The sequence below is a fragment of the Ictalurus punctatus genome, chromosome 17 (assembly GCF_001660625.3).
Source record: "Ictalurus punctatus breed USDA103 chromosome 17, Coco_2.0, whole genome shotgun sequence".
Lineage (NCBI taxonomy): Eukaryota > Metazoa > Chordata > Actinopteri > Siluriformes > Ictaluridae > Ictalurus > Ictalurus punctatus.
The window spans coordinates 22,154,628-22,226,716 of NC_030432.2; the positions used below are offsets into that span (position 1 = coordinate 22,154,628).

Here is a 72,089-nt window from a genome sequence, read left to right on the forward strand (position 1 = left end):
AGGCATGTAATTTAAATGAACTCCCTTATGGAAAAAAAAAAAAAAAAAAAAAAAAAAAAAAAAGTGCATTTCAACATGTTATGCCCTGACATATGCACACTGAATTTCAGTGAACACTCGTGACATCACGTGAATAATACATATTGATAATTGAATCAAATGAACCACATGGTGTATCTATACACTTTGATTCATTAGATTCAATTATCAATAGGTGGCAACGTATTATTCACGATGTCACGTGTGCCAACGTATTATTCACATGATGTCACGTGTGAACGTATTATTCACATGATGTCACGTGTGTCAACGTATAATTCACATGATGACACGTGTGTCGACGTATTATTCACATGATGTCACGTGTGTCAACGTATAATTCACATGATGACACGTGTGTCGACGTATTATTCACAGGATGTCACGTGTGTTTACATGTAGTTCATCCATTTTTATTAATGACAAAATAAGGTCGAAATGAAAGGAAATATGTCAAAAAATTATCGTTTGAAAAGAAATTCATGATGTTAGAAAATAGTGTGGGAAAAAAAACGTGCACTAACAACATTCAGAAAATAAAATCACTTTTGAAAATAAATGAATCAGTTGGAGAAAAAATTAACACGAGTGCACAACATAAAATGAATGAATCCTGTTTTTTTTTTTTTTTTTTTTAGTGTTAAAAATGAATCGTGTAAGGATCATTTACGTAAAAAAAAAGTCACATAACAAAAGCCATGCACTACACGCGCAAAAATGTAACAGACTGTCTAAAAACCACATGTAGAAACGTATCAAATGTGTGAATTTTTAGTACAGGAATGTATATTATCCTACACGAGTCACTCGTAGCCATTCAGTTAGACAAAACAAAATAATATTTTGTTTTCTGAATCTAAATGGACGTTATAGACATATTCTTCTGGGATGGATTTTTCTTTCAGCCATAAAGCAGATGAGTCTGTAGTTCCTGTTGCGTTTACGCTGCAGACTGTGAGCGCAGGAGGCGTGCCAGTGATTGTTGAATGATACCTGGGTTTTGCCTGGAGGCCACTTATAAACCGAGCACACCTTTCCTAGCGGCCGATTGGTCCATGTGATGCATCTTCTAAGTGCCTTTAATAGCACCTTTCACCTCCGTGAGCCAAAGTGAACCGAGCACGCGTCCGTGGAGGTTTGTGACATGGGTAGAGTCTGAGAACTCACAGTCTGCACAGCCTCAACATCACTGAGACAGTGAGCGAGTAACCATGAGTTTGTCCAGCATCAGCACTGAGTCGGAGCTTTCCGAGGATGAGCAGGAGGGCTGTGCATCAGGCTTGGAGATTTCAGACAATCCGAGTGAAGATCAGTTGAATAATCTGTCAACTGCCTCAGGAAGCGATCTCACGGAGGTCGCTAAAAAACGAAGGAGGTCGGCACGTTCCAAAGCCCACAGGGTTGCTGCGAACGTCCGAGAACGCAAGCGCATCCTGGACTACAACCAAGCCTTCAATGCCTTACGCGTGGTGCTCAATCACGACCTCAGCGGCAAACGTCTGTCTAAGATCGCGACTCTGCGCCGGGCCATCCATCGCATCTCAGTGCTGTCTGCTCTCTTACACTCAAGCTCACAAGAGGAACCAGACGCACCATCACACGTCCATCCTGAGTGCCACGCGAGGCTGGATGACACCCGACGCGAGGAACCGTCGGAGAACTGGTATGCAGACACCCAGCACCAAGCAGAGCTCCGCAGAACCCCTCAGCATGCTTCACTGATATCTGGAGCTCTTGGAACACCATCTCCTCCTTACAGCAACTTCTCTCCTGCATACACTTCCTCTGCAGAGCGTCTGAACTCTCCCTGCTACAGACAAAGCCCTGAATTGCAGTTCGGTTTTAAGCGCGTGGAAGTGTTCTCGGATGCCCCGGCCACGCCTTTCCCCTGGCAGTGGCAGTGCTTGGGATTCCAGCAGTCTCTAAGTATGCACTGATATCCTGGGACACACTCCACACACACCGACTGTGCACTTATTACATGAATTCTTTTGTAGTAGTTTGTTTTTGTGGAGAACGAATCGACTATCACGGAATTAAAATGTATTATACATTATAGCTTTGAGGGAAAATTGGACCCTCTAGAAGAACTTTTACTTCTGCGTTAATGCAATGTGTTGTACGATTTGCAGTTACGCATCCAGCTTAAACATGCATGTAAATATGTAGTACTTCTGTACAAGCTACATTCCTTACGTACTTATGCCAAGTATGTAGTAAATTATTTTAAAATGTCTAGGTGATGTACAGTAGACCTTAATCTGCAATGTATTGTGTAGTACTTACATACTTGGAACACACTTTGAAAGTTGGAAATGCGTGTACATAGTAACTAATGTGGAAAAAAAAATGGTACCTATATAGCTATACCTGATGCTTAGGTCCAAAATGTATTATATATGTTTTTAGTAGTGTTCTCCAGCCTCTCTTTTACTAAAAGAGTAAAAGACTATTACGAAGCCCTAACACTGGAGACTCCTTCCCTTAATTCAATTCAATTCAGTTTTATCTGTACAGGGCTTTTAACAATGGACATTGTCCCGAAGGAGCTTTACAGAAACGTACAAACACCGAATCTAGATTTTAAATGTATGAATTTATCCCTAATGAGCGAGCCAGAGGCGACGGTGGCGAGGAAACAATGTATGTCACATTACAGAAAACTTCACCACATGAACAATTAGGCAGGTTTATGTTTATAGAAAGGATAACGAATATAATGAGAGCATTAATATTAATGAGCATGTACATACAAATTCAACTAGTAGAACATGAACCAAGTATTTCTTACAACTTCTGTTTAATTACTTATTGAATTCTGTCAATATTGAATTGTAGCACGAAAAAAAAGATTTTTCATTTTCAGACACTTACCTATGTAGGAAATACAGTAAGCTCTGAAACTATTGGAACGGCAAGGCTAATTAATTTGTTTGTGCTACACACCGAAGACATTTGGGCTTGAGACCAAAAAATGGATATGTGATGAGAGTTTAGGATTTCAGCTTTTATTTCCTGGTATTTATATGTAGTTGTATCAGACCATCCAATTTGTAGGCAAGCAAAAGTATAGGAACAGATAAGTAAATGAAAGTAAATGTTTTTTTGTTGTTTAAAACGTCTAGATGTAAGTGTCAGGAAATACAATTTCTTTGTGCTACCCACCAAAGACATTTGGGTTTGAGATCAAAAGATGGTTATGAGATGAAAATTCAAGATTTCCTTTTTATTTCCTGGCATTTACGTCTAGATGTACATATAAATACCGGGAAATAAAAGCTGAAATTCTCTAAACTCTCTTCTCATTTTCGTCTTTTTGATCCCAAACACAAATATGTTCACGAATGAGTCGGCCTCGCCGTTCCAATAGTATCGGACTGTACTAGAAATGCGCCATATGGTAAAATCAAGTTCATAGCCAAGAACAAGCTTGTGCAGGAGATAAGCGCACAATAGCAATTGTTTTGATCTGACAAAAAAATAAATAAATAAACGTGATTCAAACAGAAACGAAGTTTATTATTATTGGGAGAATTATATTCGCGTAGCAGATGAATGATGAATTCTTGGATATTTCAGAAATTAGACCTATTTGATCACATTTTCGAATGTAGATTGAGTTTTTGTGCTGTTTGATCCACTACCACGAAACCGGATCGAAATTTCAATTCAGGATTCATTTGAGGTGGCTTCAGTTTACAAAATGGCGTCCTGTATTAAATAGTTTGCTCAAATGATTGTTTTTTTTTTTTATCATTCTTTTTCTTAAAATGTAAATAAAAAGTATGAATTTCGACTGGTCTCAAGAGCAACATTACTGCTGCTTATGTTTTCCAACGTCTGTCATGCTGAACAATCAGAAGGTAAAGATTGTAATCAGATGTTTTATGAATTTATCTCCCTAAACTTTAATACCCACTCATACGCTCTACTATGTTACATATAACCAAAAAAGTTTGTACACCCTTCCTCATTGAACACTTTGGTACTGTTTTAAAGACCTCATGAACACTATGATATAACGCATATTTGAATTATGAAGTGACCATAAACAAAACAATACAGTTTTATATTGTATTCCTGATTCCTCAGCGTCTTCACAACCAGCTTCGCGAGGAGCTTCACCGTGGAGGATTTTCTTAAAGTTCGCAAATAAGCCGAGCTGCTTCTCCAAAGCTCTACAATAAAGACGAATTGCTTGTGGAAACTTTGATGTAAAAGTCACTCGATTAAAAATACATGAGCATTAACTTCATTGTTTACAATTGTCTTGGGAGCAAATTTCAACCAGAAGCTGTTTGAAATGAACAGGATTATACTAATGTTCTCGTTCTGATACGGTATCATTTCTATAGTAACAGCTCATACGCAAGGACTCGTACAACACAATTTAAGCCTAATAATAAACAGTTTTAAAAGAATGTATAATCATACAAGTAGAGATTCATTATCATCTGTAGAGGAAGTCTCCAGTGTACAGTCACACTTAACACGGTCGTGCTTTTATAAACGTCGGTAAGTTTTCCAACACGGGAAAGTCTTAAGCTTTAAGGAGAAGATGAAGAACTTGTTCCGTGGACACTGCACAACATTAAATGTAACTACAAATGGATAAAAAGATCCATGATTCATCCATCAATCTTCTATACCACTTATCCTACTGGGTCACAGGGAAGCTGGAGCCTATCCCAGGGAGCATGGGGTACAAGGCGGGGTACACCCGGGACAGGGTGCCAATGCATAGCAGCTCACAATCACATACACATACACATTCTTACACTACAGACATTTTGGACACACCAATCAGCCTACCATGCATGTGTTTGGACTGGGGGAGGAAACCCCCGCAGAACAGGGAGAACATGCAAACTCCGCACACACAGGGCCACGGTGGGAATTGGACCCCCGACCCCGGAGGTGTGAGGCGAACGTGCTAACCACTAACCACCGTGCGCCCGCCGTGATTCATTATTTAAAAAGAAATCCAATTATTGTGGTGTAAGAGGAATGAAACTCTTCAGGATGTGCTGTTCTAGGAAAATAATCAACTTTGGGGTGGTAACAGTAACTCCACCTCATCACACCACCCTGTTGTTGTTGATTTTCCTATAACGGCATGCCACAGAGTGTTTTATTTGTTCTTATATACATATAAGCCAAGCAAACATGATCATGTCCAAAGTTTAATGAGTTAGCTGTATTTTATGTGGTCACAACCTTGGTGTATGTGTGTGTGTATGAGTGTGTGTGCTAAGACCTTGATGGACAGCCATAAACTCCAACCACTTCATCATGCCTGTGGGTCTCTTTTATGTGCTGGTGGAAAAACGAGTGATTTACTGCTACCTCTGCCCCGGTATGTAGGACCTGTCTGATTTTGTTTTGGGAATCAGTCAGTCATCAGATAATAAACTGTGCAACTAATGCCTTAAGAGCTGTTATAGCATCCATTGAGATAAAAAGCATGTGTTGTACAATGCCAGTGTTCAATTTAGGCATTAATAGGAAATAAGAAAACCTAAATGCAATCCATTCATTAAAACTTTCTGAATGTAATATACAGTAAATATTCTCTATACTCTGATACAGCGCCCTCTACTAATATTAGCACCCTTCGCAAATATGAGCCAAGAAGACTGTGAAAAATTATCCTTTTGATCTTTTGTTAAAAAAACAAAAAAACAAAAATACTCTGCTGTCATGGATATTAAACAATTGCAAACACAACACTGGTTTATCAAAATATATATCTGTTAAATATAGGTGTGCAACAATTATTGGCACCCTTTTAGTCAGTACTTTGTGCTAGCTCCCTTTGCCAAGATAACAGCTCTGAGTCTTCTCCTATAACGCTGATGAGGTTGGAGAATACATGGTGAGGGATCTGAGACCGTTCCTCCATACAGAATCTCTCCAGATCCTTCAGATTTCGAGGTCCACGCTGGGGGACTCTCCTCTTCAGTTCACCCCACAGGTTTTTTATGGGGTTCAGGTCAGGGGACTGGGATGGTCATGACAGGACATTGATTTTGTGAAATAGACGTGAAATAGAAGACGAGGTGTGCAAAATCTTTTAACTTAATCCAGACAGACAGGCAGATGTACATTTTTAAGGTGATAGAATTGACACGAGACCTCCAGATTAGGGCTGACTCATTCTTTCTTATCAGCAACCAGGTGCTGGGGGGGAGGGAGGGTTAAGACACCCAGTGGTAAAGACGTTGGACTACTAATCAGAAGGTTGTGAGTTTAAAACCAGTACCTCCAAGCTACTACTGTTGGGCCCTTGAGCAAGGCCCTTAACCTTCAACTGCTCAGATGTATAAATGAGATAAATGTAAGTCACTCTGGATGAGGGTGTCTGCCAAATGCCATAAATGCAAATGTAATTGGAAAAATGTCATAAGAAGAAATAAAATACTCATAAAATAAGTCACAAGGAAATGTTCAGATTGAGTGACACCAAATGACATGTAGCTCCATAAATCATAATAAATGATTACATCGTATTACATTATGACTTCTAGCTCCATAACTAAAAATATATATATATAAAAAAAATCATTCTTAGCATTTTTTTCAATTTATTAACTAACTTCCTCACCTAATTCAATCATACAAGCAGTTGAGCAGTTTTCCGACCTGATCTCATGAATTATTTAACTTAAAATACACTATTCTACCAGCTATTTTTTTACTTTGTTTCAAAATATCCGTGAATCCTAAATATCTTCTAGCTGATCATTTCGTTTGACATTGTTTTCATCATTTTGATCTACGAGTACACGAACACCTGCACCTCACTAGCTCACTTGACAAATTCAAAATGCGACACGCTCTCCTAATCTCCTAATGTGGTGTGTTTCATTTATTCTTGGAAACATATCTAATGTAAGCATGTGTGCTGATCGTCAGGTTGAGGTCGGTGGTCTGCTACGGAGACAGACTCGTAATAATAGTCTCCAGGGAGAGAATGAGCTCTCCTCAGGGCCCAAAGAGGGAGGAGATTCCGGTAAGGCGGGTGAAAGGAAGTGCCTGGAGAAAACATGCCCGCCTTTCAGGGGGTGTGATTCAGGGTCTTCTCTCGATCCAAGTCCTGACAGGCTGCGTGAACTCCGAGCCAGGGAACTCAGCCAGATCCCAGCACTCTCTCCCCCTGTATGTATGACGACATGTCTGTTACTATTCCTAGCGCTCTGAGCTAACCGCCTGAGGTATTCATGACTCAAAATATCCTGGGAGTGACGAGAAGGTTTATTCGGCTCAGGCAGAGATTACAGAGCTGAAGGATTTAGTGATTTCTCTGAGAATTAAACCTGACAATCAACTGATGAGTCACATCTCAGAGTTTACACAGGGAAATCACCAAAATATATCACAGGGAAATCACCAAAATATATCACAGGGAAATCACCAAAATATATCACAGGGAAATCAACAAAATATGTTTTACGTACAAAACCTTCTGGAATGGAAATGTGCACAATAGACGAGGCATGCAGAGTCTAAATAAATAAAGGGAAAACCTTTATAGCATGATACTTCACTATTATAACACAATGCTGTTGAATTCTTGATTCTGATAGGTCAGAATGTTCTATATGTTATGATTTCACTAGTAACAGTTTACACAAGGACTTGTAATAATAATAATAATAATAATAATAAAAATAGATCTGCTCTTGTAACTAATGGAAAAGTTTGGAATCGGATACTACTACTACTACTACTACTACTACTAATAATAATAATAATAATGCGTACTGTGTACTGTACATTATATACATCTTGTGTTGAGACTGTGGATTGGGAGCTCAACTGCAATTATTATCAATTATTTATACAAATGAATTGTTATTATTTATGGAGAAGCAGCGAAAATCTATCTCACACTTTCAAGAACACAAAAACATGGAATAAACACCCATGAGATGTTAATGTTACCAAGTAATTGCTGCATTTTGTACATATATAAACATTCATAGGCTAATTCAGGTCTAAAATGCGGCAGAAATGTTATTCGGTAACTACTATGAAACGAATCTGAATTTTATTTCATAGACATGAAAGAAGTTTCTAATTCCCCTCCACACTTTTGTGTTGTAATTTATCAGTCAGGCCACTTGAGGGCAGCAGCATTCCACAGCTTCAACAGCTTTACAAACCCGTCTGGAGCTCAATCTGCTCAGAGTTCGACTTCTTCCTGCTAAATTGGGGTCAGGGCCATAACCAGGATCAAATTAGTGAGGTCCTTATTGTAGAAATGCACTTAGCAAGTCAAAATATCTTGAATAGAGTCAAGTTTATATAAGAGTTCCTATTACAAAATTACAATGAAGCATATATGAGTATTAAACCTGTTTATATATATATATATATATATATATATATATATATATATATATATATATATATATATATATATATATATAGAGAGAGAGAGAGAGAGAGAGAGAGAGTAGTAGATGATGGTGAGGGAATGACAGTTTATCGTGAGAACAGGTACTAACTTGTCTCTCGAACGGTCCGAAACATTACAGTAACTCTTAAATATAGACTGTTGAAAAGTGTAATGTGTCGTTCATTCATAAGACAAACACTGTAATCGTTGACAAATCCCCGTGGTATTACGGAATAATACGCTCCACTTGACTTTAGCGTGGTAATGGTACTCCGTTTCGTGTTGTGCCGTATCGCACCGCCCCGCCGTGTATAACCGGTTATATAGCCGTAGGGTCTGTTGTGTTATTCTTTACTTAAGCTACAAGTATTTTCTAGCAGGCGAAGACACAACTGCGGGTTGAAAGTTTTTTAATATTCCAGGCAGTAAAAACCAGAACGAGATTCAAAAGCAGGGTCAAGGTGCAGGCGAAGGTCAGGCGATCAACAAACAGCATAAACAAGGGTAGACAGGAGCAAGTCGAAGAAACCAGAAACAATATCAACACAAGGATAGCAATCAATAATTCAAGGCTTGATAGCGACTGGTGAGAATCAATATCAACCGGCGGCTGTGGCTCAGGTGGTAGAGCGGGTATAGAGCCACTAATCGTAGGGTTGGCGGTTCGATTACCGGCCCACGTGACTCCGCATACCGAAGTGTCCTTGGGCAGGACACTGAACCCCAAGTTGCTCCCGATGGCAATTTAACGCCTTGCATGGCAGCTCTGTTACCATTGGTGAGTGTGTGTGTGAATGAGACACTGTGTAAAGCGCTTTGGATAAAAGTGCTATATAAGTGTGCCATTTACTTCACGAAATACATGTGAACTAAGAGTCCTTTAAATACTGTGCGTGTGTCTGTGACTGCGATTGAGTCCACGTGTGTGCAATCAGTAATCGGGTGACCATGAGAGTGCTTGAGATAGTGGTGTGTTGTAGTCCTTGGTGGCCATGTTTGTAGGCCGCGTTGTAGTTTGACACCGATGACAAGGGCTTCCGTGCGTTTTGGGGTTTTGAACCCCTTCAACCTTGGGAAGTTATTTCCCAAAAGTACCCCTTAAGATTTTAGGTGAAAACTTTTGAAATGAAAAAAAGTGTCCAAAAGTGTTACTTTTCAATTTGTGAAATATAGAAACATCTTTAGTTGAATTTTCTTTTCTATTTTATTGGAATGTTTGTTAGATCTTGTAAAAAAAAATAAAATAAAAAATATGACACTGGTATTTCTATCAGTCTTATGAACCTCCTGCAATGCCGTTACGAACCCCTAGGGGGCTGGCTGGGAAACCCTACTCTAGCTACCAGTACAAAAGAAAAATAGAAAACGAATGCTGCTACCCCATTGAGGAACATTTTCTGAAAGTGTGAATAGAATTTGAAAAGCCATCTAATTATAAGTGTGACTTGATTGCACAAACACACACACACCCTCACCCACAGAAGCACTATCATGCTAATTGATTGCGAGGCTTGCTAACATTGTACGATAATAAATTATGCTTCATGACAGTTTATGTGAATGAGATCTCTAACTGTGTGTGACATGTAAGAGACTGAGCAAACAAAACACGTCATGCCTTGTTTGGGAAGCTGATGAAAAGTGTGTGTGTGTGTGTCTGTGTGTGTGTGTGTGATGACAGGATAAAACTCATTATTTGCTTTACACGGAATGTCACAGTCCACAGTAGCACTTTCTCACTATAACAGAAAAATGTTTTTTTTTTTCGGTAAAATTTCCAGAAGAAATCTTAAGGAGCCTGGACATCCACGACTTCATGAGTTTATTTACTCTGTAAAGCACCAAATGCACATCTGAATTAATAAACAGAAAAGTCGTGGTTATAAATCCCAGATCTCAGCTGAATGTGAAACAGATGATGTACAGAACTTAACTTGGGATTCTCTCTCTCTCTCTTTCTCTCTCTCGTAAAAAAAAGAATGCATGGTTGAATAGACAAAGATAACGAAACCAAGACTGCTGTGCTTCCACAGAGAAATATAAACGAATAGAAATTTAACCCTGTCTCATTTGGAGAAACTAGAGCGAGTAGAGTTTTGAGATGCTGTGCCCTTCTTGTGTCTCCCACAATGTCACAGCCACCATTTAACTTCTATGACAGATCAGTTATTCTGACATCTCTCTCTCTTTCTCTCTCACTCTCTCTCTCACACACACACACACACACACACACACACACACACACACACACACACACACACACACACACACACACACACACACACACACACACACACACACACACACACACACACACTCTTCTTTGATTTATTGTCTTGAGGAGAAGGCATCATTGGAACACGACCCAAAAACAGGAACATTAAAACAATAAAGATTTTTTAACAGACATTTGTAATATTTTTTAAATAATAATAATATGGACATATCAGAGAACACATAAGATTATTAGTGTTATACCAATATTTAAAAAATATGTAATATTTCATATGTATTATTATTATTATTATTATTATTATTAATTCAAGCTGATTTGATCACTTTTAAATTATTCTACTGGCAAACAACTGTCTAGTTATCTAGCCTTATTAATGCTACATTTGTTATATAATATTCTTATAATAAGAAACATCCTATAAAATTAGACTATCTGGACAACATTTTTAAATATTAAGATTATTTATTTATTTATTTTCAATTCTTTTTTTTTTTTTAATTTAAAGCTTGAATTCATCATGTCATGTTTTATTGGCACATTTTATTTATTTATTTATCTATTTATTTATTTATTTATTTATTTATTGCTAATTTCAAGCATTTACTTTGGGAAATAAAAAATATTGTGCACATTAGCGAATATAAGTGAATATAAGTGGATTAATTTAAAGAAGCATCTAGAAATACAAATTATCTTATTATATATTTATATATATATATATATATATTTATATTTATATATATATATATATATATATATATATCGTAATAATCTCATAATAAGAAATATTACATAAATCTGACTGAGTATAAAATGTTCTCAATATTTGCACTTTGTGACGATTATTTATTCACGTATCATTTATTTATAATGATATATTTTATTTGATATTTGTTAGGGTTTTATTTTTTAGCTGCGTGTGCACTGGATTTTTCCATTAGATGTTGATTTATATACATCGATCGTTTTTTCAGATTTCTTTTACAGTGTTCAAGGCTAGGATTTGACTTCATAAGTACAGTACAGGGTTCGAGAGATCCTCCTGACCGGACCGTCCCGTCAGAAATGATCGAGTCTCTGCATCTCCTGCACTCATCTCTGATCACTTCAGTTCAGACTCTGAGAAAGATTAATAAACCTGCGAGTCCCAGAGGATCAAATCATCCTCCCTGACAGTACAGACAGCTTCTCTTGAACATTATATGACAGAAGGATAAATAAATAGGCGAGTGTAAGACACACTTTTTCACGTCTAGACTAACGAGAGCATGAATGAGTTAATCTCAGTTATCAGGAGGATGAAAGGACAGCATGTTATCTCAGCAGAGATAACATTTTTAAATGCTCTGAAATGCTTCCTATAGGGCCTGGAATGAATCCATCCATCCATCAGTTTTACATGCTGCTTATCCTACACAGGGGAGCATGGAGTCTATCCCAGGGAACCCGTGGGCACAAAGCGGGGGACATCCTGGACGGGGTGCCAACCTATCTCAAGGCATAATCGCACACCGATTCACACACTACGGACAATTTGGAAATGCCAATCAGCCTATAATGCATGTCTTTGGACTGGGGAAAGAAACCAGAGTACCTGGAGGAAACCCCTGAAGCACGGGGAGAACATGCCAACTCCGTGCACACAGGCCGGGGCAGGACCCCAAACCCGGAGGTGCGAGTCAAAATGAATATCTAGTGCACTTGAGGACATATCGCTCAATCCTTCAGGAATGATCATTATCGAGACTTACTATTATGGCTTTCTGCAAATCACTGACTACAATCCACATTTTAGCAGACAAAGCTCATCACATTACGACCGGTTTCAGTAAAGCATAGCATTAGCAAACACACAACTCCTGGCTACCTAGCATTCACGTTACTGCCATGAAGACGTTAAGAGAGGACGTTCTAGTAATTTATATACGATCATTCCTTAGTAGTCTGTAATTCGGGTAATAGGGTTGTGCTTCCAAAGTGACCTCATCCCTCAATGTCATTGAAAATATAGTAAAAAACAATGACAGGACTTACTTTTCTTCTTCTCACGATCCTCAGGACGTTCAAATGATTCAAATGATTCCTGTCGAATATGTGACTCGTGGGAAATTCCAGATCTTTCCTCGGGCTGAATGTGTTCAGGTAAGTCAACCCAGGCTGAGTGAACGTTATTGGCGATAAAATGTACGATTTTTTCCGAACTGAAAAGGATGCGTCGAGCAGGAGATGTTTAACAGATTCGCACAACAATGCCGAAATAATATGATTCTTGAAGTATTTTAATTATTATATATTATATATTCAAAGTCAAGTGTATTTCTAAGTGCTGGAGTTTTAGTTTGGAGGTTTTGTTGTTGGTTTAAGGGATGTATGTGAAGGTTTTTGAGAAGACACCGCGTCTTCGCTTTCATTTCATACATATTTACATATACAAATCCCTAATTTCTCCATCTGGGGATTAATAAAGCTTTATCTTATCTTATCCTATCTTATATTTCTAAAATGTGACGTCAGATTTCTGCCTTTAGGTGGCGACACACTATATAACCGTTATTTTTGTAATTCCGACAGTGTTTTGTTAGATTATGTGATCAAAGATTAAGCTCAGAAAGCTCTTCACATTAGACCACATTAAAGACCCGGTGTCTGATTCATTATTTTAAATCCAATCCATTCTTTGAAACGAATCTATCCTATCTATTCTTGCTGATTTTGAATTTTTTTTTCTCCCACTGGACCAAAACGTCTACGTCCCTGATTGCGTTCTTTCAATTTGGAGTAAAAATGAAGACCTTGAGCTCTCTCCATAAAAGTTGGCCACACTTTCATGTTATTCATCTACTTGTCCTTTGATACTCTGCCAATCCATTTGTGGGATTTTTGAGAGAGAGACACAGCTCCACATCCACAAAGTGTTGGTTCCCATTGAGCTGAAGCGATAACCTTCAGAGAGCCGAGAGCTTTCTACAGCATTCTATTTGCATTGACTGCGCTCGGGTGTTTATATCAGAGTGTGCTACATATATCTCTCTGACTTTTATGGGCTTGCTGAGAGAAGAGGGTGGAGCTCGAAGAAAGGATTTTCATCTCCTACATCGAGGAAATGGATGATTCTGCTTTTTTCTTCTAAACAACATTGTAGAGTGTGTGTAGAATGCAGGAGCAGGAATATAACTCCTTAATGGTTTCACACACCGCCCCCCCCTCCCCATAGAGGAAACATTTGTAGAATTAATTCTTTGCATTTTTTTTTAGGTTCCTTAGGGCAATAATTATAACAAGCGTGCATAAAAAACCATTAACAGACAGAATGTGCTAGATGCTAAGCTTGCTACTTCTTTCATACATATTGCAGGTGAAGGAATTACTGACTTGTTGTGTGGATGTTCCACAACATTATAAATGTAACATGGGATGAAATATGATGGATATTTCTTTCTATCAGAGGTATAAGCGGTTGCTAAAGGCCCCTAGACCTCCAAAGGGTGCCAACACTTTTTTAAAAAAAGATATGGAAAAAAGCAGACTTTACTCTCATTTGATGAAGACGTTTATATCTATCTGGGGCAGAAATTCGGTAGAAATATCCACCTTATTTATTATTTCTATACAATAAGCTAGAGTCTATTGAAAGCCAAGATCAACTGATTAAACAGGTGGAATCAGGTGGGGCTCCTGCTTGGTCGGAATGAAAACCCGGCACCCACACCGGCCCTTCCCGGATAAGATCGGACACCCCTGAGCTAGACACTTAAGTAAGGAATAAAACACTTGGGTAGGGGGCTCTCATATAAGAAAATACTCCCTGAAGCAGACTACCCGTTACCCCTCAACAGCACATCCTGAAGTGTTTTATTCATCTTATACCACAGTGATTCGTCTTTGAATACAGTTTAACGATTTATACGTACAGCTAATGTTGCAGAATGCCCTTAAAACAAACAAGTTCGTGCTCTCACTTACATTATAGCAGCTATAAAGAGTCGTTTCCTCACCAGCCTCTCTCCAAAGTAATGACATTTAAAAAAAAATACAGTTTACTGAAAAAAAAAAAAGTTTTTGCTGGAAAATCGACCGACTTATAAAGTACTGACACTGATGACTCCTTCCATAAATGTTAAACTTCACCCTTTCAGTTATTATCCAGTACATTTTTTCTTTGTTATATAACCAGGTTTATAGATTAGATCTTGCATTACAGACTGTAAGTTCCAGTGAATGAGCTGTTACTATAGAAATCATAGCGTATTTGAACAAGTGCATTAATACTCTATAAACCTGCGCTACTGTTAGAAGAGCTTGTTAGGAAGTTGGGTTTAGAGCACATGGTCAGCCATGATGTGTTGCCTCTGGAGAAGATTGGATTACGGGAACAGCAGTGGAGGCATGGCAGTGCTTGAAAGCCTGACCTTCTGGTCAGTAATCAGTAACACAGAGCCTTCAACTGCTGACCCACCACCGCCCTTTTAACAGTTAGAGCTGATGTTATAGAAAATTAATCATCCTTCTGACCATTCATACTTAATTGAAGAACAATATGAATTCACCCAATGAAAGATAAATAGTTGAAAAGCTTTGGTCTATTCTCCATCCATTCATCCATCTTCTATAGCGCTTTATCCTTTTCAGGGTCACGGGGAAACCTGGAGCCTATCCCAGGGAGCATCGGGCACAAGGCAGGGTACACCCTGGACAGGGTGCCAATCCGCTTTGGTCTATTCTTTCTTTTATTATCTTTCATTACTGACTGGTTCACATGTAGGACGACAGGACATCTCTAATTGATGATGTGTTTTAAACACTTGACCCCAGGTCCAATACTCAGTGGGAAAAACAATCATAACGTTCATTACCTCACAGCTCAAAATAGAGATCATCTAACTACAGAAAGAAACAGCAGCAGAACTGTATTTTTGATCTCTCTGTGACCCATGCACGGTGCTATAACTGAGTTGTATCCATTTATAATTGCACAGCCACTTATCTGGTCTCGGGTGTAAACCAGGCCCGAGGCACAGCTATTGATTAAGAAGCAGAAGAAAAAAGTAGTCTACAAGAGCTCTCGACGATCCAATTAAACACTGGTATTGTTTGTGAGCAGCGAATGCATCCTATTAAATTATTCTATCGACATCTTTATTAGAGCTTTTACTTTTCCCCTCTTTGAGATAGAGAAACCTTTTTTTTTTTTTCATTTGCATCTAATCTAACAAATCATATTCCCACCCGTCTGGGCTCGGTGCTCATCTGCTGATAAAGTGATACTTGAAGGAGAATCAGGGACTTTGCTTTGGAGTTTGCTGCAGTTTGAGCTGGTCGAACTGCAGTATCGATCTGTTGCTAAAGGTTAGTGTCTTCACATTTGCCAGACACTAAGAGAGCAAAAAGGAAAACAAATAATCATTCAGTGCCCTGCTGATTACTGAACACTGTTGAATTCTTGATTCTGATTGGTCAGAAAGTGTTGATTCATTTTCTGGAATAGCAGCACTGACGGTAATTCAAATCACAGGTTTATATTAATGTGTTCATTCTGATATGTTGTCGTTTCTATAGTAACATCTTATTCACTTGTGTATATTTGATATTTACGGAAGGAGTATCCAGTGTCGGTGTCAATCAGTAGGTTTCACAAAATGGGGACGTCTTCAGGACAGCCCAGCTCACACATAAGGATACAAACAAACAGAAAAATTTCACTTATTATTGAAGTCGTGAAGTTTTTTGCAAGGAGACATTTATTCAGCATTTATGGAAGGAGTCTCCAGTGACAGTGTTTTGCCTCCACCCTGTGTGCACGTTCTCCCGGTGTTTCGAAGGTTTCCTCCCACCAGTCCAAGGACATGCGTTGTAGGCTGTTCGGCACTTCCAAATTGTCTGTAGTGTGCGATTTTGCCATGCGATGCGTTGGCACCCCGCCCAGGGTGTCCCCGACCTTCTGCCCCAAATTCCCTGGGTTAGGCTGCAGGTTCCACATTACCCTGTGTATGGAAAATGGATGGCTGGATGTAATTGCTGGAAAATTGCTATGGTGTCAGAGGAATAAAACACTCCAGGGTGTTAATAGTAACTCTGCTTCATGCTGTACCTTGATTATCTTCCTACCCATCCATGTGTTTTATTCCATACTTATTGGAATTTTTGTTATTAAACTTGACATTCTTTTACTCACAGATTTATTCACCATTTTGCAGAGTTGTGGAGACTGAAAACCTGAGCCATAAATACATTTTCATATTAAAGAAAAGATGCAACTTTGTCAGTTCACCCACTTTTCACCTGACATTGCGTTGTCCCTAATTGGTGTCTGCTACGAGTCCTATGTGGCTGATTGTGAGACCGTCATCTCTCAGCAGACACGTTCCCAGCGGATCTCATTGTGTGCTGGCCGAAGCCCAGTATGAATGCCGTCCAGGCTTTTCTCTCCGCAGAGAGGTCCGAGACTTCTCATCTCGAAAAGAAACAGCTTCAATTTGGCACGTTTGTTAAACCGAGCCTAAAGCCTCCAGAGCCAGGCGAGGAATAAATTAGCCTTTACTGCAGCCCCACGCTTTATTTCTGAGCTGGTGCAGTGTGTATTGATAGAGAAGTTCTGGGCAATCAATGTGCTCCTAGAGGACTTGGTATCACACATGACACAAAAAAGAATGTTTGCCAAAAAACTGCAAGCGCTCAGTCTAGGGAGAAAGAAACATTAACGAACGATGTTGAGAGGCTTCGGCTTACTTTTGGAAAAGTTTAAATTCAAGAATACGGACAGCTCCCTCAGGGAAGTGTTCTCAGAGTGTAAAAATGTCAAATGTTGTTGAAAACACAGACAGGACTAGCAAGCACACTTGATGGTGCAAAATAAAACTTGAAAGTGACTTTCATTCCATTGTTTTGTGAGCATTTCTGATACTGGCAAATGGTGTGTATACATGCAGGTGTCTATGTGGGCTTCTTTTGGGTTCTCCAGTTTCCTCCGACTTTAAATCGTTCCACTTGGTGGATTGGATATAATAAATTGCCTCTAAGTGTGAATAAATGGAATTAACTTCTGGATCCACTGATCAGGTAGCTGTAGGAAGGAACTGGTGTATTGAAGCCTCTGTACTGGTATGTGTGTAACATCCATCCATCCATCCATCCATCCATCCATCCATTTTATGTACCGCTTATCTTACATAGGGGAGCCTATATCCAGGGGACTTGGGGGAACAAGGCGCGGGACATCCTGGAAAGGGTACCAACCCATCACACACTTTTACACACTACGGACAATTTGGAAATGCCAATCTACAGCACAGGTTTTTGGACTGGGTAGGAAACTGGAGTACCCGGATGAAACCCCCGAAGCACAGGAAGAACGTGAAAACTCTGTACACACAGGGCGGAGGCGGGATCCGAACCCCCAGCCCTGGAAGTGCGAGACAAACGTGCAAACCACAAAGCCACCATGCCCCCAGGTGTGTAACATTTTATGACTAAATATAATAAAAAGTTGATCAATTGGTATCATTTTGTATGCTTTTAGCATGATGAAAGACTAAAGAATCTGCCATGCCATTCTACATCCTGTTATCACTGGATGATAAATGGTTTCTTAAGAAGAGAACCATAAATCCTCCTTTACACACCGCTCTTTTTTTGCCACAGTTTTAAGGGTGATAAAGAATGACCTTTCTTTGACCGCACAGACTATGAGCTTTATTTCCAATCTGAGGCATTAGAGATATACTGGCTCATCAAATGCCCTGCTGTCTGACAATGAACACCATCAGACTGACAAAAACTTACAAGGGAATCTAACATCTTGGGCTTGGATTGGGGCGTTGGATTGTTCACCATGGACAATCTTCCAAAGAGGCAGGTCTTCCAAAGTGGCAGGAATCTTGGCAGATCAGGGTGGCTGATGGCCTGGCTTGGCAATGAGGATACAGAGAGAGAGAGAGAGAGAGAGAGAGAGAGAGAGAGAGAGAGAGAGAGAGAGAGAGGCTTGCAGATCAGCAGGTAGCTCCCATTCGCCTGCCTTGCCAGCTTGAGTGATGAAGTCTCTGATTGCACTCGACAAAGATGGATGAGAAACTTAAAGCTAGTTTTCAGAGAGCAAATTGATGACCTGTGTACCAATTCACATGAGAGCAGGTTAATAAGGCTGTTACTCACAGCTGATTAGAGTTTCTTCCCTCCTTCAAAAGAGAAACTGAATTAGAACATAAGAAACGGATAATATACGTCATGTACTGTCAGTTTTACATTGGCAATACAGAAGATGTTTGAAGTCGCCTAATAGTTGTCAATACAAGTGTTGTCAGGAGGAAAACACGTATAATAGATAACCTGCAGCACACTCATTCCACTGCTGTTCCCGTCTGCTTGTACAGCAGTGTGTTGTTTGTTAAGCAGCAATGGCTCGTGACCATCGGCTTTGGCGGGGCAGGACGGCATTAAAAATGACATCGCCTCAAACAAAATGACGTCGAAAGGCAATGACACTTGACTTGTGCTGCCAGAGTCTATCTAATGAAATTTTAGAGTAATCCCATTACAGCCAGATTACATACAGTATCTCACAAAAGTGAGTACACCCCTCACATTTTTGTAAATATCTGATGATCTTTTCATGTGACAACACTGAAGAAATGACACTTTGCTACAATGTAAAGTAGTGAGTGTACAGCTTGTGTAACAGTGTAAATTTGCCGTCCCCTCAAAATAACAACACACAGCCATTAATGTCTAAACCGCTGGCAACAAAAGTGAGTACACTCCTAAGAGAAAATGTCCAAATTGGGCCCAAAGTGTCAATATTTTGTGTGGCCACCATTATTTTCCAGCACTGCCTTAACCCTCTTGGGAATGGAGTTTACTAGAGCTTCACAGGTTGCCACTGGAGTCCTCTTCCACTCCTCCATGACGACATCACGCTGCTGGTGGATGTTAGAGACCTTGTTTGAGGATGCCCCACAGATGCTCAATAGGGTTTAGGTCTGGAGACGTGCTTGGCCAGTCCATCAACTTCACCCTCAGCTTCTTTAGCAAGGTAGTGGTCGTGTGTTTGGGGTCATTATCATGCTGGAATACTGCCCTGCGGCCCAGTCTCCGAAGGGAGGGGATCATGCTCTGCTTCAGTATGTCACAGTACATGTTGGCATTCATGGTTCCCTCAATGAACCGTAGCTCCCCAGTGCCGGCAGCACTCGTGCAGTCCCAGACCATGACACTCCCACCACCATGCTTGACTGAAGGCAAGACACACTTGTCTTTGTACTCCTCACCTGGGTGCCGCCACACACGCTTGACATCATCTGAACCAAATAAATTAATCTTGGTCTCATCAGACCACAGGACATGGTTCCAGTAATCCATGTCCTTAGTCTGCTTGTCTTCAGCAAACTGATTGTGGACTTTCTTGTGCATCAGAAATGCCGTCAGAAATATTGGCATCCATCAAGAAACACCTCAGAAAATGAAGATATACTAATCAAATAAACATTTTTTGATTATATATAATTCATAAAGGGTGCCACAAATTCTGAAGTTGCACTTAGTTGCAGTAGAAATAAGCATTACTGCATTAGGGTTAGTAAATTTAATCGCACTCTTTGATTCACTACCATCTTTCCTTGTTTAGCTTGAGAAACACTTCATGGTCGCAAAAGAACACTAATAACATATTATCCATTCATCTCCATTAACCACTTTATCCTGGCCAGACTGGCAGTGGATCTGGAGAACCCACAGGAAACCCGGGTAGAACACATTAACACACGCTCAGTTTATATGTTGTAAATTAGCACTGTTGCATTAGAATTAGTCGAGTTAGATTAATTTAATCGCGATCTTTCATTCGCTTCCATCTTTCCTTGTTTATCTTACACTGACTCGACAAATGAATTGCCTAATAATGACTTCCCTTTTTAACTGATCACAAAAGCCAATTAGCTCTCTGATTAGCTTTATAGCAAGAGCTACTTATGTCCGTCCAAGATGGGGATTCATTTCAGCTGAGACATGACCAGTCACGTAGCGCTGTTTTCAGCATCCGGTAAAAGACATCGTTAGCCGCGCAAGCTATCCTCCTGGTTTTGCTCAATCGTGCATGGCACTGAAAATAGTCTGGCCTATAAAGGTTGACAACCACTTTAGATATAAAAAATATCTGCACTTAAGGTGACAGCCATGAAATTTCAGCTCATATTTGCCTGGATGTCATTAGGCCGAGGTCACAGAGATAGACGTCAACCTCATATCCAACTGCGATGTGTAATAAACTGGGCGTTACACACCTCACGACTCCTATCTCATCTCTCAGCTCCTTTAAATTGCCAGCAGCTGTCTGTGTAACGCAAATATTTATGGTAAAGCTGTAGGGCAACAAAGAGATAACACGCAATATGCTCCTTATTTTGTGACACCATTTTCAAAAGCCTTCCTCTGCTAAAAATAGACAGGACATACAGTATGAGCAGTTGAGTGATTCATATCTATGGAATTCAGGGGAAGAACTACACTGGCAGTCTGTCATTACAGAGGTACAAAAAGCACATCTTTATCACTGTCCCAGCTTGTTTTGGCCAGTGGGCATGACCAGGTTCCATGTCATGGTGTTAAGATTCCTGAATAATTTTGATTGGAAGCAATGCAGTGATGCTATCTCAGTCTTCCTCCTGCTTTCCAGTGATTACCCTTCCACAGGGATGGTTAGAAACACCACAGACAGAGTGTGAATGATATTTCTGAATACTCTCTCTGGGTCTGGGTTGTGAGGTGTATTACATGAAAGGAAAAACCAACACAAGGTGTCTTAGTATGGTTCTGGGGCTGCCACGAGCCTGCAGAAGAGCTTCTGTTTCAGTCTCTGGAACTGTACTACAACACCGTTCTTCCAAAAGATATTCCTTTAATTGGTGGTGGTGGTGGAGCGCGCTGTCTAACACGTCACTCCAAAATTTCTCACACAGTAGGCGCTCGACTGGGTTGAGATCAGGTGAGTGTGAAGGCATATGATTTCCATCATTTTCATCCTCATTAAACCATTCAGTGAACCTTCGTGTCACATCACCAGATCAAAGACTATCCCCCGAGGCACTGTATGAGGAAACAGGAAGCGAGGGAGACAGAAGAAGGGATGGGACGATAACATCCCATAGTGGACTAAACTGAAGCTCAGCCAAGCAACGAGAGATGCAGAGGACAGAGTGAAATGGAGAGAGCTGGTCAATAGATCATCTGTAGTGCCCAAACGACCTCTCCTGGCGGATTACGGGACATGATGAGGATGATGATGATGAACCATCATGCCCTGTGCATGGGGGTGGAGTCATCCTGGAAGACACCATGCCCATCATGATAGAAATGCTTCATTGTTAGTTGAAGGTTATCAGTTAAAAGAATTTGGGATTGATTTGCAGTGATTCTTCACTTGAAGGGGACGAATGGACGCAAACCATGCTGCCAAAATAAATAAATACCCTACAGCATACCAGAGCCACCAGGTTTCCCTTTCATTTCAAGCCTCTTTCTTTAGTTTTCTTTACAATCAAGCCAGACTATTTATAACGACTAGATCCAGCTTATGTTTCTATCCATGCACTACCTAAACCAGAGCCCAAACTTAGCATGGACATAACATTACTATGAAAATTCCTCTACAAGGAAATACCAAAAAACAAAACAACATCAACAAAGAAATATGCATGTAAGATATGGCATTTTAAATGGGAAGATTAGAGTCAAACACTACCCAGGTGATGCATTTATTCATTTAGCAGAAATGTTTATCCAAAGTGACCTATAATTGAGCTGAGCAGCGGCATCATTCAAGCACCCAACACTGGTTAGGTTTATTGGAAGCCTAATGATCCATTAAGAGTCTGACTGAGAGCTCAATCAGAATAAAAACTGCTACTGAAGAAGCCTTTATTTGTCAAATATACATTACAGCACAGTGAAATTCTTTTATTCACATATCCCAGCTTGTTAGGAAGTTGGGGTCAGAGCACAGGGTCGGCCATGAGATGGCGCCCCTGGACTAAAGAAGGTTAAGGGCCTTGCTCAAGGGCCCAACAGTGGCAGCTTGCTGGTGCTGGGACTTAAACCCCCGATCTTCTGATCAGTAACCCAGAGCATTAACCGTTGAGATGAGACAGCACTACCCTGAAAACACCTCCATTGGAATGGAGTAAACTGATTGAGGCCAATCTAATTTTAATATAGTTGAAATAATTGTGTGCTTAGATGCGTAATGTGATGGGCCTCTACTAGTCTCAAGCAGATGGAGAAATCCACTTCAGTTAAAATTCAAGTTTTAATATCCACCAGAAGTTCAGCAAAGATGCAGACCATACACTCAAAATGGGGTAAAAAAAAAAAAGATAATATTGCTATATTACTTGTGTTATTTCCAAACAGTGCTGGTAACATTAGAAGATGAGTAAAAGTGTTATCTGTACTGATAGATGATGTGTGCATTTTATATTATTTTGAACAACCAGAGTATCTTTGTTCCAGAATGTCATGGAAATATGAAACGCTGAGGACTGACTGGTCACAAACCCTTCTTCCTGCTGTATATTTGAAAAATCACACAGGATTTGCTGATGATGATTTTCTGAGATGGAACTTGTTAAGATTACAAGCAGCGTGATTAAGAACCAGAATTACGGACTCCCGTAATTCACGCTGTTATGATAACGTTGGCACTAAACCTCGCTCCACACATGCACATTACTTTGGATAGGATTCCATGCATGGCTGTAATGTGGATTTACAAGCTGAACCATCACTTCTTGGATGCGGCGCAGAGATACTAATGCTATTCTAGTTCACGATGTTAATTATAAACCTAGGCTTTTCATCAGGAGTCTGTTGACGAGAACCTAAGATAGGTAAATTACTGGTGAGCAGAGAAGAAGAGTTATAGAGTACTGAAAATCTAAATCTGAAATTCGAATCGTAAAGAAACGCTGTTTATCAATTCCTCAGGGTGTCTTAGTGGCTAAAAAGCGAAGAAAATGAGCTCAGAAGGTTCACCACAAAATGCAAACCACAGGTAATCCCTTGGAATAGAAAAGGCATGTTAGAGCCTGTAGGGCTGTGGTAAGTCTTATGAATGTCATGACGATTAATGTGAACTATAATAACAGAGAACACTTGAAGTAAAAAAAAAAAAAAAATCATCCAAATCATGCTAACATGTCAGAGGAACAACTCTAGCAACTAGTCTTTAATAATGATGTACCAGCAGCAGGATGTCGGAAATACCTCTGGATGTTGCGTTATCTTCCATTTGGCCTGCTAATGCAAGTATTTCTCAGGGCTAAAATTGGAAACTTTGTGACTGGCCAAGTCAATCACCAGACCAAAATCCCACTGAGCAGGAGTACTTAGTGAAAAGACGCTTGAAGGCAAAAAATACCCCTCAAATAAGCAGGTACTGAAAATGGCACCATTACAGGCCTGCGGCGCCATCATCAGGAAACAGACTCCCTATCTGGTGAGAGAAATGGATCACCGACTCCAGGCCATCTTTTGCTTTAAATATGAGCACTCATTTAATCTTTTAAGATGATAAACTCCTTTAAAATGAATAAAATTGTTGATGTCCAATTTTTTTTTCTTCAGATCTTTGGATAATTGCATCTATAGCAGGCCTTCTCTTAAACTGTAGCAATAAAAATATCAAAAGTCATATCATATGTGCATGAAAAACATGTACCATTTGAAGAGGAACACCTGTACACCTGCTCATTTTCGCATTTATCCAATCAACCAATTATGTCGCAGCGGTACAATACAATGCAGAAAATCATGCAGGTCAAGAGCTTTAGTTATTGTTCATATCCAACACCAGAAAGGGGGAAAATGTGTTCTCAGCGACTTTGACTGCGGCATGGTTGCTGGTGCCAGACAGGCTGGTGTGAGTATTTCAAAAATCTTCTGGGATTTTCATACCCACTTTTCACAGAATGGTGTGGAAAAAAAACAGCAACAAAAAAAAAAAAAAACCCAAAGAAAATCCAGTGAGCAGGAGATTTGAGGGAGGAAACACCTGTTCAGAGTCGTTCGAGCTGAACTTGGTCTGATGAATCCTGATTTCTGCTGAGGTACACAGATTGTAGAGTCAGAATTTGGCGCCAATAGCATGAGTCCATGGTCTCAACCTGCCTCGTGTCAACAATCTAGGCTGGTGGAGGTGGCGTAATGGTGTAGGGAATGTTTTCTTGGCACACTTTGGGCCTGTTAGTACCATTCGATCATCGTTTGAATGCCACAGTGTATTTGAGTATTATTGCTGGCCATGTGCATCCCTTTACGACCAGAATCTTCTACTGGATACTTCCAGCATGATAATGCACTACGTCACAAAGCAGAAGTCTCAAACTGGTTTCACGAACATGACAGTGAGTCCCGTGTTCTTCAGTGGCCTTCCCAGTCGCGGGAAAAATCTGCAGGAATTGTATGATGCAATCATGTCAACATGGACCAGAATGTCAAAGGAATGTTTCAGACATCTTGTGGAATCCATGCCATGAAGAATTGAGGCTGTTTTGAGAGCAAAGAGAGGCCCTACCTGGTAATAGTATAGTGTTCCTAATAAAGTTCCTAATAAAGTTCCTAAAAAGGCCAAGCAAATGACAGAATCTAGGGCTTTAACAAAAAACAAAAAAACTAATAATGAACAAATGCATGTGGTAACTAATTAGAACACATAATGATGAGAATTAACAAGTAATGTGGAAAATGAACAAGTACAGACTGTGGAAAATGACAAGGGTCAAAACAGATCTCGCCATGTTTTTTTAATATTTTGTTTTTATCTTTATCAGAAAAAAAATAATTAAGTGCACATTTGAACCATAATAACATGACATTTCTCAACTGTTAAGGATTGAGGGATTTAAGGGATTGACTTGGCTAGAACAAGGATCCGTGAATGATGCGAAGGCAAACTTTGCAATGGATTATGTCTGTCTGAGACACATTCCTCAGATCTCTTCATGGGAGACTGGGTGAGGCGTGAAGACGATAGGCCCATGTGCTAATGGGAATGTTGGCATGGAGACAGAAGAGCTGAACCTCCCTCACATCTCCAGCTGCAGAGGCTGCTTTCAGACATCGAGATGAGAGGTTGATCCCAGCTGAAGTGACAGCTAGTCGGAGGAAAAGCTCTTCTGTGCCCTTGAATAGCAGAGAAATAGAAGCTCTTGATGTCTTGGTGGAGAAAAACACACAAGCACACTCAGACATAATGCACAGTGTTGTGTGCTGGTGTTATTTTGAAGTCAGTCTTCACTCCGAACTTCTGAGCTCTGAGTTCTGGTTTAAACAAAATACAACATTGAAAAGTTTCTGTAGCCATTTTTTTTTTTTTTTTTTTCTTTGCATCATTCAGAGTGTTACAGCTTAATAGTGTCTTAATGTTTCAGATTACGAGCAAGCTTGCAAACTATGCTCATTTTAAGGGTTAGGGCTCTTATAAATCCAATGCACATAAGATCATAGAAAGTGGTACAATATTTTACAACATATGTTTTTCGGGGTTAAAGTTAAAAGTTGTTAGGGCAGGAAGTATCCTGATCCAGATCAGAGATATTGTAAATAAATAAATAAATAAATAAATAAACAAACAAATAAATAAAAGAAAAAAACAAAAGGTGGGTTTACAATAGATATAGTACATTATCAGTAAGTTAGGCAACATCCAATCGAATCAGCTGCTTTCATTACCTTTATAAATCAAGTGTGATTTTCATAGATTTCACATAGAGCATTTCATCCATCCATCTTCTATACCGCTTTATCCTTTTCAGGGTCACGGGGAAATCTGGAGCCTATCCCAGGGAGCATCGGGCACAAGGCGGGGTACACCCTGGACAGGGTGCCAATCCATCGCAGGGCACACTCACATACACACTCACACACCCATTCATACACTACGGACACTTTAGACACGCCAATCAGCCTACCATGCATGTCTTTGGACTGGAGGAGGAAACCGGAGTACCCAGAGGAAACCCCCGCAGCACGGGGAGAACATGCAAACTCCGCACACACAGAGCCACGGTGGGAATCGAACCCCCGCCCCTGGACGTGAACGTGCTAACCTTTAAGCCACCGTGCGCCCATATAGAGCATTTCCCTTATATCAAATGTGTTTTCAGTTGTTTTGTGCACATTTTTGTGGGTAAAACAGCTAAAAGTGGGTTCACTGGGTGCGGGCTGCACTGTTTATATTATCTATATGACAGCAATAGTTTTTGAGAATCTGGTGGGAAGATATAATAAACAGAACTAATAAAATATGATATTCAGCGTGTAATTTCATGTCCGCTGTTTGAGTCATGTTTAGCCAGCACAACTTATTCTTATTTGTTACATATATATTGTTTTTACCACAGGAAATTGCCACAACGCCTAAACTCTGACTGTTACAAAGCGCCAACACTGGAGACTCCTTTTATAACTGTTAAATAAACGTCTCCTTATGGAAAACAAGGAGCATGCCTATTTATTATACTTATATATTGAAAAAAAATTACAAATCCATTAATGCGGAGCTTTCGCAAGACCAGTTCCCGTTACTTGTGTTACTACACAAATGAAAATTTAGAACAATATCAACAATTAATATAAACCTGTGCTTTCAGCTGAACTACTATTGGAACTGCTAATATAGAAAATTAAACACCTTCTTGCCAATCAGAAGTGAGAATTTAACAGTGCTGTAGGATAAAATAATAATTAGAAAAAAGCTTAGATTTAGATTGAGCAAAACTAAAAAATTGTCATGATGAAATAATGATTAAAAAAAAAAAACACACTATTTACATTTACTGTCGTATAAAAATTTCTACACCAGTATATATAGTGTAAATTTTATCGACCTGATAGTTGCAGATGGATGATAGATACTTTTTCTTACCAGAGCTGACTATCCTTCTCCAGGCTCAGAGGAGGAGATTTTCAGGCCACATTGGTCAGGTGTAATGGGAATGAGGATTGTAGGGTAAATGATTTGAGTGTCAGCCAACTCACTTCATTTGCCCGTGAGTTCTTTTCCTCTTTACTTTAATGCCACCCCATGGGAGAAGACAGCAGGATGTTTGTCATCACTTTGCTGCACAATGTCATTGGATGTACACCACACTGTTTGTCCAGAACAACAGGGTCATGCTGGTCCCCCGGCCGGTTAATGAAACCTCGCAGGAGTACCAGTGTACCAGCTTTTTTCTTTTTATTCCTGAGGACAATATTACACTTTTGTACATAAGCATCTCAGTGCCAAACAGCAAATACTATATAATCCCCCTTATTTCCAAGTCCCTTTCAGCACACGGTGTAATTTACATATATAATATGATATGTAAATACGGGGTTAGTGGGCGGAGCTTTCGCACACAACTGAATCGAATTCGTAATCCGTTCACTTTAATGTCGTAGGACAGTTAAACGTATCAAACCTGCGTCTGATTTATTAAACTGTTGTATATAGAGGTGACTTGAGCTCAAATGATGAATCAGCTTCAACTGCTTGGAAACAAGCTCCGCCCACTAACCTCTTATTTACTTACATATTGTACGCATACGGCATGCTTAAATTTACGCTCATATACATCTAGTAAACCGGTAAAGATAGAGAAATCAGCAGGTCATCAAGGGCATGTGGCTCGTTTGTCCAACACTTTATATCACCTGTGATACAGAACTCCGAACATCAACCAGTGACATACCGAATTTCTACCTTGCTATAAAAATCAGGTCACGACAAGAGTTCTTTGTCTCGTGTGACTTCAGAGAGAAATCGTACATCTGGCACTGTGTATGTGTGACAATTACTGTGTGTGTTTTTTTTTTAAAGCACTCTCATAACACTTTTATAATACTGAGGAATAAACAAGAAGCAGATAATTATATCCTCAGACTCTTGAATACTCCTTCAGTGTGTGTATTGACTGCCATAAAATGAGCCCAAGTGAAGGTGGGGGTCACGTTATGAAATAGTCTCACAATAATAACAATCTACATGGAATTTTACTCACTTTTATTCACATTACTCTACCATTAGCATAATTCTACTCTAAACATCTATAGTGTACAAAAGCACAAGAGGGTTAGAGGGGCTAAACAGAAGCACAAACAGCTGGAGAGTGATCGTCAGCTCAAGGACTCACAGCTGGCACTTATTCTAGATATTCTCTATATAGAAATATATGTTATTTAAAGTCGAGTTTCATGCACAATACTGGAAATGTGCATATCAGTAGTTACATGTAAAAGCGATTTAAGACCAGGAACAGTATTAAGTCCAGCGCCATCGTCTGACAGTTTGATGTAATTTGCAATATTCAGACTGAAATTGATGTTTTTTTGCCATAAATACATCAAATTTTGAACCCCCCCCCCCCCCAAAAAAAAAAATAAAAAAAAAATTAAAAAAATTACATTAAAAAAAATTGACATTTTATTAATCCGACAACTCAGAATATTGAATTAAAAGTATGATAAAGTACCTAACGTACACGTTAAATAAAGTTATTTGTAATAAAGTGGAATGACTCGGGGGGAAAAAGTATTGAACACACTAAGAAAAAGCAGTTCTCCAAGGCAAGGTAAGGCAAGGAGCCAGCTGAAATCTGTAAGTAATTATACCCCTTATCTGTGCAAATTAATATCAGCTGTGTTAGTAAATTGATGGTCTATAAAAAGGCTTTTTATTACCAAACTTCTCATGATTTTTTTAATAATGGCGTGGGGGGTTGGAGTGGGCAAATTAGGGGTCAGTTAGGTGTTCACGGAAGAGGTGGGTCTTTAGCCGTTTTTTGAAGAAGGCGACAAAATTCTGCGGCCCGGATTGAGGTCGTAAGTTCATTGCACTAACCGAGGAACAGTCAGTTTGAATGCTCTGGAAAGGGAATTTAGTATTTCGTGGCTTTGTATTTCGCAAGCAGTGTGCGTGAATATCTGTGGGAGTGCGATACAAAAAATAAATAAATAAATAAGTAAAAAATTCTAGATAAAATAATAGAATGTGCTGGATCAAGTGCTATTTTACAGGCTGCCGAATAAAAAGAGTGGAAGCCATGCTGTTCAATGCAACTGAAAACTGTCAAATCAAATCGAGACCGGTACTGCTCATGCAGTGATGTAATGTCAATGTACTAGACTCCCATCTTTCCATTCATTCATACATCACTGTTTTAGTCTTTTTGGAATTTTCATTTATACATTCGGGGGGAGGGGGGGCATTTCCTTCTTCAGTTCACAATTCCTATCCCAATATATCAGTTCCAGTTTTAAAGGGGAGCGTTTGAGTCTAAAGGCGGCGACCTCGGAGGCTTGATTGACATAATCTTAAAAGCGCGTGTAGAAAATCGGCTTAAAAGCCGGGGCAGAAATCAACTCTAATGATGATTAATGATGATTAACATAACGGCACCTACAGAAATCTGAAATATAAACATTATCGTGGTGAATTACTGATATTAGATATGCAACCACACTGGAATGAGTTTTTCTGCATCAGTGGAATTCATGTGCATTTTCACACCTTCTCTCAAAAATCGCAGACATTTTGTCACGGCGCGTCGCAGTGATGTGCGAATGATTCGGTAATTCATACTTAATTTCAGTCTGAGTGCAAATGAGACATCAGGGACATCTGCGGCATGACTGCACATAATGATCCTGTTTTTCAGGATGTGTAGTTCTTGCCAAAAGACAATGACTCAGTTTCCCCTGATGAAAACATGTGCGGTGTAATTTCATTATTTTATATATCATAGAGACAATTATGGAGGCGAATAAGCTCGGAACATACGCAACGCATGCAGAGTAGCAGTAGATAGGCCGAAGTCAGGTTTGAATCATCGAGTAACACATGTAGTAATTGAGTTTGATCTTAACAACATCTTAAGTATGCGAAAAAGTTTGGGCACCCCTGGCCAAGTTACATGTGGCAGATATTAACATGCAGTTACTTTATATTTGATTAAAAAAATATATGCTCTGTACTGCCATGCAAGAAAAAAGGAATCTCCATCAGAATCTTGTTATAAACAAGAAGAACATAAAGATGGTTCACTTGCGAAGCAACACAGAGCTTCTGTCCATTTCCGTTCGGGTTTAAAGAAGATTCGTGCATTTATTTATGCATGCAGCTTATGAATTATTAGCACCGAAATGATTCTTCTAACAAGAACTATTTGTTTGCGACAATTTGTCAAGCCTTGGAGTAAATATGAGTCGCACACATGTAACATCTCTTCATCCATCACCATGAGGCAAAACCAAAGAGCTTTCAACACAAAAAAGACAGAGAAGTCACAGGGACTTTCCACGTCAATGATCCCCTGATACACATGTAAAATTTACACCTTTATTTAGACAGTGAACGTTTTGTTTGACTTTTTTTTCCACATATGGACTTAAACATAAAATTAATTTGTTTGCATAATTTTTTCACATGCAATGCATGTTTTTTTTTACACATTCTTTCTTGACACATTTTTATTTCACATTTTTCTCTTTTCCACCTCCACATTATTATTATTATTTTTTTTTTTTTACACATTATTAATTTAGATTTACATTTTAATTGATATCTATTTCACATTTTTTCTCTTTCCCCACCCCACATTATTATTTTTTTAACATATTATTAATTTTTTTCACATTTTAATAGATTTTTATTTCACATTTTTCTCTTTTCACACCCCCACATTATTATTTTTTAACACATACATTATTCAATTTTTTCACATTTTAATTGATTTTTATGTCACATTTTTCTCTTTCCCGCCCCCACATTACTGTTTTTTTTTACACATTCTTTTTTGACACATTTTTATTTCACATTATTCACTTATTTTCACATTTTAAATGATTTTTATTTCATATTTTTCTCTTTTCCACCTCCACATTATTATTTTTAACACATTATTAATTTATATTTACATTTTAATTGATTTTTATTTCATATTTTTCTCTTTCCCACCCCCACATTATTAATTTATTTCACATTTTAATTGATTTTTATGTCACATTTTTCTCTTTCCCCACTCCCACATTATTATTTTTTAACACATTATTAATTTAGATTGACATTTTAATTGATTTTTATGTCACATTTTTCTCTTTCCCCACCCCCACATTATTATTATTTTTAACACATTATTCATTTTTTTCACATTTTAATAGATTTTTATGTAACATTTTTCTCTTTCCCACTCCCACATTAGTTTTTTTTTTTTTTTTTTTTTTTTTTTTTTTTTTACACATTATTAATTTATATTTACATTTTAATTGATTTTTATTTCACATTTTTCTCTTTCCCCACCCCACATTATAATTTTTTTAACACATTATTCATTTTTTTCACATTTTAATTGATTTTTATGTAACATTTTTCTCTTTCCCACTCCCACATTATTGTTTTTTTTTTTTTTTTTTTTTTTTTTTTTTTTTACACATTATTAATTTATATTTACATTTTTATTGATTTTTATTTCACATTTCCTTCTACAGTATTCCCCATATGATATTATTTTTTCACATTATTCATTTATTTCCACGTTAATTTTGACGTGCAATGCATGGGTTTTTATTTTTCACATTTTTTATGTTTTCTTTTTGACATACTGATCATCAGACTGTGGAAAGCATCTGCTTTTTTGGGTTTTTTTTCACATGAGATTTATTTATTTATTTATTTATTTATTTATTTATTTATTTATTTGACATGTCATTTTTTTTTTCATGTTCATTATTCTAATGTAATTTTCCACGATCCCATTGTAAGTTTCCCATTGTCAATTTGAATAATTGTGTAGCGCATGTGTTTTTATGAATATGTTTTTATTTCACATTTGATTTTTTTTTTTTTAACCACAGGATTCATTTATTTTTTAAAATTTTCATCTGAGCACATGTTGTTCACATGACAACCCAGTTCTGTAAATAAAGGCTTTCAACCCCCCCCGTGTACAGTCTCTATAGGTGGTCCTTCAGCATGTTTTTATTCCAGCGCTTCGGATCAATAAGGGCCTGAGTGCCAGACGGCTTTCAAGATAAGACGTGGAGATGAGGGCACGGGGTGCCGTGTTGCCCTCGCTGACTTTGTTATCTCTCACCAGGTCAGTGCACACCACTGGCCAGCATTTTTTATAATCCTTCATTCTGCACACACTCTCATCCACTTATGCGTTGCCCTAACCTCCATACCGTCCATTACTAAACGAGTGTATGTGTCAACACTGGTGTGAGTGCATGCAGATGAGTGCAGAGGAGATAACTCCACATTGCACTACACTACAATATTTCGCAGAGATTCTGCACATACGCTGTGTTCAATAACTGTAATGAAGCAGAAAGCCCAAAGCTGACTAATTAGAAACATTAGTGCTCCTGATGGAAGTGATAAATACAGATACAGAAGAGAAATTTTCATACTTAGCCAATGCTACATGCTACAGTTACTCACTTATTCCAACACTGTAATTAAGCAAAGAGAGGAATAAGAGAGGCGGGTAAAGGAACAACAGTTTATAGCTGCTACAATGTGCTTGTAAACAGGAGCTTGCCCTGCAACATTATATGTGGGTAGTGCAGTGGGTAGCATTGGTCTTGGGTTCGATCCTGAGCTTACTGAGGGTCTGTGTGGAGTTTCTGTGCATGTTCTTCACGTTTAGATGTAAGTTTACACGTTCTCCTTAAGGAATAATAGAAATGCACAAATGTTGTTTATTAATGTCTCGATTTCAAGGCAGAGACGGATGCAAGTGCAGATTTACTTTTAATAAAGCCCCAAACAAAACAAGAACTCTGGAACTTGTGGCAAGGTACAAGGATAAAGAAACGAAACACAAGCCGAGGGCATCACATGGCAAAGAAAGACAAACGTAAGACAAAGAGTGCAGTGCAAACTGTGTTAACTTCGTTAATAGGAACCGGTGCAGGTGGTCATGTGACTGTGATGCAGTGAGGTGCAGTGGCTGCTGGGAACTGTAGTTCAGAGTTCCTTCTCTGATTTACCTGACAATTAATAAGATAAAAATCATAATAGTCGGCTAAGTATTGTGGTATGAGGGGGGAAAAAAACAACGAACACTTGGAGATGTGCTGTTGTTACAAAATAATCAAGTTTGAGGTTGTAGCTTCAAGTAAAAGTAGCTATGTAGCTAAAACTCCAGACTCAGGATCTACCCACTGCTCCATCATGCCACTTGAAATACAATAGAAATTACATAAATACTGTGAAGTCTTCATTTTATAATGTGACAACGGCATGTTAGATGACAACAAAGTATTTAACTTTGACTCTATTTCCATTTGAGGGTATGCTCTGTGTATGTTTGTTTTCTGTTTTATTATATGAATATTTTTGGCTGTTTGTGGAATTTGTTCGCTGGTTGCCGGTTGCTTCCTCTGAGACACGTGAAAGAAACCTCCACATCTTATCAAACTGCAGCTCAGGCTGTGTCACAAGGCAGTGTAACACACTCGGAGGAAAACGGGATCCACCTTCTTCCACATGCACAAACTCACCGACGCCCTCTGCTGGTGAGTGTCACTCTGATTGACAGGAGAGAGAGAGTATACCAAACCTCCCACTCAGAGAGCAAGGACAATTTTTGCTCCATTGGACTTGGGTGGCTGAAGTATTTCTTCAGGTATTTCTTTTCCTTTTTTGGTAAATGTACAGCAAGCTTTCTTGGTTAAACAGCGCATTAAAAAAAAACAATAAATAAATTGCTTACTAGTAGACTTGTATGGATGCTCCAGATAATCCAAGTTCCTGTGTAAGCTATTAAGTTATTATGGAAACGGAAAGATATTAGAACGTGCACACTAATATAATCCTGCGATTTGCAGCTGCACTACTGTCAGAGCAGCTGTTATAGAAAATTAATCAACACCCCTTCCGACCAATCAGAATCCACTAAGAGTTACAGCACGAAATAAGCATGCAAAACAAAATGTATATAAAAATACAGGATGCATAGATGCATAGGAGTTTTCACAGCATTGTATTGTTTCTTTTCTGCTTTTTTTTTTTTTTTTTTTTTTGCAATCGCCATATTGACTTACGAGCAGCTCGTCGGATAAAACCATCGCATTCAGTTTAAAATTCAAGACATACTAATATGAATTATAAATGTGCAACATGAGTCCCATCTTTAAATCTACACGTCATCCCAGTTTGTAGGCATCGCTCAAACTCTCCTGCCCATGTTCTCATATTCCAACTCCGTGCTGAGTGATCGGCCATGAAACCGAGCAGCCTTGTGGAGCAGAGTTCTGCTAACTCAGCTGTAGCTCTGCATGATGGATTCGATAGATTAGCAGCAGAAAAGTGAAGTATAAGGCTGCCTTTTTTCCTTTACTGATTACTGACAATGTGTGTAGATACTGAACTGTAAAAAGTGTTTAAGAAATATGATGGCTCAACCTACACTTCCAGCTAGATATTAAGAATATAAACTCAAATCTACTGCTTTATTAACTTTTAATTCCATTTGTTGTACTTCTTGTTTTCTTTAGGATTCTCCAGGATTGTTGGCACCGTTGAGGAAAATTAGCAAGAAATAACACTTAAAAGAAATTTCAATGAGTGATTTTGACTTTTTTTTTTTTTTTAAAGCTGAGAGTTTTACTGTAACATATTTAAAACAAAGTTTTCTGAAGTACTCTGCAAAATGGCGATTTCCAAATAAATGGCACCCACGTGTTTAATATTCGGAGACGCCTCCATGAGAGAGAATAACAGCACTGAGTCTTTGCGTCTAATGGTTTTTAACACGAATGGAGACACTTGTAGAGGATCTCGGATCCTCCTCCATGCAGAAAAAAAATATCTCAAATATAATATAAAAGTTTGAAAAATATAATATAATATAAAATATAATATAAAAAAAAAAAAATTGAAATTCAGTAAGCACTTTATCCTACTTAAGGTGGCGGAGGATCCGGCGCCTATCCCAGGAACACTATTAGGGTAACAGCAGATCTGAAGACTATCCCAGGAACACTGTTAGGGTAGCAGCAGATCTGAAGACTATCCCTGGAACACTATTAGGGTAGCAGCAGATCTGAAGACTATCCCTGGAACACTGTTAGGGTAGCAGCAGATCTGAAGACTATCCCTGGAACACTATTAGGGTAGCAGCAGATCTGAAGACTATCCCTGGAACACTGTTAGGGTAGCAGCAGATCTAAAGACTATCCCAGGAACATTGTTAGTGTGGCAGCAGATCTGAAGACTATCCCAGGAACACTATTAGGGTAGCAGCAGATCTGAAGACTATCCCAGGAACACTATTAGGGTAGCAGCAGATCTGAAGACTATCCCTGGAACACTATTAGGGTAGCAGCAGATCTGAAGACTATCCCTGGAACACTGTTAGGGTAGCAGCAGATCTGAAGACTATCCCAGGAACACTGTTAGGGTAGCAGCAGATCTGAAGACTATCCCAGGAACACTGTTAGGATGGCAGCAGATCTGAAGACTATCCCTGGAACACTGTTAGGGCATCAGTGCATCCGGAGCCTATACCAGGAACACTGTTAGGGTAGCAGCAGATCTGAAGACTATCCCTGGAACACTGTTAGGGTGGCAGCAGATCTGAAGACTATCCCTGGAACACTGTTAGGGTGGCAGCAGATCTGAAGACTATCCCTGGAACACTGTTAGGGTAGCAGCAGATCTGAAGACTATCCCTGGAACACTGTTAGGATGGCAGCAGATCTGAAGACTATCCCTGGAACACTGTTAGGGCATCAGTGCATCCGGAGCCTATACCAGGAACACTGTTAGGGTAGCAGCAGATCTGAAGACTATCCCTGGAACACTGTTAGGGTGGCAGCAGATCTGAAGACTATCCCTGGAACACTGTTAGGGTAGCAGCAGATCTGAAGACTATCCCAGGAACACTGTTAGGATGGCAGCAGATCTGAAGACTATCCCTGGAACACTGTTAGGGCATCAGTGCATCCGGAGCCTATACCAGGAACACTGTTAGGGTAGCAGCAGATCTGAAGACTATCCCTGGAACACTGTTAGGGTGGCAGCAGATCTGAAGACTATCCCTGGAACACTGTTAGGGTGGCAGCAGATCTGAAGACTATCCCTGGAACACTGTTAGGGTGGCAGCAGATCTGAAGACTATCCCTGGAACACTGTTAGGGTGGCAGCAGATCTGAAGACTATCCCTGGAACACTGTTAGGGTGGCAGTGTATCCAGAGCCTATCCCAGGAACACTTTTAGGGTGGCAGCAGATCTGAAGACCAGCCCTGGAACACTGTTAGGGCGGCATTGGATCTGTTGCCTATCATTGGAGCACATTAACCCCTAGGGTCACCAACATCCTTTTGTGAGGTGGGAGGAAACCTGGAAACCCAGAGGAAACCCATGCGAACCCACCCGCAGCAAACCATGCGCAGACAGTATCCCAAGGTCAGGATCAAACCAGGGATCCTGGAGCTATGAGACAGCAACACTGCACACTACATCATCTCACAAAATAATTCTGATCTTTTCTTTGCAAATCCCAGCTCCTTAGGAATTTGGAGTCAGAGAGCAGGGATCAGTCACGATAAGCAGCAGAGAGGGATAAGGACCCAACTGTGGACATCGAACTCACCACCTTTTGATCGATACTGCAGAGCCTTGACCATGAGGAAAGTGCAGAGAGTCTCATTTGAAAGTACTTTACACATTGATAGAAATGTTGAAGCGGTAGTTAAGAGCTGAACATCAGAAATGGTCTCTTTTGAAAAACCTCTGTGCTCTGCTTATTGACCAGAGTCAGTACCACACACACACACACACACACACACACACACACACACACACACACACACACACACACACACATTTTCAGTCTTGTCCTGCTCCTCTGCCTATGATATTAAAAGAGTATGGAGCCTGGCTTTGGTTCAAGCTTTACTGATGGACTTAAAATGGCCGACATTTATCATCAGCACTGACGGTGAAAAAGACAGCTGTACAGAATATAAAATTCTCTCTCTCTCTCTCTCTCTCTCTCTCTCTCTCTCTCTCTCTCTCTCTCTCTCAGGGCTCACATGCTTCAGTCAGCACTGTTCTTGCTGTATTGACTTAATATTATGTGCATTTTGAAACATGAATATTTCAAATAAATCCTATTTACTGATGAATAATATCTTTGTCCAGATGCTTTCCACAATCTGATGATCAGTGCAATACCTCACTTCCTGTACAGAAAAGTCACATGTTTTACATGTGAAATTTATACGTGTGTTTCTTTCCACACACACACACACACACACACACACACACACACACACACGCACACACACACACACACACACACATATATATATATATATATGTATATATACATACATTTTATTTATTTTTATATTAATTTCTCACATGTAGTGCATGTGTTTTTTTCCTTGGGATTTTTCAAAACAATAATTTTTCACATGACCCCCCCAACCCCCCCCCCCCACACACACACACACACGCACACACATTTTCATTTATTTACACTTTTTTTCATTAATAATTAATTTTTCAAATGCAGTGCACATGTTTTTATGTTTCACATGATTTTTATGTGATTCATTTACTTTCACATCTATTTCATGCATGTATTTTTAATTTCACATGATTTAATTCACATTTTCATTTATTTTCACGTGATGTGAAATTATTTCACATTTTTTAAAAACGGTTCATTCATGATCATTTTTCACATATGGTTGGCACGAGATGGAGGCGAAGGTGGAGACCGTTTATTGTGCAGAGTGTAAAAATAACAACTAATTAGGAGAGTACACGCGAAACAGCAAAACATACAGACTATGGTCTAAATTATGGTAGGCATGGTAACACACAGACACGACATGAACAGTAACAAAGACTAGACAAACACAAGACACTCAGTATGTTTATATGGACAACAATAATCCGATATGAACCCGATTAAGACAGTACTCTGATTAAGAAACTAGCATGTAAACAGCGATTATTGATGACCTTAATCCCACTAAAATCATACTCGAAGTAAACGCGAATCGAATTAAGACGTGTGGAGTATTCCTGTCTTAGTCGCATTATCGACGTGCGTTACAGACACGTACACACCTTAATCACACTATTAACGTCGTGTGAGAGTTTTCACCACATTCTGCACCCGACACGTACACACACGGCAGCGCTCGACCGTTTGACGGCAAACAAGAGAGCACGGCTGCGTCCCAAACCGCATACTAATAGTAGAAAGTGAAATACATGTAACTCATGTGTATAGAGGTTAGGTATGCGGTTTGGGACGCAGCCCACGGCTTCAAGCAGTCGTCTATTAGCACGTATAGCATGACTAATAATTAACTGCACTTGAAGCTTTCATAAAATTAAAAATAAAGACACCCATAACTGTATACGGTACCATAACGAAGACTAACTGTATGTCGATACGTGAAATTCTGGAGGGACGTCGGACGGCGTGGCACGGTGACGTAATGACGTGTGTCATTAATCGATCTATGTTCTATAACATGTAAAACCTGAACATGAAAGCAATATTCTAAAAGCGACTCATGTAAACACCTTAATCAGAATATCGTCTTATTCAGAATAAGGTCAATAATTAGATTACTGCTGTCCATGTAAACGTAGTCTATTAGTGCTGTGCAAAACGTGACTTAAATGCCATTGCTAATTAAATGAAAACGTGGATCAGGTGCAAACAATCATGTGACGTGATCATGTGAGGTGCAGTGGCTGATGGGAATCAGTTATCCAGGACAATAGTGTATATGTTATTATTCTTCATGTGATTTGTTTAATATTTATTTATTGATTTTTATTTTCTTTCATTTATTGATTTTTCGCTTATTAATTGTTCACATGCAAAGCATGGGATTTTAACGTCACATGTAATTTTCAAAATGCATGAAAAATTCATGTTCATTTTCACATGTAGTCTAGAGTTAGGCGTTTTTATTTCTCACAAGTGATTTGTTTATGCAATCAATTCATTTTTCACATGTACATTTCGCTCATGTAATCTGTTATTATTTTTTTCCATATAATTTTTCACATTTTTTTTTCATAAACATGATTCATTTATTTTCACATTAGAATATTTGAACTTTATTTATGAAATTAATATGAAATATATTTTTTTTGTGACTTTTTTTACACGATTCATTTATTTTCTCAGTTTTCACATGTCATTTGCATGATTATTTTTTCACATTAAAAAAAGATTACTTCACATGTAGTGCATGGGTTTTTAACATTTGATTTTTTTTACACGTTATTTCTTTTATTTCACACGTGATTCACGATTATTTTCACACATTATATTGTACATGATGAATTTATTTCCAAATGTTACATTTTTAAACATTTTTCCACATAGTGTCAAACATATATATATATATATATATATATATATATATATATATATATATATATATATATATATATATAGAGTCATCAAAAAAAGAAATGTCCTCTCACATTCAACTGATTTAATTTCCAGCAAATTTCTTAACATGTGTAAATATTTGTATTAACATAAAAACATTCAACAACTGAGACATGAGCTGAACAAGTTTCACAGATAATTGATGAACAGAAATGGAATAATGAGTCCCTGAACGAAAGTACTACTTTTGTACTGCTGCTTTAACTACTACAGTGCATCTCGTCCTCATGGACTGCACCACATTTGTCAGTTCTTGCTGTGAGATGTTCCCTCACTCTTCCGCCAAAGCATTTACAAGTTCTCGATCACATCTGGGAGGGACACACGGTTACATGGGCGGCTGTGGCTCAGTTGGTAGAGCGGGTTGTCCACTAATCGTAGGGTTGGTGGTTCGATTCCCGGCCCACTTGACTCCACACACTGAACCCCAAGTTGCTCTCAATGGCAAGTTAATACCTTGCATGGAATCTCTGCTACCATTGGTGTGTGTGTGTGTGTGTGTGAATGGGTGAATGAGACACAGTGTAAAGCGCTTTGGATAAAAGCACTATATAAGTGCACCATTATTACATGTAATTTTCCACTGGGAGGATGATTAGCTGTCCTTCCTGCCTCCCTGAAGCGCCGCCTCAGGCGACTTACATTACAGACATTGCAGTTTATTGCTCTGGACACATCTGCAGTCTTCATGCTCGCGCAGGTCAGGAGGAACACTAGACATCTCTCTTCTGGTGTTTTTCAGAGTCAGTAGAAAGGTCTCTTTATTGTAACTGTGACCGTAATTGCCCACCGCCTGTAAACTGTTATTATATACACTTGCATGTGCAATAATTGTTTATGGTTCATAGAACAAGCATGAAAAGGGTTTAAACCCTTTCCAATAAAGATCTGTAAAGTTTATTTGGATTTGACAAAATTATCTTTAAAATACAGTCTTCTGAAAAAGGGATGTTTCTTGTTTTGCTAAGTATATATATCTTTTACTTTAACAGATACAGTACTTGAGAGTATTAAGAGCCAAAGAGTTATTATCTCCTACGCTACAGACAAGCCGGAAGAGTGTGTAGGAGGATCAGCCTGATGAGCCTCATGTACATTCATAGCAAGCACAAAAAACACACAAAAAAGCAACTCATTTTGTGACTAAACAGACATATTTATTTCTTTAATATATTTTATAGAATCCCTTTTTTTGTATACACAGTTCTCTTAAAACAAAAGATTAATCTCAGTGTGTTTGCTCGCCTCATTATGGTGCTAATCAGAGTGTTCGAATCACTTTACACATAAACCAATTATCTTACTTTCAATAAGCTTACTCTTCTTAATTATTTATGGCTGTATTATTGTGCAATTACAAGCCTAACTCTCTGCTGTAACCTCAGTTTATTGTTAATTCAGTAGGACAAAAGCTATTTGTTATTCATATTCTCACTAACTTGCTTTATTTGTAGTCAGATTACACTGACTATTGTGGCCGCTCAGGGGCACCCTCCTATCTCAACACTCTCCTGAAGGCTTACGTTCCCTCACGCAATCTGCGATCAATTAAAGACCGATGCTTAGTAGTGGCTACTCAGCATGGCTCAAGGTCCATTTCCAGAACCTTCACATTATCTGTCCCTCAGTGGTGGAATCAGCATCCAGCGGCTCAGATTTCAGCGTCCATCCCAGGCCAAAGGAATTGGCCCCGCTTGGCCAGGGTGTTCTGGACACCAAGGTGGCCTCTGAGCGGATGGATGTGGGCCAGGTACATCAGGGGCCATGTCTTAGAGTGAGGGATGACCAGGAGGTCACACAGCTGGCCTCGGCGCACCATCCAGAAGTAGAGGAGGCCATTGGACACCAGGAAGTAGGTGGCTGGGTGATGCACCTGGCCCCTGCAGTGCCTCAGTCGGTCACCATTCTTCTGTTCGCACCTGAGTGACCTGGTGAAATACAGAGGAGACTGGGTTAAAGGGTGTGTGTGTCTCACCTGAGGAGGCTTGTCCCACAGCGTCCCTGTCTCCCTGGGCCATGTATGCTGCCCGGACCCAGCCTGTGGTGGCAGGCCTCTTCCTCAGGCATCGTCGGCAGTGACTTTGGAGGATTGAATAAGTGAGAAACGGGCAGCTTTACTGTGGTATCCTCTTCCAATGGAGGACGCGCTCTGGCCACTGCATGGCTTGGCTCCAGCAGAGCCCCAGTGGCTGGTCCCTCAGCTCTCCCCTGCCAATGCTCAGCATGGCCAGGGCACATTTGAGGGCTCCCACCATCTCCCTTTGGCCCCTGGCGTTCCTCATCCCCACCGCTTTCCATTTTTCAGGCAGCAGAGCTCGCAGGAAGCGATCAATCATGACCTTCTCCACTTCTTCTCTGATGTTGGAGTCACCTTCTGGTGATATGGAGCAGGGTGGCTGTGGGGTGGCTCCAGGTCAGTAGGACCAGCTGTGGAACTCGTATTGATGGGGGTTAGGCCGCATTGGCTTAGTATGTCCGCCTTTAGCATGAGATAGAGGGTGACAGGGCGTTGTACTGTCGGCCTCCCCCGACAGGAAAGGGGCGAGGATGTCAGCCCAGTGCTCTCCCACTGGTGGAGGTAATAATGAATAGTCAATTTTGGCACAAAATCTTAAGACTTCTGCTAAAACACTTAAGATGAAGAGGATTTTCAGCTTTCAGCATAACAACAATCCAAAGCAAACCTCCAGATCAACAAAGGAATGGCCTAGCCAGAGTCCAGACCTAAATCCAATCTGTGGGGTGACCTGAAAAGGTCTGCATACATGAGATTATCCAGCCAATTTGACAGAGTAAGAATGTTTTTGCAAGGATGAATGGTAACAATATTGCTAAGTCAAGATGTGCCAAAATGAATCTTACAGTTTTTCACTTTAATTAATAAGTTAACATTTCACAGTAAAGGTAGAAACGGTTCTGACATGATTTATCTTGGTTTAATTTTTTTAAATCCCAACAATCTGCCATTTTAACAGTAGTTTGTAGACTTTTTATATCCACTGTATAACCTAGAATACGTATTAATGTTTTCTTCTAGGATATGAGGTTAAAGTTAAACACTGATTTTTTTTTTTTATCCCCCTTTAGTGGATCTGATACTTTCCTTGTCCAACCCACTTCAATCAGGTCTATTCAGTTCTGACCAAGTCCATATGGCTGGATTTGATTTTTAAATCCCAAAAAATCTAATCGAGCCAAATTGAACAAACCAAACCTGATTTTGTCAATTGCCTGTGCTGTCCAAACACAGTGCAAATACAGCTGTTCTTTAGTGTTCTCCCTGAGCTAGCAGTGGAAATTCATTAGCAACCACATTTCCATCTGTCACTCATGGAAAATTCACCTATCTGTTATTTTGAAACGTGTCTGAAGAGTTTTGGTTGGCATTTTTATATGTAATTACAAAGCGAGGTGTTGTTCTCCTCAGCAGGCTAGCGAGCGAGTTTCTCAGCTCGTTCTGGCGCCAGTAGACAGAGTGTGCTGCTCGTAACCTCAGAGGAACGCTGCACTAATGAGGCCTGTAATTAGTGCAAATCATAATATGCAAATCGAGCCGCATGCAAAAAGACACTAGAAAGCGACGGGGGGTTTGAGCTGGATAGGGTCGTAAACGTGCAGCTTCTGAGAGGTGGTGAGAACGGGGCTTCGCCCGCCATCATGACTGTGAATCTTTTAATCCTATTTAGCATGCAGCGTACTTGACTTCCTCAGTCGAACGGAACTTGTTTTCCAAAGTTTGTCCCAGCTCATTCATGCACAGCCACTGCAGAGAATTAGCAAAGGCACAGTCTGAGACTCTGCGCCAATCTTTGCTTTTTGAAGAGGAAAGTTTTTTTTTTTTTTTTTACGCACCAGGGGTCAGAACATAATCACACAGCAGGCAAGATTCATGAGAACTATAATTCTATTTGGGATAATCCAGTGGACCGTAACATACGCTCATTACACCCCTGAACTGCTTCATGCCCTGCTGTTGAGATCTCAATTCTGATTGGTCAGAAGGTGTTGATTCATTTTCTATAACTCTGACAGTAGGGCAGTTGCAAATCACAGGTTTATATTAATTTCATAATGATAATGAGTCTTTCTTGATCACATATACATATGCACAGTGAAATTCTTTTCTTCGCATAACCCAGCATGTTAGGAAGCTGGGGTCAGAACGCAGGGTCAGCCATGATACGGTGCCCCAAAAGTCGCATCCAAAAGCCGTGTGTGCATTTGATATAAGGAAATATATTTTCTTAATAATTTCTCTTACACAATGTGAGATGAGCCGCCTGACACACTTATGTAATGCAGATTCATGCATCAGTTATGACATGCAAAGAAGCTTTTGTTCTCTTTCAGAAATGGAAAGGGCTTTCAAAAGACGACCCTTCATCCACTCAAATTAGATCCATGTGATCCGAGAGCTCTCCTCTCCGACCCCTTCACTAAGCCTCGTATTATCAACAATCCTTTAATTAAAGCTGAGAATCGAGAATCCTCGCTGGCCTTCGCTGCTGTCGTCTGCTTTTATGTAGGTGGCTATGCCATACATTCAATCTTTCTTTTTTTTTTCTTTTCCAGCAAGCTCAAGAACCATGCTTGTGGATATCCTCTGCACAGTCTACCTCACAAGCCTTGGGCATGTGGAGTGTCATTTATTTTTAGACTCGAAATAAGCAATGTTATTTTACTGTGCTTTTAACTCAGAGTGATGGAAGCTGAAATGACATGGGATTATAGCAAATGTAGACCTGGCACTTTTTTCCCCCCCTCCTCGCAATGGTAGAACTGATGAAAATGTCATAAGGAGTATGTAGTGTTCTTATATGCATATGAGAAGAAAAGGGCACATCCTGAACTACTAACTTAATAAAAAGCATATTTTTAAAAAAAAATACTGCAAGTACAGTGCTGTATCTCACTTCTATTTGCACTCTGCCACTCTTCTTGACAGTGTGGGGGCTTCGGAGACAAAAAAAAAAGTGCATTGTGGGAGTACACAAATTTCAGTATGAACAAGTGAATAAATCATTGTGAATAATAAGCATTTAATATTAACACAATACTGGCTTGCAAAACAGTATAAAATTTAGCAAAAGCCAGTAAAATATTTGACCTAAAGCACGTATAATGAACTAAACTGCATTTCTGATTTATTCACTGCACTCATTATGATTGTATTTTTACAGTCAGCATTTCCAAGAACTTTTAAACAATATGTAGAATACTTGCAAAGCCCCTTCTGAGACAGGTTTGGGTCTCTTAGTTCCAGTGAAGGTTAATTGTAATGCTACATCATCCAAAGACATTCTATACAATTGTGTGGTTACAACTTTGTGGCAACAGTTTGAGTGAGAACCACATATGGGTGTGATGGTCAGGTGTTCACATACTTTTGGCCAGTTAGTGTACATTCAATTATTCCATGTGATTTTATTAGAGAATTTATCATGTCTTATTTTTAACTGTGGAAAGCCATATGTTCTTAAAAAAAAAAAAAAAAAAACGGTAAATATCGGTAACGTACGTATATAAGCCGTCTTATATAATGTCTTCGTGCAAGACATTTATTCTCACAAAGTCCACAATTCAAACTCTTAAGCATATACAGTCCAGGGTCAAACACAATGAACACAACGAATAAACAATTCCCAGGGGCAAATCCAGAATGTACTCCAGAAAATATACAATGGTATTACCAGAGATGGTCAAAGAAATAAAAAAGAGAAGCACAGGACATACACTGTATGCCTGTTGCACGTATGTCTGTCATCACTGTTTTCAGCTGTCCTGTGTTTCACCCCTGATTACGTTTGTCATTTAAACCCCTCGTGTCTCTTTGCACATTGCATAGTATTGAGTGTTATTCTTGCTACCAAGCGGTTGTTCCATGTTTCTCATTTTGATTCAGGTTTATGGACTGTTTGTATATCGCTTGACCCATTGCCTGTTTAGACCACGTTCTTGTATCATGATTTGAATTGGTCTGCCTATCTTTCGCAAATAAAAGTCTTTAACTACACTTGCATCTGTCATAACGTCCATTACAAGGATTACATGACAATATTAAGAGGCACTTTATAGTTCTTCCATTGTCCCTCAAAGATTCAAAATAAAACCCAAGAGCAGAGTTTTTTCCTTTTCAGAAAGTATTTAATTAAATTCAGTTTTTTATTTGTATAGCGCTTTGTCACAAAGCAGCGGGACATCAAATTGATATGTATAAATTCATCCCTAATGAGCGAGCCAGAGGCAACAGTTGCAAGGAAAAAACGCCTGAGACGATATGAGGAAGAAAACTTGAGAGGAACCAGACTCAAAAGGGAGCCCATCCTCATCTGGGTGACACCGGAGAGTGCGATTATAAATAATTCCCTTTTATAACTGTGTGGTATATAGTCAAAAAGAGCAATTGTGTAACCAGGGAATGCATTAGAGTTTTATAATGAAGTCTATTGTATGGAAATTATTAAATCATGATAAAAGTATGGTAAATTATGATAAAATTATGATCAAATGTGAAATTATTAAATTATTATGAAATTGTTAACTTCAAGAGAGGGCGGGAACAATGGTTTATAGATGTTTATAAGTATAAACAGATCAAACAGATACAAAAGTATGGTTTAATTTTTTTTTCCAGTTTCATTTTTATTGAACATTTCTGCTGAACATTTCTGCTGAATTAAACATTTCTGCTGAACATTTCTGCTGAACATTTCTGCTGAACTAAACATTTCTGCTGAACAATTCTGCTAAACATTTCTACTGAACATTTCTGCTGAACATTTCTGCTGGATGTTTCTGCTGAACTAAACATTTCTGCTGAACAATTCTGCTAAACATTTCTGCTGAATACATCTGCAAACATGTCCGCTGAACATCACCTTTTTTCTTCTCTCCTCCCCTCCCTTTCACAAATATTCCATTGAGAAGACCCCCCCCCCCCCCCCCCCCCCGCTCATCATGGCTACCCAATAACTATCGCTGTTATATAGATATTGTAAGACACAACAACAGGCACAAAAATTTAGGCGGGAAGTGTCTGTAACTCCATAAAGTATACGATAAAGGGATGCCATTTATAAAAATAAAAAAAAAACACCCTTCATCGTATACCTTATTGTCTCGAGTTTTAGAAGAAACATCACGTCCTTTAGCCACTGGGAGATAGATGGGTATTTAGCAGACTTCCAATGCAACAGTAGGGAACATCTTGCTATAAGGGATGTGAAAGCAATAACATCATCTTGTATTGATCTCAATGGAACTGAGGCATCAGGAATCCCAAATACAGCAATCAATGGGAAGGCTTTAAATCTACCCTGAGAATAGTGGACATGATGGTAAAAAAAACAGACCAAAAACCATGGAGATCAGGGCAGAAGAAAAACATATGGCCAAGATGGCAGGGAGAGCCATGGCATTTATCACACTTGTCCTCTACGTCCGGATACATCACAGAAAGTCTCGACTTGGACAGATGGACTCTGTTTAAAACTTTGAACTGTATAAGTCCAAGACAAGCACAAGAAGTGGTAGACTGTATCCTCCCTATAGCACGTTCCCAACACTCCTCACTTATCTGTACTCCTAACTCCGTTTCCCAAGCATTCTTAATTTTGTTACTCGACTCACTACCCAGCGCCAGAATAAAATCATAAATCCTATAACTCATTCCTCTCTGATGTGGATTGTTTGAAAACAAGCTTTCCCAAGCCTGTTCAGGAGGCGCAGAGGGGAAATCAGGAAAACATCTAGAAACGAAATTCCGAATTTGAAAATACCGAAAAAAATGCGTCACAGGGAGGTCATAAGTGGATGCCAGATTGGCAAAGCTATCAAAGACGCCATCGGCATACAAATCTCTAACTTGTTTAATACCCTTGTCATACCATACTGAAAATGTGGAGTCCAAACACGATGGAGGAAATAGATGGTTGTTGACTAAATGACCCAAAGAGGATGCACCTACAAATTTAAAGCGACGTCTAAATTGATACCAAGTCATAAGTGTGTTGAGGACAACTAGATTATCAGCATATAGGGAGAGTTTTGTAGGTAAAGAGGAGTAAAGCAAAGCAGGTAAAGAGGATTCCCTACAATAAGATAGTTCCAATTTAGACCAAGAAGATCCAGGAGATTTAACCCAGTAGCAAAGTTTATGAATGTGCGCAGCCCAGTAATAGAATTGAAAATTGGGTAATGCAAGTCCTCCACTAAGTCTACATTTCTGCAATAAAGATTTACTAACCCTTGGTGGCTTCCCTCCCTGTACTAATTATCTTATCCAATGAATCGAAGAATGATTTTGGCAGAGAAAGAGGCACTTGCTGGAGCAAGAAAAGAAACTTCGGTAATATATTCATTTTGACGAAATTGATCCTGCCAATTAGAGAAAGGGGTAAGTTACCCCAACTCTGAATGTTAGATTTAACCTTTGAGATAAGGGGAGTGAAGTTAGCTGATAAAAGATTAGATAAAGAACGTGTCACGTTGATACCAAGGTATTTAAAACCTGACTGACTAAATCGAAACGGTAAATCTGACTGTTGGAGAGAAAATGCTGCAGTATTGACAGGAAAACAGTCGCTTTTATCTAAATTTAATTTATAACCAGAGACAACACCGGTGGACTCCAGAACACCCGAGACAGCTGGCATAGAGGCAATGGGATCGGTTACATACAATAACAAATCATCAGCATATAGCGACAATTTGTATTCTACACCATATCGAACTATTCCTTTAAACAAGGGAGAAGATTTCAGTGCAATAGACAGCGGCTCGATAGCGACAGCAAAAAGCAGAGGGGATAAAGGACAACCTTGACGACACCCTCGTCCGAGAACAAAATAATCCGAATAAATATCGTTTGTCCGAACCCTGGCATTAGGGGATGAGTAAAGGAGGCTAATCCAAGAAATAAACTTATCCCCAAATCCGAACTTCCTCAAGACTGCAAACAAATACTCCCACTCAACCCTCTCAAATGCTTTTTCAGCATCTAATGAAATCACAATCTCAGGGAGCACAGACGAATGCTTTGAATAAATGATATTAAAGAGTGTACGGGTATTAAAAAAACAATTGACGTCCCTTTATAAAACCGTTCTGCTCTTCAGATATAATATAAGCGAGTACGTTCTCTAAACGAGATGCCATTACTTTCTCCGACACCTTTACATCTGCATTAAGCAGAGACAGCGGTCTATAAGAACCGCAGGAGGATGGATCCTTACCCTCCTTAAGAAGCAGAGCTATCATGGCTTGTGTCAATGTTGGAGGCAAAGACCCACATTCCAAAGATTCGTTGAACATAGCCAAAAGCAATGGAGCTAGTTTTCCAATAAATGTTTTAAAAAATTCAATTGGAAACCCATCCGGGCCAGGAGCTTTGTTAGATTGCATAGTTTTAACTGAAATTAAAATTTCTTCAAGAGAGAGTGGGGAGTCCAGTTGCTTGGCAGTATTCGAATCAATAACAGGGGTACAAAGATTTTGAAGAAATGCATTCACTTTAGTACTGTCTGTTGGAAATTCGGACTTATAAAGCGAAGAGTAAAACGATTTAAAAGTAGCATTAATTTCCATGGAATCTGTAGTGACAATATTATACTAGGTATGAGACGGGAAGCGGCCTGTCGCCGTAGCTGATGTGCCAGTAAAAGACTCGGCTTGTCGCCATGTTCATAATATGAACCACGAGTACGTAACAACAAGCGTTCCGCCTCTTTAGTCGAAATAAGATTAAATCCTAAATGCAAGTCGAGATGCAGTTTAAGAAGTTCTGGAGAGGGGTTCAATGCACATCTTTGATCGAGGTTACTGATCGCAGATGTAAGTTCATTAACCCTAGCAGTGCGTTTTTTATTACAGTGAGCAGAATAAGAAATAATCTGCCCTCTGATATAGGATTTAAGAGTCTCCCATAACAATGAATAAGAGGTGGAGTCATTCTGATTGAAGAAAAGAAAGTCATCAATAGAAGTAGAAATGAACTCCCAGAATTCACTGTCTGCTAAAAGAAGAGAATCAAATCTCCAAGGTGGTGGGCTACGTTTATAAATAGAAAGAGGAATATCTAGGTGCATGGTCAGAAATTACAATACCCAAAATAGTACGAAAAAACTACACAAGAATCAAGAGTGCTGTCTATAAAAACATAATCAATCCTCGAATAGGAACGATGCACCTGGGAGAAGAAAGAAAACTTTTTAAGAGCGGGGTTACGGGATCTCCGGGGATCAACGAGACCGTTCTGACACATAAAATCGGAAAATGTTTTAGACATTGCAGATTGATTCAGAGTACGGGGGATTAAGTTTGGGTCAATTACACAGTTTAAATCTCCACCGAAAATCAACAGGTGAGTATTTAAGAAAGGGAGATTGCTCAACAATCTATTAGCAAATGTTTCAATCTTTGTTTAATAAAAATTGCTGCGGTATGAGAGGAATAAAACACTTCAGGACCTACTGGAAAATCATATTCGGAGTGGTAACAGTAACTCTATATCACACCACCCTGTCAGCACGACCCAGAGAGTTTTATTCTTTATTTAAATCATATTAATTTACACTACTTTATTTGAAAGGGATTTTTTAGCCTTTGCTATTAATTCCCACATCCCAGGAAGCTTTCTTCCTCTGTTTGCTTTGATAGAAGAAAGGTCTAGTGGAAACATCCATGCTCAGCTCTGTCCTTGGTGAAAGTCTGATTTCTTCTTCAATATGCACTGCCATATGGCTCTACATTCTGAGAAAATACTTCATCCTCATTTCCGCTCTTGTCCTGCTTTTTTCGTGTGGAGATTCCCAAGAGAGTGCGCTGAATTCTTGACAAATCTTGCCTGGGTTATTAATTGAGTCTGTGCCATTGGTAATGAGCTGGATGTGCAAAGAAAACAGAAAGGACACTCCTGATCCTCAGTCTCTGCTCAATATTTTACTTTAATTACTCCAAGTATGCCACCTGACTCATGGATGGTGCATGCTAATTAGGCTGGGAGCTTGCAACGATCTGGAAATAAGGAGAAAATCAGTCACGGTTAGCGTAAGAGCTCGTGATCCACAAATCCATCATGTCATTTTGAGAAATGCAAAACGACTCCAAGTTATAGAAACGCTCAACAAATCCTAAGGAGCGCTTCATAAATTGCCGTCACTTCTCCATCACGTCGCTTCTATACAAATTGAATTTTACCTCATGCTTCATAAATGACATGGACCATGTCTTCATGCTCGACAGGCTGTGATTTATATTGCTTCATCCCACAACGCTGATGCACACAATGAGGAGAGAAATGGTTTATTTTCTACATCGTGAGCCACCAGTCCATATCCACTGAAAATTCTCTATACTTATGTACCGTATAATACACACAATGCCTACTGATTGACACAGAGAGTGAGCACGAGAGAGATAGAGAGAGAAAGTGAGAGAGACCTTTAAAAAATGATGCCACCAATAACATCAATATGAGTGTCACGTGGCATAACTGAATACCTCACTTTATACAACAGCGCTGTTGAATCCTGCATTCTGATTGGTCAGAAAGTGTTGATTAATTTTCTATAACAGCAGCTCTGACAAAAATATAGCTTCAAATCACAGGCTTACAGTGGGGGAAACAAGTATCGAACGCGTCAACATCTTTTTCAGTAAATATGATTTGTGTAATGTTAAACCCTAGCAAAGGGCATTGGTAAGTGAGCTGGTATACATAAATGAACTGAAGGATGATTTAACAGGAAACAGGTGCGGTCAGTAATCAGGTGATCAGGAGCGTGGTCATGTCTGGACTGGATTTGGAGGTGGAGGTGTGATGGCTTCTGCAGTGGAGGTGAATTCGGATGTGACAAAAATAAATAATTCCATATTTATTCAAACAAATAAATACGTTTTTAAAAACCTCTATTTAAAAAAAATTAGAACCTGAAATTTGATGGTAAGTACATCCATATACGACTAAAAGACCAGCCAATCGATTCCTAACACCTGTACAGAGTCTTGTGATTCGTAGTTGATTTAGTTGGTCTCATTGACTGGTCCTGTTGGGGCCCTTATCATGGAGTTCCTAGCTGCATTACACTGCTCCTGCTGTTTATTTCTTTGTGTCAGATTTAGAAAGCTAACGTTGATTAACTGACTCATCGTGCACGAAGGACGTCATCATTTATATTCAAGCACCTTGATAAACTACATACAGTAATAGATCAGGTAAATAAATTCGTGCCATATGCCCCACTCTCCCAGCCATCACTGGTGTACACGAGTGAAACAGTTGCTACGTTCAAAGCGAACGTTTTTACCTGATGAAATTAAGTCAGTGTGATGTTTTCATGTGGAAATCCTGTGAGATCATTTATGATTCAAAGCAATGTCATTTTGCTTGAAAACATCATTCATTCTCTGTAAGATTGCTGTCATATGCATGACTAATGCTACGTAGTTTGTTAACCAATTAATCAGAAGTTAATATCTAGTAAATAGTGATTTTTACTGTTAGCTAGCCAAATTGTTAACTACCGGTATCAATCCATCCATCCATCTTCTATTCCGCTTTATCCTTTTCAGGGTCACGGGGAAACCTGGAGTCTATCCCAGGGAGAATGGGGCACGAGGCGGGGTACACCCTGGACAGGGTGCCAATCCATCGTAGGGCACAATCACATACACACTCACAAACCCATTCATACACTACGGACACTTTGGACATGCCAATCAGCCTACCATGCATGTGTTTGGACTGGGGGAGGAAACCGGAGGACCCGGAGGAAACCCCCGCAGCACGGGGAGAACATGCAAACTGGAGGTGTGAGGCGAACGTGCTAACCACTAAGCCACTGGAATCGATACTAGTCTAAAATGACAAATGAAACAAAATCAGGCTAACTTAATTAAATATAGCTAGTTAATGTTAGCAAATTAGCAACGCATACCTCAAAATGCTTTTTTTTTTTTACTTGGACATGTTAGAAAACAACTATTCAATTTCAATAATAGTCAAGTCAAGTAAAAATACACCAAAATAAAACCATACTGCGGTTTAGCAACAATGTACAACTAGTCAAGTATTTTTGTAGTGCCGAGGAAGACGTTTTGATTCAAAGTTGTCTTTGATAGTCTCACCCTGTATGTCTGCAATAAGATCTGAAACCATCTCTGATTTGTTTGAATACTAAGTTGACCAATGAATTGATTCACATACACACTTTAAAACCAAATTCAAAAAAAAAAAAAAGTAAAGATATATATCCGGTTGGCATGCCGACTGTTTTTCACAACAAATCCTGAAAAGGGCACTGCTGAGAGGAAACATCCAGTTCCACCGAGCTTCACTAATAAGCTTCACAAATGTTATCCTGAGGCGAGCAGCGTGCTCATTAGGAGTCCGAGCTTAGAAGAGGCGCTCGTACAGGAGACCTGTGAAAGAGCCGGATTTCTGTTTGCCTTCAGCGCTGTACTGCTCAATGTCATGCAGCTAATACATGCTCATCCTTTTCTGCCTTTACCTCCCTGAACGCGCTAGATACTGCAGAATGCAATGTTGCACAAGAATCAGGAGAAATAAGAAATGTAGTGTGAAATGTCTGTGTATCTTCGCTGAGAAACTGAATATCAGTTTGTGCGTTTTGGACAGGGGTGGAAAGTAACGAACCACATGTACTCTCGATACTTGAGTACATGTTCACTGTGACGATCGTTTTTTTAAAAGTATAATCAAATCATTTCTTTTTGAGTATCATTAAAGATAACAGTTAAAAAATGTGTGAGAGGACTGTAAGCTGATTAAAATACACCAAGTAAAAAAAAATAAAAAAAGCTAACCACAGTCCCCTCCGAAAGTACTGGAACAGCATGGCCAATTCTATTGTTTTTGCTATACATTGACGACATTTGGTTTGCGATCAAGAGATGAATATGAGACGACAGATCAGAATTTCAGCTGACATTTCCTCATATTTACACCTTGATGTGCTAAACAACTTAGAACATGGAACCTTTCGTTTGAACCCACCCATTTTTTAAGTGATTAAAAATTTTGGAACATGTGACTGATTGGTGATTCTTGCTGCCCAGGTGTTCCCTGTTAACTTGATTGTTTAAAGAATTAACATGTTTCACCTGTGAAGACTGCATTTGTTGTTAAAAAGATTAAGCCAGTATAAAGAGCAGAGAGCTGTCTATGGGAGAAAAGCAAGCCATTTTGAGAAAAAATGGGAAAATCAATCAGAAGCATTGCAGAAACATTGGGCATAGCCAATCCAACAATTTGGAATGCAGACAGTCTTGTGACATGATCAGGTCAGGTGCAGTGGCTGATGGGAATTGTAGTCTCTAGTCTTTTTCTGGTATTTACATGACCAGATAAAGACACACAGTTTGTTTGTTTGTTTGTTTGTTTGTTTGTTTGTTTTTTTTGTGTGTGTGTAATTACCACAGCACTGTTGAATGCTTGATTCTGATTGGTCAGAAAACCTTTGATAAATTTTCTGACTAAGTTGTTTCTGTAGTAACAACTTAAAGATTTTCTGGTGGAAGAAAGAATGAGTGTGTAATTGTAGAAAGGCTGATTATTTCTGTGAGGAGATGTTTATGCAACATGGAAGGAATCTATAGTGTCAGGGCTTTTTAAGAGGTATTCGGAGGTAAAGCTGTCACTTTTCTGGCACAGGAAAGTATTCAGGACCGAGGAGTTCAGCAGAGAGAACAAGCGACGCTGATGAAGGAATGACTGTTTACAGCTGCTATAACATAAGTGAGAACAGGAGCTTGTTTCGTGGATGTTCCACAATGTTATGAATGCATTTAAAAATGTTATGAATTTATTCATAGGGCCATTATTCATACAGCCTTTATAGATATATAAGTGCTACCAAGTGATTAACATTGGTAGTTTATTGCAGAGCGAGAAGCTTGTTGTTTGCGTTTTTTTTTTTTTTTTATGTAGGATTTATTGACGTTGCTATGTCTACTGATGTTATGCGGTTTCTTGCCTCACTCAACACATGGTTATAACAAAACAAACAAACAAAACAAAACAAGAATGATTTACTTGCCTTTGAGTTTGCTTCTAATCACATAATGGACAATATAATCCCAGCCAAATATGGCTGAGTTATGGCAAGTTATAACAACAGCGAGTGCATTGTAGGCCATCTGTAAGCAGCCACATTGAGATTTTTATGGCATTTGGAAGATGGTGCGAAATGGCCCGACTGCAGTCAGTGCTCGTTTGGCATTTCAATTTTGGGATGAAAGTGGCTCATCTGCTCTGTTGCATATCATGCCTGAGACATGGTCTCAACAGAGCTGACTTGTGGCCATGTCCTAGCAGGCAGATTTGTCTTTCAACAGTAGGATGTGAACGTGATAAAGCTGTAAGAATGGGCCAACACTGGGCCACTGCTCATTTGCAGTCAGGTTACTGATGTCCTCCAGTGGCCTGTTCAGTTCTTGATGTGCCCTTTAGAGGGATAAGCAATTTAAATTTGGGATGCATTGATACAACTGTAAACTACTTAGTATTAATCAATCAGGGGCATTATATAGTACATAGCTCTGTTTATGTTTCCTTGGTTTAAATACTGGCTATGAAAAGCACACGTATATGTGTTTGTGTGTGTGTGTGTGTGTGTGTGTGTGTGTGTGTGTGTGTGTGTGTTCATGCACTTACACTTCTAGACTCCTTCGTTATAATATTAGAGAGTTTATTTTAAAAGAAGTGCATTAGCGAGCTCCATTTGTTACCTTGGGTCAAGTAGATGGGGTTTTGTTCACTTTCAAAAAAGTGTTTTCATACACCTGTATGTAAATTATGTTTCATTATCTTCATTGACAAACACAATAGCAAGACTTTTTTTTTGAGCAGTTCTTACACAAATGAGCATTGATTCCATTAAAGTGCTATTGTTATATAGACAGAGATGCATGCTTCAATCCTACAAGTGTCCTTCCCTTGGTTTAACAATGATGAGATTAGTTGATACAAATGCAAAACCTCAGTGGTTATTTGTGGAAAAGGCTAAGTGTATAATTTCAATGATAAAAGCTACTGTACTGCAAACCTGCTATTATGGTGTAAATTAGCTTTGAAACTGAAGAGGGACGTAGGCGTAAGCTGGACACCTGATTAATGAGTTTAAGTGCAAATGTTGCATGAGGCAGCGCTGCATAGATGGTGGATGGTGATTGAGCAAGAGCTGGTGGGCGAGACTCATTCACAGTCTTTATATACTTAAAGTATGGACAGATCAATCAAAACACATTACTATGGCTGAGATACTGTATGTGCATCTCTACATCTACCACGCTCGTCATTATACCGATAGATGATGTCATTAAAGCGCAATGTGAACTACTTTGCACACTGTATAATAGATCTGTGGTGAAGATGAGAAAAAGTAAATGTTTAAGTGACTTGAGTTAGCTTGTGTAAGGATTGTGAGCTCAAACGTACAGAAAAAAAGTCTACACACCCCCGTTACATCCGTAGTGATGTTTCTGTGATAAAAATTAAACTATGATCAATCACGTGAGATGCTTTTTCCACCTTTAATGTGATATAGCAATACGTGTGCATAGGTATACACACCCCTTAACTAATACTTAACTATAGCAGCTTGTAGACTTTTTAGATAAGTACAGTGTCATTGTCCGTGTACAAGTCCAGTGCCACTGTGTGACAATTTGATGTAACAACCATTTGTCACCTCTTAATTAATGTTTCGGGCTGAAAATGCACTAAAAAGTATGGAAGGCTATTTATTCATGACTCACATCCTCCCTGTAAACAGAAATCTTTACAGTACAGAATTAACTGTAGCTGGTAGTCCTTAATATCCAATATTAATCAACAACAACAGTAACAGAGTAAATAAAAAATAAAACAAAAAATTGATATAAATCATTGTAAAAAACACTGCGATTTCAACATTGTTTTGAACTCTTCAGCATAATACAAAAAGGATCTGATCTTAAATTATTAGACATTATTTATGCTCATCATTAACAAACATTATTTTGCCGCTGTAGAATATGATGCTCTGAGATATATATATATATATGTGTGTGTGTGTGTGTGTGTGTCTGTGTGTGTGTGTGTATTTTGGTGATGTCATAGTCATACCTAGAGAGAATAACAAAACAGCCCCAGAGCTTATCCACCATCATATTTTACAGGGCGGTTAGGAGATTTTCGGTGTATGCAGTCATTTTTCACCATGTACCTCCACTTCACAGCACCAGAGCTTTAAGACATGCATTTTGTTTGTTTTGTTCTTTCCTCAGGACGTCAATTTATGCAACCTAATGCAGTATTTGATCAACAACAGGTTCAAATATATTTTTTTAAATATAAAAAAAAAACAACTAATATTGTTTGATTGGAAAATTTGTATGATGATGAGTAATCTACATTTTATTCAATTGTTTGTTTGTTTTTTGGGTGTATTTTCAAGAACATTTAAACATTTCTACACTTATGCACAATTTCTGGACTGTATAGCAATACATAATATTTTGCAAACTGACAAATGGTGTAAAGCGATTAAATGAGCATTGATTTAATAATAATAATAATAATAATAATAATAATAATAATAATAATAAACTTACATTTTTACAATTACTTGACATTTTTGCCTCGCTTTAACAAGGTTTTAGCTTGATTGTATTCTTAGACGCTCTAGATAAGGGCGTCTGCTAAATTCTGTAAATGTAAACGCATTAAGTGTATTTTCCATCCCATCCAACACCTGAGTAAATGATTGTATTACAAAAGTAGGGAACCTTGCACGTTGTAAGGCGATTCAGCTAAAGTGTGGTTTATTTTGGATTATCCTTCAGAACAATAGGACCACCGTAATATAACATTTAATATTGATTCAGAGACAATAAGGAGCTAATCCTTTTGTAAATGCTGTCATTTAAGGATTAAATTAGCCACCGACATGATTTGCTAAAGGCTTACTCTGAGTTTAAGCCCTGGATATGGAATATTTAAAGGGAGAGAGAGGTTTCAGTGTAAATTCTTACAGAAAAAGAATGAGAATTGGTACCATTCTGAAGTAGTGAATTCCAAGCAAATTAGACAATAATTCCAGTTATTTAAAATAAAATTACTCGATAATTCCTGTTTTTAACCAAATTAGTTAATAATTCCAGTTATGTCCAACCAATTAGACAATAATTCCAGTTATTTCCAAGCAAATTATACACTAATTCCAGTTATTTCTGAGCAAATTAGACAATAATCCAGTTATTTTCAAGCAAATTACTCAATAATTCTAGTTATTTCGAAACAAATTCCTCAATAATTCCAGTTATCAATTTAGACAATAATTTCAGCTATTACCAACTAAAAAGCCCAGCATGCTTACTTCACCCTCCCTCCTGACTAGGTCACTTTTTATCCAGCTCTGAAGGCTGAAATTCATAAGCCGTTGTGGCCTATCCCCCGCGGCAGAGTTTCACAGCTGGTCCTACCAACCCATAGCCAATCCACGATCCCAGATGGAAACTCTACTCCAGATCGCCAGAAAGTGGCTCCAGCCTGAAAGACACACTGCCATGAAAGTAGTAGAAAGGGTCGTAATGGACCACTTTTTTCAGCTGAGACAAATGTAAAACAATCACCTACAATAGATTGACGATATTTAAAAAACAACCCTCGTCTACTACATGCAGGAGATGCAGGAGTGGTCACCCCCATAGCACACTAACACTAGCACAGCCCAAAGAATTTCAGCATGGCGACCAGGTGCTCCTGCTGCCCCCAAACACCGCCTGCAAGTTCCTAGCCTGCTGGCGGGGCCCCTACACAGTCCTAGAGAGGGTCAGCCCAGTTAATTACCGCCTGCAACAGCCCTGTAAGTGCACTGACACAAAATTATATCATATAAACCTGCTGAAGACATGGGTCCAGCCCACCCCAATGCTCTCTACCATCTCTGTTCTCCCCACAGAATCCAACCAGTGTACCTTGGTCCACCAAAGGGAAGACCTCACTCCCATGCAGCACCAGCAGCTAAGGGAGCTAGTGGATCAGTTTGCTGATATTTTCTCATCCACCCCAGGCCTGACCCACCTGGTGGAACATGAAATCAAGACACCGCTGGGGGTGGTGGTCAGACAGCAGCCCTACCGTGTCCCAGAGGCATGCCGTCAAGTTATTGAGGAGGAAGTTAGCCACATGCTACAGGTCAGGATCATTGAGGAGTCCAGTTCCTGGTCCAGCCCCATCTGGGTGGTCCCAAAGCCCAATGGAAGCTCTTGTCTTGGCGACGACTTCGGGAGGCTCAACCAAATCTCTGAATCGAGTCAAGGATCTGATCTGGAGAGAGCCCAATTCATCTCCCCCCTAGACTTCACAAAGGGCTACTGGCAGGTCAACTTGGTGCAAAGGCCAAAACTGCTTTTAGCACCACCAGTGGCCACTGGTTCTTCCCTTTGGCCTACACAGAGTGCCAATGGTTTTCCAGCATTTAATGGTCATTGAGGTCATATCACCAATTTGCAGCTGCCTACTTGGACAATGTCATCATACACTCCTCCACCTGGGATGACTACCTCTATCTCCTGGGGAGGTTTATCAAAAACCTCCAGAAGGCCGGGCTAATGGCCAAGCTGAAGAAAGACTACCCCTGGCCCACATCAAAGAAGCAGGTACTTGCCTTTTTGGGGCTGGTGGGGTACTACAGAATATTCGTCACTAACTTCTCCTCTTTAGCTTCCCCCTTCTCAGATCTGACCAAGAAAGGCCAACCGGACCGGGTGCGGTGGACCGAGCAAGCAGAACAGGCCTTCCAGGCTCTCCAACAAGCCCAAGCCCTCACCAGCTCACCAGTCCTGTCTCAAACCTTCAATGGTGAAGAGCACCCAGTCCTTTATGTCAGTAGAAAACTGATCCCAGCTGAATGGAATATGATGCCATGGAATGAGAAGCCCTCGCAATAAAGTGGGCCATAGAAGAACTCTGATATTATCCGGCTGGAAGGCACTTCACCCTGGTAACTGACCACACCCTCCTACAATGGATTGCCCGGACCAAGGATTCAAATGCCAGGGTGACCCAGTGGTTCTTCTCATTGCAGGACTTCTCGTTCCAGATCCAGCACCGGGTGGGGGCCCAGCATGGAAATGCTGACAGCCTGTCAAGAAGGAACGCCGTCTGGGCCCAACCCATGCCGACTATAGGCTTGGAGCTGGGAGGGGTGGGGGGTACTGTGACGGCGAGCCTGCAGCCCGCACACACAATGCACATCATCCTCTTCGCATAGCTACCGGTGGGGTGCTGAACGGACAGAGCCATTTCAGCACAGACGGCGTGGTGAGTTCAGTCTCTGCAAGCATGGCTAGTGATTCGTTTCTCTCTCTCTCTCTGTTTCCAGATGCAGACAACGACAAAGACAACGCCGATACCAGAGCAGAAACTTCCCGGCTGTGCTGCGCCTCTCGCGGGCCCTCTCGACCTCCACCAGGCCTCCTGGCACCCGCCACACTGCAGCTCCAGCCTGTTCATCCTGCCCCACTCCGGGAACACAGTGACCCACATGCACATGCTTGACACCCCTTCACATCCCCTTTTGACAGTTTGCTGTAACCACAATATGTCATGCTAAAATGTATGTTTTGGATTACAAATACACTCAAATACACTATGGAATGCCAGTTGCATCCAATATGAAAATATGAAACTATCAATATTAGTATTAATATTATTATATGTATTAATGATTAGCATAATTAATAGTATCGACCCTTTATTAATTTTTTTTTCCACACAGAGGAGATTGAGGGAGACACATCTTACTCTGAGCCATTTCTTATCCCTAGGACTGAATCTTTCTTAATTTTCCTATGTTATTGTATATCATAAAGTTATGAATTAACTAAAAGTGAGCTATAAGTGCAGGAGATGAGTGCTCGGTCAGCTTATCCTTTAAACCTTGGACACATTTTCTTTACAGTAGAGCGCATTGAGTTAACAAAAAAAGGCATTATTTTATTCATTCAGAACACAAAATACCAAGATGAAATTGCGATAAAATAGCCTACATCCTCCACACACATTACTATTTAATTTCGAATTTCGAATCTGTATACCGTATCTGTATACTCCCAGCAGATCTTCATTTCAGTGCTTGCCATTTTTTCATTCACGCTATCACATTATTTTTAACGTCTCATTTTTATAATGTTTTTCTTACATCTGATTACATTTGACATTTAAAAAAAATCTGTGTGGTCTATTGAAAAACCCATCTCAGACACTTCCACTCCATCTTGGAGGCATGAACTACACGCAGGCCATTTGCATAATCTAAAGGGTGCACTCAGAAACTCAACTTAAGCATGTGCATAACCTGACTCTGAATATGCATAACTTTCCCACATAAATGAAGGCATTACTTTTTGGACTTACTGTCTCGGTCCATATATGAACTCAATAATAACTATCATAACTCTGAGTTCCACCACTGCACATAGAGAGCTAAAAACCAAACATTTTATTTTCTAGTTTCCCACAAGTACGAGTGTATGCATGTGGTGCTTATCAGCATGGTGAGGCCACAGCATCCCATCAACACATCAGTCAGATGGTTCAGATTGCGCGCTTTCTTGGAAATGGTGTTGCAGAATCATTATCGATGGGTGACAAATCCTCACTGAGAAATAGGATTACAGCTGAACTGTGCCATCTGCAACACGCCATCGAAAGCAGTGCCTGGCATACCCAGTCCAGATGGAAAACAAAGGCAGACAAATTTAGCGAAAAGCTCCTGCAGTCTCGCTGTGCCGAGCAGAGCATCGCGGCCAATAACCAACAGCAAATTTAAGAAATAACACACAGTTAAGGTTTCACAAAATAGCTTTAGCGTAGTATCTGTAATATTGCTGGGGTTCTAATGCTTAGTATGGAATGCATTTTTAAAAGAAAACCCATCATCTGAGCAAACATGAGTCATTTTAAAACCATTTGATGAAACCATGGAAAGCAGATCATCGTACCATGGATGAATTGTTAGATTTTTTGGGATATAAGAGGCATCTGTCTTGAGTAAACTATTCAGAACCTCTTACAAAGCTACAATAGAGTCCACTATAATGCAGGACCAAAATATATTGTATAATGTATAATAGCAGAATTTAACAAATGAACGAGATGCCTTTCAGAAATCATTAATGGTTTTCTGCAGCACAAGCCGTATCCCATTATCGATTCTCAATAAATAGCTCTTTGTTTACAGAAGCATTTTGAAATTGGATTTTTTTTTTTCCTTTCTTGTTCCAGTCAGAGATAAAAAACCACAAAAATCCACTCCACATCCTATTTATAACAATCTGCAGATCTAATTAAAAGCAAAATATTTCACACAGTTGTGTTTGTGGTTTTTAAATGCCACAATTAAAAAATAATTAAATAAATGAATAAAATAAAAAGGGGGAAAAGCTAACCCCGAACCCAAGAAAATCTTTGATCAGAAATATCCAGTGATGTAAACTCCAAAACTAGTCCAAGGTCAGGAATTTCTAGCATATCGTCTACAGCCGTTTCATAAATAATAATCAAGGCATCATTAGTTGCCATAGCAGAAAGCCTAGACATTACAGTATATGAGTTTGTGGAGACAGGGACAGAGACCTTGGTGTCGTGCTCTCGTCTGTTCTCTCTTTTGAAATGCAATGCTCCCTTCACGAATCTCTAATTAGTGAGGATGAAAGGCTGCATTAGAAATGTTAATGAAGTATGCCTTTGAAATTGCATCGAGTAAAGGGCTGTGTTTCTTTCTGAAAGGCTTATAATTGTAAACTTACACGGGCTGAGAAACAAAGTTCGATAATCCACGTCAAAGCGAAGATCAGAATGCGTTTAATTGTGAAATTCCTATGAGATCAGATTGGCTGTGTTCCAAGATTGTGTAGTGAATCTGGAATTAGGGAGTATATTCAGAAGTAGGGGTTAAAAATATATAAATATTCCAAAGATGGTAACCATATGGCTCAATAACCCAGCTTTCAGGATATCTACAACAATAAAAAACAACTACACAAAATAAGGTGAAATAAAATTTAATTTAAGATGCTCCCTGAGCTGGGTTGTCCTCCATCTCTGCTTTTTTTCTTACTCAATCAGCTCCCTAGTGCAGTAGTCAGGGCACTGATCAGGGAGTCGGCCATTTTAAGGGCTGTCTCGATCGCAAAATCCTTCCAGTGCACTGGAACATTTGCTATCTAAAAAAATCCCACAATGCACCACAAAAACCAAGGAGCATCGATGCTCACTATGTTCCCTTACTGGAAATGACATCATATTTTCTGTAGCTTCTCAGCTGGAAAATTTGGGACGTCCAACTTCGTCTAAAAACGTAATAATCTTTGTTGTAGCTCTCGAACGATCACTTACGATGGTGAATTTGACGTGCTGTATAGAGTTTGTACGTTATAACAGCTACAAACAGTCGTTCCATCACCAGCCTTTTTTTTTTTTTAATCTCTCTTGAAGCTAATAAAAAAATATGCTCTATCTTAAAGACTTTATATAAATAACTGAGAAGATGGAAAACATAAAAAAATAAACATAGAATAGGAGTCTAGTAATTTTGCCAGTATATCGACTTATGAACAGTCCTAATTTGTAATCATCACCATCACAAAATGGCTTCCACGCTCGTTACTCAGCAACATCAAATAGAATAGCACTTGATCCAGCACACTGTATTATTTTGCATTTTATTTAAGGTGAATACAGTACTCTTTCGAATTTGCATGCGTATGTGATGCGTATGTCACACATCATCGCTTTGCTGTTCTATATTTGTGCGTAATACAAACCTCTATACAACCTCTATCATACGAGCCCTCATCATCATGGCCGCCTGTATACAGCCTTTGCATTGTACCTTTCTCCCTCACGGCTCAGCCTGGTCATCCTGAACACGTCTCATCCATGTGACACAGCCCCCGGATCTACGGGATCAACCGTGCGCTGCTAAACCGACTACACTCATAGCACAGCACTACATCTTTTATTCATGTGGGAAAAAAATAGATAATGTGGCTTATGTGGCGATTTAAAGCTGCGAGTCAAAACATTTGAATAATTCATAACCTTCTGCATTTTCTCTGGAGTATTAACACACAAGATTTTTGATTAAAACCATGATAGATGCTTTCATAAGCTTGTCTTTGCAATAAAAATATAGAAACCTGTTGACTTGTATAATATCCGAGGAAACAGCCTTTATAGCAGGATATATTTTTGGAATATTTCCACCTGCCTGCATGATTTTTATTGTTTGGCTCTAACATATGGTGTGTGGTGTGTTAAAGGCTTTCATGTTGTGTGCTTTATGGGTGTTCTCATTAAAAAGCACAGGAATGTAATATTATCTATATGCAAATATAATTCCCCCGGGACATGTAGTGAATACGGTTAAGCATCATCATCATCACTAGGTTGAAAACGCATAGTTTATTTGATTCCGTGATAAAAAAAAAAAAATGCAGTCAGCTCGAGAATTATTGGCATATAGTAATAAATAAGTAAACAAATACTAACAAGCAAAGTTTGCCGAAGCAATCATTTTTACCCCCTGTAAAACACTGGTCTCAAAATTTATGGCACTCCTGTAATTATTCTGCATTCGGCTTAGCTTGGAAGTGGGACTTTTCATGCATCCGAGGTACAAACTGGGGAAAAAACATGGACACCCCAATGTTCGTCTTTTCTTCGCAAAATGCTAGCCAGCTAACTATAATGAGCGATGAATATTTTCCTCCTCAAACCAGCGACCAGGTTAGAGATTTCACCAATATGTTGATTGATCTAAAGCAAATATTTGGATATACAGTATAACTGATTTAAAAGTAACGAAGTGTTACGTTGTTTACTATTGATGCTGTGAGCAGCCATGTTGATTTGCCGTCACTGGCTGAACTCGGGGGGTTGAGGAGACCTTCTTGAGTTGAAGGGGTCCCAGGTTGGAAATTAAGAGCTACAGTTTTTTTTTTTTTTAATCAAATGCATTATTAATATGAAATATTTATTCAGAGTTGGCAAAATTTACGTCAGTATGTCAGAGGGTAAAATTGTTCATACTCAGCCTTCGCACTTGCTTAAGTTAATTTAGCAAATAACCTGTGATGCTAATAATAATAATAATAATAATAATAATAATAATAATAATAATAATAATAATAAATCTCTATGCAAAAAATAACTGCAAACAAACAAACTTTAAAACGTGCCATACGGAAGGTCCACTAATTTGATTGGATATGCTTCATTCCAAAAGAGTTGATATTCAGTATAACAGCACTGGGACATGTCACTGTGTGTATCACTCCATCTGTGTTCACTACATACATACATTTCCAATGCTAGCAATTACATTGAACTCTCTACCGCACGTACGACGGGCTGTCTGTGCGTTACCATGGCAACAGGCAACACTCTATCCAGCTGTGATCTTCTTTGGGAACTATTTTCATAACTGGAGCAAAAATAAAGAAAAATATTTGCCCATATTATGGCTGAAATGTCGGGGTGAGTTACTCTACATTAATTTCTTGTTTATAGAAATGTTCTATAAAAGCAATATCACGCTCTCAGTCGCGCTGCTGTACTGAATATCAGCATGGCTGGGATTACCTGCGTCCTCGTACTTACAGTAAATCACGACCTCGCTGATATTCAATACAAGAGCACTCTTGCTCATGCGATATTGCTTAAATGTAATGAAAATGAATTGACTCTGACTTTGGCATGGTGTCATATCAAAAACAAAGACACTCATTTGAAGCTCCTCTGTATCTCTGTAAGGTTCATGTCAGTCATGTCAGTGTTATGTAGTGCAATAACCACCACTATCAAGTGTTTATAGTGTGAGCAGTGAGAGCGTGTCCCTGAAACAAACAAGTAAACAAGTCATTTGCGATGATGTCACACGGCCCGTTTGCTCACTCATAGGTGCGTGGGTGAGATGTGTGGGTGCGACACACACACACACACACACACACACACACACACACACACACACACACACACACACACACACACACACACACACTCTTTCACTATTTGGCTCTGCAGAAGAAATAATAAGGAAGAGGATCCTAACAGAATAAGTTTTGATAGAAATTGGCACTGAATTATTTGTTCTTTGCCAATAATTTGTGAAAAATATTCATGCAGCTAAAATTTTTTTTAAAATAAACCCAACTGAAACGCGGATGAAATATGAAGGCTTTTATGTGAGAACCTCCAATCTCAGCATACTGAGAGCAAAAATTATCCGGTTATTTACATTTACATTTACATTACATGTATTCATTTAGCAGACGCTTTTATCCGAAGCGACTTACAAATGAGAAAATACAAGCAAAGCGATAGATCAAGCAGAGAACAATACAAGTAGTGCTACCATACAAGATCTATTAATTGAATTCCTGAAGAAGCAAATTGCACAGAGTAGACGTGTAAGTGCCAGAGTATTTTTCTTATTGTTATTATTATTATTATTATTATTATTATTATTATTATTATGACTTGGTTAGGTGTTCACAGAAGAGGTGGGTCTTTAGCTGTTTTTTTGAAGATGGTGAGAGATTCTGCGGTCCGGATTGAGGTCGGAAGTTCATTCCACCACTGAGGAATGTTTGAATGTTCTGGAAAGGGACCTTGAGCCACGCTGAGTTGGTACTACTAAGCGTCAGTCGTTGATTGATCGCAGATTGCGTGAGGAAATATAAGCCTTCAAGAGAGAGTTGAGGTAGGAGGGTGCTGTTCCAGACAAGGTCTTGTACATGAGCATCAAAGCCTTGAATTTGATGTGGGCGGCTACAGGAAGCCAGTGGAGGGAGATGAAGAGGGGTGTGACATGGGTTCTCTTGGGCTGGTTGAAGACGAGGCATGCTGCTGTATTCTGAATCAGTTGAAGGGTTTTGATGGAGCTGGCTGGGAGGCCAGAGAGTAGTGAGTTGCAGTAATCCAGTTAGCCTGGATTAGTATCTGTGTAGGCTGTTCGGTGAGGTAGGGTCTGATTTTCTTGATGTTGTACAGGATGAACCTACAGGACCGTGCAGTTGTTGAGATGTGGTCTGTAAAGGTCAAGCTGTCATCAAGAATCACCCCAAGTTTTCTGGCCGTCCTGGTTGACTTGAGTGCGGTTGAGCTGAGCTGTACGGTAAGGTTGTGGTTGATTGAGGGACAGGCTGGGATGACGAGAAGCTCAGATTTTGGCAGGTTGAGCTTAAGGTGGTGTTCCCTCATCCAGACCGAGATGTCCGACAGGCAAGCAGAGATACATGCAGAGACGGATGGATCGTCAGGCTGGAAGGACAAATAGAGCTGGGTGTCATCAGCATAGCAATGATATGAGAAGCCATGAGACTCAATCACCTGCCCCAGAGATGTAGTGTAGATAGAAAAGAGCAGTGGACCCAGAACTGACCCCTGTGGAACGCCAGTTGTGAGTTGCTGAGTTTCAGAAATCCCTCCCCTCCATGATACCTTGAAGGTATGTATTCACTTATATATGTAAGTGAATGGCAGGTATTAAATAAGATACATGATGTGGAGTGATGTTATAGGAAAATAATCAACAGGGTGCAGTTTTTTATTAGTTGTAGATTGTGATGAGTCCCTCTGAATGAGCTGAACAGCAACAAGTGCAGTTAATACAAACCTTAAAGATGTGTCCTCACCTTCTGACCAATGAGATACGAGTATTCAACAGTGCTGCGGTATAATTCATATTAACTTGGCTTGTCTAACTAACTGGCGCATATGAAGCCTCGCTAATTTCCCACAATTAATTGGACCTATAATCCTTCTTGAAATTTTTTACACACCTACTGTCTGAAGGGCACGCCTTAACGAATACTGGTGATGGAGATAAACAGGAAATGCAAGTTTATTACTGCTGCCAGAGGTGCAGTATAACATCTGGAAGGGTGTGGGGTGAAAAATGACTGGAAGCACAGACATGGTGAAGAGAAGCCTGAATATCCACATGGCCTGTGTGTCTTCATGAAAAGTCTGGAAAATGAAGTAAAAAAAAAAAAGAGATAAATTCATGAAACAGTAAGAATTATGATCATTTTGAATTGCCATCTGTTCTAATAAAACACTAAGAACATTTGCTGTATTCAAAATAACTAAGGACAATTTTGAGTAATGCACGCTATCAATAAATCGTAACATTTCCTTAATCGGGAGACAGACACGTCTTCAGGACGTTGGCAGTGAGGCAGTTGTGAATAGTCTCGATCCAAAAGAAATATATATATATATATATATAATAACGCTTGTTCACAAGATACTCCCAAATCATATCACAGTTTTTCCATCTGCTTCAGTATTGCATATGTGGCAGAAAAGCCATCCAATTACATGGGGAATTGTTTCAGAGGGGTGTTATACGACTGGAGAATAAAGCTGAAGTAATTAAATCGGCGCACTTGGCTCTTGGAAGAAAATAAAAAGCATTACTTTATGTCCTGCTCTAGCCTGGAACACTACCGCACCAATTTCTGAGTTTTATTGACAACTAATATGGGCTGAGTTTCCCAAAAGCATTTCCATACAAAGATTGTTATTAAATGGTAGAGCGAGCATCACAATGAACACTCTCTCTCTCTTACTCTGAGTAACTCGGGCATGGTCTGTTAGCAAAATCCATCCATCCATCCATTTTCTCTACTTTTTATCCTACAGAGGGTCACAGGAAGCCTGGAGATTACGGTATCCCAGGTGACTCAGGGCACAAGGTGGGGGACACCCTGGAGAGGGTGTCAACCCATCGTAGGGAGCATTCACACACACACACACACACACACACACACACACACACACATTCACACACTAAGGACAATTTGGAAATGTCAATTAGTTTACAACATTGCATGTCTTTTGACTGGGGGAGGAAACCGGACTACCTGGATGAAAACTCCAAAGTTCGCAGAGAAACTGTAAGCTCCGCACACACAGGCCAGAGGTGGGAATCAAACCCCCAAACCTCAGAGGTGCAAGACTAGGCCACTGTCCGCCCGGTTAGCAAAATAAAAGTTCTATTTTAAATGTGAACTTTAACTTCATACCACAGCCCACAGCGCTGTGTAATTCTCAGTTCTGATTGGTCAGAAGGTGTTGATTCACTTCAGAGGTTCAGACCTCTGCTCTTTTTCCTGTCCGTAATCCAGCCACACACAGTGACCCAGGCTCCTGTGGTAGGTCGGAGGCGTGTTGATGAATAGCAAGGAAAATGCTTGCCGATATTTTCAGCATAAAAGCGCCTGCCTCCATCAGAGCTGGATTAATCTGCAGTGGTGTGATGCAGAGTGAAAGCAGTGAGCATAAAGCAGCTCATGGCAGCAGGTATCCGGAGAGCTACTGAAGCGATGTTGAAACCCTGCTTAGAGACACATCAATCAGGATCGAGCAGCCGGGGTTTCTCACCACAGCTGACAGAGATGTGTGGAAGTATTTACACCCTTTCAAACTTGTGCAAAACGACACAAATCATTCCAGTATTACTTTTATTTTAATTAACGACTATAACAAATCCACACACACACACACACACACACACACACACTACCAGTCAAAAGGTTTCATACCGCAGTACTCCTGAATTCTGGATTCTGATTGGTCAGAAGGTGTGGATTCATTTTCTATAACACTGACTCTGACAGTAGCGCAGCTGCAAATCACAGGTATATATTAATGCGCTCGTTCTAATATGTTATCGTTTCCGTAGTAACAGCTCGTTCAGAACGGACTTGTACGGTAGATAAAGTATTGTAAAAGTTGGTGTGGTTTTCTATAAGGAGACATCGATTTAGTGTTTATGGATAGAGTCTCTATGTTCAGTGCTGTGTAACTTGTTTCCTGGATGTTCCACGTCATTAAATGTAACTATAAAAGGATAAAAGTAATGATGTGTCAAGTCCTTAATTAACAAAAGAGTGTAATTATTGGCAAATCGCTGTGGTATAAGAGGAATTAAACATTTTGTAGCATGCTGTTATAGGAAAATAATCAGCTGGGGTGGTCACAGTAACTCTGTAACTTCATTACACCATATAGTTGTTGATTATTTTCCTATAACGGCTCACCGTCAAGTGTTTCGCTTCTACTTCGTCGTCCTTTTGTTAAAGGCTCACGGTGGAATTATTTGAAAATGTATTTTCGAATAAAAAAAATTTCATTTAAGTAAACAAATACGTTTCACTTAACAAAGAAATTCTTTCCCTATGGAATGCATTACATTTTCATTTAGAGTTCAGTGAGGACCATAAAGCTGCAACAGTAATAATTTGAAGTGTTTAAAATATAACGTGTTTTAATTGAACACTTTTCCTGGACACCGCATACTACGCATTATTTCATAGTGTTAATGTCGTCATGATTATTCAAAAAAAAAATATCAGTAAAATGATATAGAAAATGAACATTTTTGATGAGCTGGAGAGTAGGAACTTTTTTTTTTTTTTTGGTAATGTAATAGACATGACATCATAATATTGAAGAGATTTGGTATCAGGCACATTATTAAAATTAATTATGAACCACGGTTCTACATTTAGGCTATCAACGCTGATTTATTAAGTGCTACACGCCGACCGTTTCAGGATTTATCATCACACTTGGACATTTTAATTAACGCAATTCATAGAACATAAGGCATGTGTGTGTTAATTACTTTCAACTGTCTCATTACGCGTCGTCTCATTCAGAGCACGGCTGGAAACGTGACGCAGTTCTTCTAAACCTCACAGAAGATATGTAGTGGATATGACTATCACAATTTACTGCTGCTCTTTGCTTATGTCTTTATGATGAATTTGATTTGATTATAATTAACTGCACTTTAAAAAAAAAAAAAGAAAAACCTTTTCACAGTCGCAGTGGCTTCATTCTAGACAACGATGATCAATAATGGATAATCATATTCGTTATGGAAGGAATAAAATGCTCAGGGGCATGCTGTTATAGAAAAGTAATCAACGACGGGGTGGTGTGAGTTACTGTTACTGGACAAGAGCTGATTATTTTTATATAACAGCATGTCCCGAAGTGTTTAATTCCTCATATTCCGCAGCAACTTGCCAACGATTCACTTTTTCATTGACGCCATAACTTTTATCCAATTATAGTTACATTTAATGTTGTGGAACGTCCGTGAAACAAGTTATTTCTTGTTGTCATTTACGTTATAGCAGCTATAAACAATCGCTCTCTCTCAGCCGTCTCACTTTTTTCTCTCTCTTGAAGTTAATGGGACAAATCATTTTTTTAAAAACCCAGCTTGACAGTACTTTGTGTACAGTATGTTAAATAACTACATTTTTTACTTGTTTTTTGTGAAATTAATAAGACAAAAAAAAAGCAGATGTCACTGAAAAACCACAAAACCTAATCTGTCCTCAAGACTTTCCCACCTCAGAAAAATGTACTGACACTGGAGACTCCTTCCATAAATGCTCGATAAATATCAACTTACAGAAAATGTACACATGATTTAAATCCATTTATGTAGAGTGTTGGCTGTAGACGTCTAATGAGTCTTTACTGGTCACATATACAGTAGAGCACAGTAAATTGTTTTCTTCGCATACCCCAGCCTGTCAGGAAGCTGGGGTCAGACATGATACAGCGCCCCCTGGAGCAGAGAAGGTTAAGGGTCTTGCTCAAGGGCCCAACAGTGGCAGCGTGGCAGTGCTGGGGCTTGAACCCCCGACCTTCTGATCAGTAACCCAGAGCCGTAACCGCCAAGCCACCACTACCCCGTCTAAGTTATTACTATAGAAACCTCACTGGTGTTATAGGAAATGAATCACCTGCTGACCAATCAAAATCAAGAACTCAACAGCGCTGTGGTACAGTACCAATTTTTTTGTAAGTACAGAATAACTAATAGAAATGTAACATTGATGAAAAGGATT

General features: G+C 39.3%; 1 protein-coding gene across 1 annotated transcript; it reads left to right on the forward strand.

The window, feature by feature from the left end:
• The first annotated feature begins 1,224 nt into the window (after positions 1–1,224).
• Positions 1,225–42,069, forward strand: LOC124629105 (class A basic helix-loop-helix protein 9). The gene is made up of 2 exons (XM_053687530.1): positions 1,225–1,965; positions 41,771–42,069. The coding sequence occupies exons 1-2, from the start codon at positions 1,251–1,253 to the stop codon at positions 42,067–42,069; spliced, it is 1,014 nt and encodes a 337-aa protein (XP_053543505.1). The 5' UTR covers positions 1,225–1,250.
• Positions 42,070–72,089: the final 30,020 nt, after the last annotated feature.

Coding starts and splice junctions, on each gene's coding strand:
- LOC124629105 (XM_053687530.1), top strand. CDS start 1,251: ATGAGTTTGTCCAGCATCAGCACTGAGTCGGAGCTTTCCGAGGATGAG. Junction 1,966..41,770: donor GGGATTCCAGCAGTCTCTAA/GTATGCACTGAT, acceptor TCTGTCCCTCAG/TGGTGGAATCAGCATCCAGC.